This window comes from Canis aureus, chromosome 31 (genome assembly GCF_053574225.1).
Source record: "Canis aureus isolate CA01 chromosome 31, VMU_Caureus_v.1.0, whole genome shotgun sequence".
Taxonomy (NCBI): domain Eukaryota; kingdom Metazoa; phylum Chordata; class Mammalia; order Carnivora; family Canidae; genus Canis; species Canis aureus.
Window position 1 is genome coordinate 14,899,057 of NC_135641.1, and position 72,089 is coordinate 14,971,145.

The following is a 72,089-nucleotide window of genomic DNA, read 5'->3' on the forward strand; positions in this document are numbered from 1 at the left end:
ACACTCCAGTCCAGAGAGTGCAATTCTCTAATCTGACTATAGATGATTCTATCAACAAAGCTTTGAATATTGCACATAAATTATTAAAGAAGTTTGAAATTTTTTTCAATTTTTCACTTATATTATTAAGAATGTATCAAATCAGTGGAAGACAAGGGTACCATTTTTAACCATGGTGAGAAATCTTTATTTTGAATTTCTACCACCTACCATCCAACCTGGTTATTAGGTCAGGTTTCCCCAAAACACACTCTAGGAACTTGCACACGGTGAATATTAAGCAATTACTCCCTGGTGTGGGATAGCCAATAAAGAAGTTGTGCAAGAATGTATCCAAACTGTCTCAGCCTCAGCCTGATCCCATGAGGGGCGTTGGAGTGGAAGTGTGCTCCCAGGTTTCACCCAGCTCAGCCACAGGTGTCCGGCTTCCCTCCTCTTCCTCAGCCTTCCTTCCACTGTCTGAAGGCTGCCCTGGAAGGAAGGAGTAGACGGTCTGAGCACTGCTGGCTTTTGTCATGTGTGCAAAGTGGCTTCAATAACCAGTTGTGCAATAAAACTTCCCGAAGAAAGTCTTCCAAAGAGAATTTCAGGTTCTGGCAATTAAAGGGAAGGCCATAGAGGTTCTGATGCCCCTAGCTCCTGGTACTCTCTCAAGAAAGCTTTTGAAAGGAATGGATGAGGGAGTGGATAGCCTTTTGCCCACATCAGGATTATTTTTCAGGGCAAGTTTAGCAAGTACTATGCAGCTTATAAAAACTCATTTCATTAAGGACTCAGGTATAACCACAGGAAAGCCATTAATTTATGTTGTTGATAAATAGACATTTCGCATGCTATAGAAAATGTTTCTGTGATTTTGCTATGAAGATGATAAATGTTTCTCCAAAACTTTTCAAAATGAGCTTGACTATGTCGTACTCACAAATGAACATAATCTGTGTTTGGGGGCCATAAAAATACACAAGGAAAAATACACAACTGTGTTAAAAAATTGGTCAATATAGTGTGCTGACATTTTTGGTCCATCCCAGCTCAGTAGAAATTGGAAACTTTATACCAACATTTTCCTCAAAGCAAATTGGTTTTGGCTTGTGGTAATTGCTTTCCTAGTGGAAGGAAGGTCACAGCAGTGGAAAGAATGGGGCCAAATACATGTGAGCAATTTGTTTTCCCAACTGCCAAACATAGGTCACCTGCAAGCAGTCAGAATCTGGGGAGGAAGACACGGAAATACAGGAAGTCCGAGGAAAGTCGCCTGGGCCAGGAGTCTCTCACAGGGCCCCTCTCCTCCCTGGCTGTGACCGGCTGCCTTCAATACCTTTTCATTCCTTTAGACGCTGAAGAAATGGAAATCCCTCCCAGCATTCTAAAAGGAAAACAATTGCTTTAAAATTCTGTGACTGCCTTCAATCCTATAAACTTCTGTCTTTCAGGTTTTGTCTAAAACAATACATATTAAAAAAATAAAAATAAAAATAAAACAATACATATTATGTCCATATTCTAGAAATGGTTTTCTTGATGTTCTCTGGCATTATATTCACAAAATTAGCCAGCAGGTGGGTTATATTCCTAAAGGAAAAATTCAACGTTCACATTTTAACATATGAAAAAATGAATATGTCATTTACTACCTTAAATCCTGTTATAGAAAAAGTGTGGTGTAAATAAACACATACATCAATGCACAGATAAAAGCTTTTGCCCTCTTTGTTTCTGAGTGTTGGGTTTCCTGCACCTTGCAGGGCAGCCAGGTTGGCTGCTTCACTTTGCCTTCCCCAGTGGCTGTGCAGCGCCCAGCAGCCTATGTGGTCTCAGCCCAGGTGCTGGTGCCACCCCAGCACTGGGCAGGAGTCCCGGTGCTGGTGCAACAGTGTGGCAGTGCCCCGGTGGTGCCTCCAAACGTGATGCCCTCCCAGAGATTAGAAGTGCATAGGAAATATGGTGAAAACTGACCGAATAGATTAATGGCATTTATAGACAGAGTGCAGGGGGCTTACCAAAATGTCCCTGGTTCTCACAGAGAGGTTTTCTCACTGAGGTAACAGAACACTCAACTTGGTGCAGAAAGCGTTCACTCACTCAGCGGGTCTCCCTCTGCAGGCTAACCCTGCTCTTAAACCCACAGACCAGATAAGGCACTGGCTCATGGGCTGTGATCCGGGGATGCTCGAGCAGCATCTCAGCACCACTAGCCAGCAGCTGGCTGCAGGGCTCAGGGACATGGACTCTGGAGCCAGGCTGCCCGAGGTCCACTTCTGAGACGCTGCAGGACCTTGGATAAGGCACCGATGGCTCCTGGCCTCAGTCTCCCCACTGTGGAAAGGGGATAACGATGGTTGTTATGGGGATCAGAGGAGCCGGATCAGTCAAATCCTAAAAACAGGACCTGGCACAGAGTGAGATCCACGTAGGGCGTCAGTAAATCCACGACAGCCGCGTGTTGGTTGTGCAGAAATCCTGGACGTTGCCCCAAAGGCAGAAAGATATGGGGCAAAACACTGTTTGTGTTCTTTCATGTGCTGCCCACGGCTCAGCAAGAGTCCCTCGATGTCTCAGGGGCCTGAGTCTTTACTCAAACCCAGAGATGATCCCACAGATGTGAGGCTGATTGGAAAGATCAGAGGTGAGTTTAGTCAAGGCCCGCTCTGTTGGGGCTCAGTAAGCAGCAGCCACAGACCCTGAGACAACTTCACTGTCATTATCATATGATTTATTAGGTCTAAGAAAAGAATGAGGAATGGTCTTCAGAAAAAGTCTTTATAGAAAGAAGGATAAGTTCTCGGATAGGTGTGAACTGCTCCACAGAACAGTAGAGAGGGGGAAATAGGATGCTGGGGTAGCAGCAACATCAGAGATAAATTTGGCTCTCCAGCTGGATGGAGTGCCTGTCCCTACACACCCTCCATGTGGCTGCACGTGCCTGAGAGGGAGCAAGTGGAAACCCTGCATCTTGTCAGCTTGGGGAAATTAGTAACATGTGGAAGGTTGTCACTCTGAAGACGTGCCGAGAGCCTCACGGACCTCTAGGAAACACAGCCCTGCCTTGTCCTTTCTTATCACAGGAAAGGCCAGAGGTAGCAAATCATAGGGAGGCAGGTGGGTGTCTGTGAGCATGGCTCAGCCTACCCAGTGGGGCTGTGAGGGTCTCTGTGAGCTGGGCTCAGCCTGCCCAGCGGGGCTCTGAGGGTCTCTGTGAGCAGGGCTCAGCCTGCCCAGCAGGGCTGTGAGGGTCTCTGTGAGCATGGCTATCACTTTGGTTTGGGCATGTTTCTCAGATTTCTGCTCTTCCAGGCTTCATGACTCTGGGTTAAGGATCCTGAGGTGCTGTTTAATAATTACCTGCTCTACGACACAGATTAGCAAACTGCTTCACAAAACCCAGCTTATTCTGTGTTGTGGTTTAGTCTGAGAATATATGGCAAGACTCCTTACTTCAGATGATCCTAAACCATAAGCTTTCCTTTTATTTTAATGAAGATTGAAAAATTCACGCAAATCTATACTTGTTCACAAGTTGATCGCATGTCATGATAATACATGTCAATGCTGCCAAGTATGTAAACTATGTATAAACATCTTGATCTCTAGTGCTGTTTTACCAGTGCAATAAAATAGAGTGTTGGCATCCCAGAAATAATATTTTGATGTGGAGCTGAAGAGAACCCCTTCTGCATTGTGACACTCGGCATTGTGCGGAGCAGGATCCAGACTGGCCTCACCCAGGGTGTGGCTGTGGGCAAGCTGCTCACTTCTCCGTCTCCTCGACGGTGGTCCAGACTCAACATGCAGCCCCCACCGGGCCTGATTCCTGGAAGGTTCCTGGAGCCCGACTAGTGACTGTACCTACTCTTCCCAACCACCTCCCCTTCATTGCCTTGGCTGGACTTTGGTTGGGCAGCTCTTATCGATTTGTAAATCTTTTCCTTTTACCTCTATACAGTGTTTTAAAAAGTCAGCAGCAGGACTGGGTACCTCGGTAACTTGATCGGGTTCCTGCACATTGTTTTAATTAGGTTAGCTAAAATTCAGGAAAGAATTAAAACTTGCAAATTCTCAAGGAATGAAGGAACCCATATATAAAAGCTTAAAATGCTTGCTAAATAATTTTCTCTGTTAGAGACTCACTTTCACAGAAAATTAAGTGATCTAAGAAATATAGAGACTGTAATTTGCTTCAGGAGGTCATGAAATGTCCCTAAATATCAGCTGTTCCTACTTACAGCTCACCACTGAACACAGTCGATGCCCCAACCGATTATAAAACTCCCAGGTGATCCAGAAGCATGGGTTTGTCTTCGATGGTTCCAGAGCTCAGTGCAATTTTCCTCTTGTGTTTTGGTATTTTTTCACATGGGGCTGGACATGAACATGGATTTTTTTAGGATTTTTAAAAAAAGACTCTATATTTATTTGACATAGAGAGAGACAGAGACAGAGGGCACAGAGGGAGAGGGAGAAGCAAACTCCCCCTCTAAGCAGGGAGCCTGATGCAGGACTCGATCCCAGGACCCTGAGATCATGATCTGAGCCAAAGGCAGATGCTTCACCCATGGGCCCCGTGAACATGGATTTTATTGGACATAATGCTTAAGATGATCCAGAAAAATCCATAATTTTTAGTTGACTGTTCAGAACTGCAGAAGATCTGATATCGGACAGGCATCCTTTAATGTCCACACATGTGATAGGGATAAATCCTTCATTCACAGAAGTTAGATCCCAAAGATTTCTAACATGGTCATTAATTGGTGGGGAGGTGGCACCTTGACCTAAAAGGTGAGAGGGCCGCTGTGGGGCTGGGACCCAGACCTGGACTCTGGACTGAGCTGATGCCTCTCTGGCTCCTGCTCCTGGCCGGCGCTCAGCCCTTACCGGCACTATGGTGAGGTAAGACTGGCTATCCGCAGGGTGCTCTTGAGCAAGTTCACTCACTCAGTAATTATTTATTAAGCACCGCCTCCCTCCCTGGCAGCAGGTGCCTCCAGGACTTGGGGACACATGGTAAATGACACAGCTGAAAACTCCTGGTCGGCCTGAGCTTACTCCAATTTGACTTGCAACCACCAGCCACCCCATGGACACAAGCCTGGAGGACTCTTCTTGCTGGTCACAGCCAAGTCCCAATAAGAGTGGCCTTTATATTCATAATGCTTATTCCATTATTTCCTGCTTATAAAGGAGATGATCCCATTTTTCCTACTTGTCAGTGTCAAGGATGGACAGCAGGCAGTGTAGACCTCTAAGCAGGACAGCGCATCCAGTTTGTTTTTATTTTCCCACCAGTTCTTGAGAATGTACTTTAGGACATGTTGACATTATAGAATTATTACATTTTTACACTTTGTATAAATGGTATTTTTTAAGACTGACTGGGGTATTTTATTATTTTACATATGATACTAGAATTATTAGCCTTAGTCCATTCCATCAGATTTATTACTGATTGCTGGTCCTTTGCCATAACACCTCCTCTCGTTTCTGTGCTGTGAGCTTCATTAAATTTCTCTGCCCCTTGATCAAGGGACATCTCCAAGTGGTTTCACAGATTGGGTACATGTGTGGCATAGGGTCTGAACCTCCACACTGTCTGAGTGTATGTGTATGTGTGTGTTTACCAGAAATGTGAACAGCCTTTTTGGGTATGAATAGACTCTTTGGGACTAATTCTTAGCTCCCAAATCGAAAGCTTTGCTGTATTTCCTTCTGGCATTCATGTTGTAGATAGAAAGTCTGAGGCAGGGTCACCTTTGTCCTTTAGAGAAGGACAATACCCAATATCTTATTTCTCTTCCTGGGAAAATCCTGGCAGTTTACCTCCATTTTTATCCTTTAAAAGCATTATCAGGAAATAACCAAACATCGGCCATTGTTCCTTGGTTGGTAACTGGAATGCTCTTGCAATCTGCAGACTCTAGGCTTTTGTTCACAGTGATGGTGATTTCATCTGTTTTTCTCACCTGGTTGTTTCTGCTGTGTGTTCTCTTCTCGCTTCTTTGGTGGGTCAGGTGAGGTGTATCATTCACAAAACTGACTTACCTAAAAGTACGGTTTTCTGTGTCTCCCACAGCAGGTCTAGGGCCATGGCTCCAGGATGCTTTCAAGACTCTAGGCTTCAGGACAAACTTTATGCCCAGGCAAGAGGAGCTTTGGTGTTGGGAGTCTCCACTCCTGCCTCTTCATCTGCGTGTCTCCCCCTGTGTGAGCAATGACAAGGACAAGTGACCTGTGAGTTCCTGCCCAGAGAGTTCTGAGCTATTTCTGTGGCCTGGGCCTCCTCTGCTCCAGAGCTGGCCACACAGGCCCAAAGGATGGTCAAAGGATGACTGTGGGGTGGGCTGTGTCTCAAGCCTGGAAGTGCAAGCTGGCATGTGCATGGGTGTGTGGACAGACCCACAGGGTGTCCAGTCCTCAGGGAGAGACCAGGCTGTAAAGCAGCATTCCGAATTTGAGCCTGAACTCTCCACTGATCACGAAGCTGTGTTGGTCAGGCCAGGAGGATAAACCCATTTCATTCTGTTTCAAGAGCGTTGGCTCAATGATCACTCCATATCCTTAGACGTAGGGAGCAGTGATGGGCTCCATTGGCTCACTCTGGCTGCTGAGAACTCACAGTGACCTTTTTAGGCATTTCATGAACCATGAGCAGCTGGAGGTCACCCAGGAGCATCTACACTGTAGAAATGGGCAAACACCAGAAATCAGTGTTCTCCCAGCTGGTTGGTAGACATTTGGCAGCTCCCCACTGCCAGGGTGCCCCATCTGTGATGCGGCTCTGGCCACAGGTCAGGGCCAGCCCGTCAGGGCCTGTGTCAGTACCCCAGCCCTGTCTTCATGGTGGTGCCTCACGGTCACAGCCTGGCTAGTGCACCCTCCTCTAGGTAGGAAAGAAGACAGAGGGGGAGCTCCTGTGTCATCCTAGGCCCCCCATCCTCCCGTGGACTTCCACCTTTTTCCACTGGCCGTGCAATGTGTCTGCATCAGCCCCCACAGGTGCTCTGAACTCAAGTCTTTGTCTTTCCACCACGCACGGAGGAGGGGATTAGGACACATCAGGAGCCCATGTCATATGTGAACACCTGACTCAGGCACCTCCCTTCCCTTCCCACTAATGTGGGTTGGGGCAAAGTGATTCTGGGACTTTGTAGGCCATCCCCCGGCACCAAGTGGAAAGGGATGTGAACCAGGAGCATCTGTCATGAGTCCATTGTCCTTGTGCGGAGGTGGCTGGGCCACAGATGGGAGAATGCAAGGAGGTGCCCGAGGGCTCCAGGGACACATGTCTCTGCAGGGAGAGGCTGAGAGCTCAGGGCCATTTTCTACACACCATTCCTAGGCGGACAAAGCTCCAGATTACCCATGCCATCCAGGAGCTTGGTATTAAGTCCTACATTTTATAATCATATGTTTATAATTTTATAACTTTTTAAAGTTTATAACTGTATAATGTTTCAATTTGGTTTCTGTTATTAGCAATAAAAATTGTTTGCTTAACTATTTTTATTTTTATTTATTTTTATTTTTTTTTTATTTTTATTTTTATTTTTTTTTGCTTAACTATTTTTAATGAAGATTTTGTCTTTGTGTAGAATAAGTTAACTCATAAATACTCTACATTCACTTAAAATAGGGTTTTTTTAAATCAACATTGTTGTTCACTCTATCCTAAAGAAGGAAGCATAGAAAAAAAATCTTAAAAGTATTTTACAGAATTACAAAAGTAAGGTGAGGATTCTCAGCTTTAGAAAAAAAAAATCTAATTCCCAGAACTTTTCAGGGCTATCTTAAAATCTTTTGTTAGGAACATTGGTGTCCTGGAAACATAGAAGGAAACTATACATTTTCCATATTTAAGACTAAGGCTGGAAGGGAGATTGAGAGAACATCATCTCTGCCTCTGGGCAAGACTGTCCTGAATCCTGAAATGTGGTGCTTGACAGGCGTCACTGACATCACGTCCCATACCCCACTCCTATGGCAACAAGTCAGATTTTCCATATTTAGGGAGACTTACATCTTGTCTAGGTTACAATAACTTATCCCGACCCAATACCATGATGGTTCTAATTGCTGAAAGGCCATGTGGCACACATTTAAGTCACAATAAGTTAAAATCAATGGTTGTCTTTTGAAGGAATGCTGTTTGAGTTCTTCAGATAACAACGTTGCTCTGGGCAGGGGCTGCTGGACTGTTTGGGGTGCCTAAGGTGGAGCCCTGGTTTGACTCCACAGTTTATGGCTTGGGGTCCTGGGGGCCCAGAAATATGGGAAATGTGATTGGTTTGGAAGACAAATAAGGGATTGCTGGAGTGATCTAACATGGAAGAGTCTATATTCTCAGGATAACTGAGTGTGTAGCTGGCAGATTTCTACAAGTCAATCCTGAGGGCAGACTAACCAAAAAATGTTTTGTTGGAAGAACTCGTAGATAAAAATTCTTGTGCTGTTAATTGTAGCCTGATGATACAGGTCTAGGGAGCTGAATATGTACCAGTGATAACAGGCTAGACAAAATGAATTGAAGCAAAAGAGCGCAAATGTCACCATTCAGGAGAGTCCTAAGTAGACTAATGAAACCCAGTTCTAAAGCATGGTCGCAAGTGTTTAGGTGAGGAATGAGGCTTCTCCTTGTCCACCTCTCTGAGACAAGCCTCCCCCTCCCCTACCCCCTGGTATATGCAAGCCCAAACCTACCACTTCCAGCAATTGCCTTCACTACAGACATGCAGATGTTATGGCGGATGAAGAGTGCCTTGGCCACACTCCATGCCTGAATTCCACGTGGGACTGTGTGCTTCATTTCAGGCTGGCTGTGGAGACACTTTTTGTTTTGTTTTGTTTAATATACCAAACAAAGAGGTATAGATATGTGTACATAAAGAGTGGGTGGTCTTAAATTCACCGAGGTAGAAATGTAGCATGGGTTCCAAGGAGATGAACTTCTTCCAAAGCAGAAGGCTTTCCAAACAACTTACGTCAGGGGAGAGAATATAATTACCTAATTATGCAATGTAAGGCACTTTGTTTTCAGAGAGGAAACCAGATGCACAAAGACTTTTTATGTGAAACAGAGTGCGATGGGGCAGGAGATGAATGTGTGTATTGCAGGGCTGGTGGTTGCCAGCCGTGTTTTCCCTGTAAAGGCGAACTCCAAAGGCATGGACCTGGTTGGACACATTTCAAAAGAGTTTTGATATTCATTGTGGCAGATTCAAGAAGGCCACTGAGCCCTTGCCCACTGCCTAACCCACTGGTTAGAGGGCATCTAACCCCCCCTGCCCTGGATTACAAGCTGTCTTGTCGCCCATAGAATGCACCAGAAGTTCCTTGACCTGGCAGCTCCCGCCTTCTGTGACTTGGGGCAGTTTCTGAGGGAGGCTCAAACCACCCCAGAGTAGCCTGAGACCGTTTGCGTGGAAAGACCAGGTATAAAATCCTGGCTGACAGTCTCGGCCAGGCCCAGCCTTGCAGTCGTGCCCACCGAGATGTGAGGTTTGTGGGGGAAGCCCTCCCGAGCCCCCCAGACCACCTGGTCTGCCAGGTGGCCACCACCAAGAAACCTCAGTCAATAGGCTATGGAACAGAAGCAGAGCCCTGCTGAGCCCTGCCCAGTTTCCCCACCCTGACATCATGCCATACAATGAGCTGGTTGTTGTGAGCTGTTAGATGTGGAGTCATTTGTTACGCAGCAGTGGATGACTTGAGTACTCACCCATAGGCCACTTTCAGGACTTTAATTGGTTCTCTGGGCCTAGTACGATATCTATTATGCTCTACTTTATAGATTTAAACATGATGAGTCAGGACCCTTAGGACATACCCTTCTCTGTATATAAGATGATATGAAAAGTCACTCTGAGAACCACAGAGGACCGTTTTTATACAACATTCAAGCAACTTTGTAATCTTGGAAAAGATGTGAAGTTGTTTTCAGTTGATTCATCTCTAAATGGGAGATGAGTAATTTCTACCTCACAGAGTTGCAGGAAGAATTACATGGGATAATGTTTGCAAAATGCCTGGCATCTTAAAATGCCAAATGTGTTGAAAAAGAAATATTATGGAAAGTATTTCTATGGAATTCTTTTCTAATATTGATAATGTTCCTACTTATTTGGGGGGTATTTTATTTTTTGTTGATGTTAAAGTTTTGCAATATTATTTAATGTTTTTCCAAGCATTTATATAAATGAGTTTATATAATATCAATGAGGGTCATATAAGAATTCATAGAAGAGAGATTTCAATGTCCAAATCTTTTATTTGCCCCCTCAATTGAGTCAGTTATATTTTACATAAAAAAAGACAATCACCATGCAATGATTTAGAAGTCTCTATATGATAACCAGCTCATGGTAAATGATCATTCTACTGTTACTATAATCTTAAAATCTTGAAAAACTTTATAAGATTGTAAAATAATGATCTGGACATCAGAACTGCTGCAGGTTTCAACTTCCTTCATAGGTCTCCCTCGGATTGAGACTCATCTCATGCGAAATGCTCACAGAGAGGTTTAGAATGGCACGTGGCTGCTCTCACACCTGCCTCCGTGCAAGAAAGCAGAAGCTCAGGTTTGTAGCAGGACGGCCAGGGCCGTGTTCATCCTTTCCAAGAGTGGAGCTCTGTGTCAAACCACAACTTATGGAGAGGAGAAGAGACTGTGAAGAAGGTTCTGGAAAGGAAAGCAGGGGGACAGCTTTCAAGAGCTGTGTCTTGCCGACTGTTCCAGGAGGTAGCGGGCAGCCAGCCGTGGCACACCCCCAGGCAGGATTAGGAAAGGGCTTGGTGAGCTGGGAAAGTGCCCTTCTCCAAGGACGGTGGCCGGGGAGTGTGGACGCTGGGAGGAGAGGCTGGGAAGGCTGGCGGGGAGCAGGGGGGAGATGCTGTGAGAAGGGGAGGTGGGGGGAGCCTCTTCAGAAGCCTGTGAAGGGAAGGAAGCAGGTAGATGCCTCTACTGGGATGAGGGAGGGTTGGTTCTTAGGATTGGAAAGATATGTTTATTTGGCCCAAGGAAAAGGCTGGAAGGAAGGCAGAGGTGGCAGGGAGGCCAGGGGGTGACAGTGAACCCAAGGGACCAAAACAGGGCCCCTTGGGGACAGACAATGCTGCTGGCGTCATCTCCTGGGTCCCCTCAGCAGGGCTGCTTTCTCCCTCACCTTCAGCCTCCACGGCCAGAGAGCCCACCAAACTGTCCACATTGCACAGTGGTTTCCCCCTGTCACCCTGCTCAGAGATGCCGAGTCTGTGTGACAAGGAACAAGTGGAGAAGCTGACAAAGAGGCGTTCTTCCTCCCTCTGCTTGTGGGGCTCACAAGCAGCAGGAATGTTCCCTTAGAAGATGCGGGCATACTGCACCTGCCCGGCCCCCCAAAGGCCTTAGGAGATGCGGGCGTACTGCATCTGCCCAGCCCCCTGAAGGCCAGAGGAGTTGCAGGCGTACTGCACCTGCCCGGCCCCTGTGTTTCAAGGAAGGCCAGCATTAGGAGTGGACACTCTGAAGCTCATCACTTCCCTGCCTTCTTCCTTCTCAGATACCTGTGCTGAAAGGTCAAGGTCATATAAGATAGTCCCTTCTCTACGACTCTTTCCCTTTTGATGGAGAAACAACACTCTTACACAGTGAGCGTCCCGTAGGAAATGGGTCACACGGATTATGGCCCAGGGTAATGGGCTAAATCTGCAGAATATTGGAGAGGGAGACAGGACATTGTGAACACGTTGGGGACCAGGTGGCCAAGGGCAGAAAGGCGGGAGGCTGTCCCCTGCCTCACGTTAGACCCTGTCCCCAGCTTGCTAGGCGATCAGCTCTCTCTGCTCAATTTTCTCACTGGCAGCGTGAGATTAGGCCAGAACCCCCAGATAATTTCTAAGGTTGCTTCTGCCTCAGAAATTCTGTAAAGTCACAAAGACTTTAACAACCAGGTGGAAATCAGTTTCACACCCAAGTCAGTGTTTGGAATTTCACATTTTATTTTTGAGGTTTAAAAATGCTGAACTCCCCTCTCCCCACTAAAAAATAGGGAAATTTTATGATTAAAAAAAATAAAGATAAAATAAAATGCTGACCCCATATGATTCTAAGGTTGTCATTGTACATTGTACAGTCCAATCAGATATGCTGAAAGTCTTTGCTAGCCTTTAGTAATACTGAAGGATGTTGATCGAGCCATCACTAGGGCCTAGACACTGTTCCAAGTGCTTTATTTAATGCAATCTCTAACAAAATACCACCAGCATTTTTCACAGAATTTGAACTGACGATCCTAAAATTTGTACAGAACTGCAAAAGATCCTGAGTAGCTAAAGCAGTCTTGAAAAAGAAAACCAAAGCTGGTGGCATCACAATTTTGGACTTGGAGCTCTGTTACAAAGCTGTTGTCATCAAGGCAGTATGGTCCTGGCACAAAAACTGACCCATAGACCAATGGACAGAACTGAGGACTCAGAAATGGACACTCAACTCTATGGTCAACTCATCCTTGACAAAAGGAAAGACTGTCCAATGGGGGAAAGCCTCTTCACAAATGGTGTTGGGAAAACTGGACAGTCAACCCGCAGAAGAATGAAAGTGGACCACGTTCTGACACCAGACACAAAAATAAATAAGTTCATTCACTTTAAATGCTTGTAGGCCCGTGAGGTCAGCACTGTCTGGCAGCTCCTTGAGAACTTTATTTTGGGGAACTTTGTTGACTGACTTAAGAGACCAGCAGCTTGTCCTGACATTTCTTTCCAAGTTGGAGGTCCAGAAAGAGGTGTCATTTGGGGCACCCACGAGGCTCAGTCAGTTGGGCGTCTGACTTCAGCTCAAGTCATGCTCCCGGGGTCCTGGGATGGAGCCTGGCATCATGCTCCTTGCTCAGCCTGGCGTCTGCTTTTCCCTCTACCTTTGTGATCTCTCTCAGTCTCTGTATCTCTCACTCTTTCCCTCTCAAATAAATAAATTTTATATATATATATATATATATATATATATATATATATATATATATATAATTTTTTAAAAGGTGACACATTTAAGTCAGTTTGGGATTTATTTATTTATTTATTTATTTATTTATTTATTTATATTTTTAGTTTTAGTTTTAGAATGTGCAACTTTATTTCTAAACTCTGCATGCTTGGAACCATCCAGCTCTTTAGTCTTTTCTACAAGCAGGCATCCACAAATAGGAAATGGGAGATTTTTCTATCTCTATGTACTTACCGTATTTGAAGAAAATACATAGGAAAATCAAACTTTTCTAGATTAGCAGCTCAAGTGCTCATGTTTTCAGTGTGTAAAAAGCCTTTTGACTTTAATAAATCATCGTTAGCTGCTGGTTCGAGTCATTCTTCTTCATGTTAATCATAATTGTTGCAGGACCTTCTGGTTCCACCTTTGGCTTCAGGCTTCAGGAAGATAATTGGATATGATTTTCTGGAGATGAGGTGCTTCCCTGTCCTGTGCTTTCTGCAGGCTCTGGTCTGGCTTCACACAGTTTGCACCTCTGTCCACATTCAGATGCCCATCCATGGTTTACAACTAATGTATTGAAATGAAATTCACAAAACACAGAGTTAACCATTTTAAAAAGAACAATTGAGTGATATTTCATACATGTTACATGATGTGCAAATGCCACCTCTGTCTGATTCTGAAATGTTCCATCACCCTAAACATTCAATTACCCCACACCCATCAAGCAATTTCTCCCTGTTTCCCTCCCATTCTGGCTTCTGGAAACCAAGAGTATACATTTCCTTTGGACTTGCCCATCCTGATATCTTTCATAAAGAGAAATAGACATTGTTGTCCTTGTTGTGACCAGCTTTTATCACCTACCCTAGTGACCCCGAGACCCATCCATACTTTGGCCTGTGTCAGCACATCTGTAATTCCTACAGGTTCCTCTCTACAACTTTGATCATTGTCTCTGGGGCTATCACATGAAGAAAAAGGAGTGGACTCCAGCCATGTGATCTTCCACCTGCCCTACCTTCTTCCCGCCAGAGACCCGGGGCAGCTGCATGCTTTGGGCTATATGCCTAGAGATTTCTGTCCTGGGAAACATCCAGTGCAAAGACTGTTTCTGCTAATCTGTGTAAGTCACAAATATGGTCATTGTACAGGCCAGGCCTCTGGCTGAGATCAGTAAGTGTGATGGGGGCAGGTACCAGAGGTCAAGGTGAGGATGGCTCCATCTCTGTGGAGCTGGTAATGGCCTCTGCCCCCAGCAAGCACAGTTGTAGCTCAGTGAGACATTCACAGGTGAGAGTCTCTGGGTGGAGGGTGTGGATGACAGGGAACGAAGTGGGCCTTCCTCTCTCCCTCCCTGTGCTGCCTAGCTGACCCTTCCCCACTCTGATGGCTGCCATACCAAGCACCTCACACTGAGCACAGCTCCTTGATTCTCTGACAGTTCTGGAGGCCAGAAGTCCTAAATCCAGGTGTCCATAGGGCTGCATCTCCTCTGGAGGCTCCAGGGAAGGGCCTGTTCCAGGCCAGTCTCCTCGCTCTGGTATCCCCAGGCATCCCTTGGCTTGATGACCACCTTCTTCTGGTGTCTGCACATGGTCTTCCTTCTATGCCCATCCACCTGTGTCCAAATGCCCCGTGTTTTTTTTTTGGTTGTTGTTGTTTGTTTTTTAAAGATTTTATTTATTTTATTTAGAGGCAGAGACACAGGCAGAGGGAGAAGCAGGCTCCATGCAGGGAGCACAACGTGGGACTCGATCCCGGGTCTCCAGGATCAGGCCCTGGACTGAAGGCGGCGCCAAACCGCTGAGCCACTTGGGCTGCCCAATGCCCCATTTTTGTAAGGACACCAGTCACTGCATTGGGGCCCACCCTAAAGACCTCGTCTTATATACAACTGCATAGACCCTATTTCCAAATGAGGTCACATTCACAAGTCCTGAGGATTAGAACTTCAACATGTTTGGGGGGAGACATTTTAATCCCTAACACCCACTGACTGGCTGTGGGGGCCTTTGGGGAAAGGGCAACAGAGATAGCTTTGATCTGCTGAAGGAGAGGTGCATCTCAGAGCTGCACCCCAGAATAAACGGGGAGCTGGGGAAACTGTTCCCACCACTTCCTTCACCTCAAAAACTGCTTTATCCCATAAAAAAAAAAATGCTCTCACAGCTTGGGAAATCTGCACTTGTGGAGAGTCATGATTATCCGTGCAGGAAACAGATGTTCCCGATCTGGGAAGGCTCCTCTGACCTCTTTGTGTGAAGTCCTGGGTTTAGGGGGCAGGTGCGAAGCTCCTGTTTGGGCAACACGAGGGCCGCAGGCAGGCAGTGTGCTCAGGGAAGGTGGTATGGCCAGGAAAGGCCGGGAGTCACACGCACGCCAGGCGGCACTTCCCCAGAAGCCACCAGCCATATCCAGTCACACCAGATTCTGCCGATTAGCATCATGCGAGTCAGAGGTGAGGGATAGTCAGTGAAAATAGTGGCCTGTTAGTTTGACAATGTTATGGATGAGCTCTCACTGATGAAATTAGTTGTGTCAAGAGGCAAATTAGCTACAATGCTTGATGTTCCCCATCCTGCATACACAGGGCTTAGGAATCTAAAAGATCCAACCTGAACTTACAGCTTGGCTGCTCTGAGGCTTGACTCCTCAGCATCCTCTCTCCAGCCTTGAGGTGGGTTTCTGGTTGTTTGATAGGATGATGGACTTGGGATTCTCCAGAGAAAAAGAACCAAAGGGGTTATCTGTCCATCTGGCTATCTATATGCCATCTACCTATCATGTGCTGACTCTCCAGTGTTGAGCCTCAATCCTGAAGGCTGGAAGCTTAGGCAGAGTGTCTGTGTTGGAGTCTTGGGGAGAATGGCTTCTCCTTTGTGAAACCTCAATCTTTGTCCTTATGTCCTTCCGCTGATTGGATGAGGCCCACCCACTTTCCTAAAGGTCTTCTCTTTTACTCCAAGACTACTGATTTCAAAGTTTATCACATCTTAAAAGCCCCCTCCCAACACATGGTCTGGCATCTAATTGCACAACAGGGCATTCCATCTGACCAAGTTGATACATAAAATTAATCCTCCCAGTGATCATGTTTTCTCATTTGCTCGGGACAGCCCTGGTTGGCACAGACTGTCTTGGAGCAGTCATTAATAGCACTCAACACTCTTTAAAAGTTCTCAGTTCAAAACACAGACTAATCCCACTTCAAGGGAAGTGGCTGGGACTTCATCAAGCCTACAGAACAGGTTGTAGGGACTTTTATACCTGCTTGGTCATAAAGATGTACTTAATGGGTTTCATAGGTGTAGCCTAATTGGGTCTAATATTTGCTTTCATTATAATCACATTATGAGGTTAAGAGAATTAGATAGTTAACCTTCAGCCCCTGAAAGTCTTCTACAGCTGAGGTTAGCTACCAGACGAAGCTGTGTGTGTGCATGACTACACTGGCTTTGGTCTGCTCACAACCTGAAGTCTCCTCCATCCTGAGAAGGTATGGCTGAAGTCGTTCTTTTACTGCTGGAGCCCAGCATCCTTGGATCTGAAGTTGGCCTGGGCTGACCTTATAGGATACATGGTTGCAGGGAGATGGCAGTGGCTGGTATTGGCAGTGGTGGAAGGGTGCTTTCCTTCTGAAACCAGAGTCTCAATCCCTGCCTCCCTTCGGTTCAAGTCCTTTCATGGGACCTCTTTGCCTTCTTCAGTGTTTCATAAAGTGAGATTCACAAGCTCTCTGAATCAAGATATACTGGGGACTTTGTAAAAACGCCCTAACTCAGACCTGACCCATCAGGATGGGGAGGACAGCTCACCTTCTGGACGACCAATGGATCCAGCCTCCAGGGTCCATGCCCTTGTGCAGCCCCCCACCCTCACCCCCAATGACACTAAGGAGTGGTAGTGATAGCATGTGGCTTCTGAGGCTGGTAGTGGGGGCCACTGGCTCTGCTGTGCCCCCTTGGATCACTCTCATTGGAAAAAGCCAACGGCCATGTCTTAAGGGCCCCCAGGCAGTCCTGAGGAGCCACTTTGGGAGTGGAACTCCCAGTACTGGGAGACTTCAGATGAGGCAACACCAGTGGATAGATTGAGTCCACCTTATGAGAAAACTTGGGCCAGAACCACATAGCTGTTCCCGGATACAGACCCTCAGAAACAGTAAAGTAATACACGTGTTGTTTCCAGATGTTCGACTTGGGGCTGGCTTGTCATACAGGAGTCAGCAACAAATGGGAGGGGAAGTGTGTGTTCTTGTCAATAGGTGAGCCTCACGCACCCTGAGTGGTGAGCCCTTACCGTAGGTGAGCATTCAGACTCCAGGGATGGGCAATGAGACACTGGCTGTACACTCCTGTAGGTCACAACTGATGCCACCTGGGCCCCTGGGAGAGCTTTGCAACTGAGGCTGTTTGGAATGTGTGTGACCCATTCTTCATTCCTCTACTTGTAACAGGTCAATCAGCGCGTCACTCCCTGTTTGACCCCTCCTGGGGTTCCCATCTCATTCATCCCTGATTTGTAGTCCCATCTGTGCTGGACAAGACCCCACATAGCCCATCCTGAACCCTCCTACGACCTCATCTCCCACCATCCTCCCCTTCCTTCCCATTGCACCTGCTCACTCTAACTCTCACACCCCACTGACCCAATTGCATTCACTTATCTGTTTATTGTCTGTCTCCCCACTAGCATGTCAGCACCAGGAAGGCAAGGACTCGCTCTGCCTGGCTCATTGCTGCCTTTCTGCCACCTAGAAATGCATCAGGTGCTTGGTTGTGTCTGTGTCTGCTGAATAAATAGAAAAATTGCATGCCTGGCAAATCCACCTTTTGTAGCCAAGCTCGAGCATCTACCATTTCCAGCCTACTTTTTGTCAGTGAATTCTCCTGTCTGTGTCATTTTCACAGGCTGATTAATTAAAATTGGAACTATGATAACATGTAATTATATTTCAATTAAAATATTTAAAATTAAGACTCAGCTTGGGGCTTCCCTCTTCGTGATGTTTTATATCTCTGCACTTAGATGCTCTCTCATGGGTCTGGACCCTCCCAGCCCTGGGGATGTCTCAGGGACTTACTCACACCATGCCTTTCCCCATACACCATAAGCATTATTGGGGGCAGGCAAGAATCTCGTTTCTCCAGCACAGAGGTCACCAAACATTGGCCCATGGGTGGCGTTCATCAGAACACAGGTGTGTGTCCACACACTGCTTTCATGCCACAGTGGCAGAGTTGACTAGGAGTTAAAACATGTAACATGAGGAATACTGTCATGAGCTAAGTCAATATCAGTAGGAAAGCTAAAGGATATGATTCAACCATTTGCTGAGTCCCACCAAGACAGGTTCATTTAAAATTATACAATATGAAGAAATGGGTCACACGGAGAGTGTATTGTTCTGTAGTATCCCTGTCACAGAGCCCAGGGTTGAAGATTTCAGCATTTTCCATGTAATGCAGTTAATATGTACTGACTCTGTGCCCTAAATGTTCTAAAACTAGAAACATTAACAATAGCTTAGGAAATCCCAAATAAATGATTGTGATGAATTTTGATGTGAAATATATTCTATGACCAATGGATCTTTTAATATTAATTATTTTACCACAGTCATCTTACTTTAATATGCCTTTAAAATGGGTATCTTTAGAAGTTTCCAATTAGGAGTGATTTCTATTTGTTAAATTAGTTTTCCATGTGTATTAAGAACAAAAGCCGTGCATTCCTGGGTCCTCTCTCACAGGCAGCCCATCAGAGTCAAGCCTTCCCAAAGCACACAGTCTTTTTATTGCACAAAAGGAGATTTTCAGCATGCGCAGAGCAGTCGAGGTGGGGTATAATCATTTATACAGAGTTGAAACTGAACAAGAATGAATGAATATCAAAGGCAAGGCCATTAAAAATCATTAAAAACCATTAATTATGACCCTTGCCATTCCCAGGGTACTCCAGGCTTGGGAAGCTGAAAGAATTCCTGTGGGTGGTGAAGACTCTGCCAGTCTCTCCAGGTGCAGAGGCAGAGGAGGTGGTTACCTGAGAAGGTGTGTCTAAGCCTTCCTGGGGTTGATCATCTTAATGAAATTTGCCTTGTGTGCTGAAAATCCTCCCTTTGCTTCCAAAAGATACCAGATTGGTCCAATGGAATATATAACTTCATTTCTCTTACATTGTTTCCACTGCAACCCTTGCAGGCCAGTGGGACTCTTTCCATTTGTGAACACCTTGTGCAATAAAGATGTGTCATAAAGATGTACTTTCATTATACATGAAAATGCACAATAGAGAATCTTGGGGGTTCTGATTTTTATGTGTGGACCCTGAAAACCTTTACCCTTATTTCTTTTAATAAAGAGACTTTAAAACACTCATTGCTGTTAAATTTTAAGGTTCACAAATGATAAAGTGCACTCATGACTGGAACTCTAGGCATGGTTGATTCCATTACAAAAATTTATTTATTTGGTCCTATCTGAGTTGAAGGCATTCAATCTCCTGAATTAATATGTTGCTTATTAGCAACATATGTTGGATGAATTCTGAGCTCCCTTTGAAAAATATGTTTATGCATTATGAGGAGACTGATAGGGTCACGTATTAACTAAGGAATGAAAATTAATAATCACTCACTGGAAACCATAATACTAAAAGTGAGAAAACAACATTTTGTTTTTAGTGTTTCATGTACATGTTTATTTCTTTCACAGACCATTCATATTCCAATCACATCATCTCCAAATGACCACAACTGCACAAATTAGTGTAGGACGGTAATGTGTTTTTAAAGTGCTACTGAAGAATATAATAACTGTCATGTAAATTCATCACTACAATTGACCATTAAGTAAAGCCTTCCCACATACCTGGACAACTTTGTATTTTCTGTTTATTTTAAAGTATAGTCTTGATCTGATATTGAGGGGAAAAAAACCTTCAAGCCTACATTGTAAATAGTACATTACTGATCATTTAGGAATTGGGCAAACTGGGAAGTTTAATGTATTTTGAATGATTTCTCATATATAAAATAGAAATGCTAAACAACCCAGAGGTAACCGGAGTTTAACAACTAGGGGACTCACAGGTGCCACAAAGGCTTGGTTATCCCTTACTCACTTTAGATGACTCCAAGTCCTCTGTATTGCAGTTTCTTCAATGTTTCCTAAAAGGAATATGTGGGCTTTTGTATTTTCTCAAGTGATTTATACAGTAGACCCTTGAATATGTAGGGGCTATGTGTAACAACCCTCTCTACACAACTGAAAATCTGTGTATAACTTTGACTCTCTCAAAATTTACTACCAATAGCCTACTCTTAACTGGAAGCCTTATCAGTAACCTGAACAGTGGATTAACACATATTTTGAATGTTATATGTATTATATATTGGTATTCTTACAATAAAGTCAACTAAAGAGCAGAAAACATTATAAGAAATGTTATAAGATAATTATAGGGAAGAGAAAATACGTTTACAGTTCTGTACTGCACTTACTGAAAAAGTCTTTGTATAAGTGGAACTGAACAGTTCAAACTCATGTTCTTTATGGGTCAACTGTACTTGAGTGGGCAACATTAATGTTAAAAAAGGATATCTTTTTCTTTTTAACACAACCTTATTCATTCCATTTATTTATTTATTTATTTATTTATTTATTTATTTATTTATTTAAATTTATTATTATTTTTTTTGGTGTTCAATTTGCCAACATACAGAATAATACCCAATGCTCATCCCGTCAAGTGCCCCCCTCAGTGCCCGTCACCCAGTCACCCCCACCCCCCGCCCACCTCCCCTTCCACCACCCCTAGTTCATTTCCCAGAGTTAGGAGTCTTTCATGTTCTGTCTCCCTTTCTGATATTTCCCACTTATTTTTTTCTCCTTTCCCCTTTATTCCCTTTCAGTATTTTTTATATTCCCCAAATTAATGAGACCATATAATGTTTGTCCTTCTCCGATTGACTCATTTCACTCAGCATAATACCCTCCAGTTCCATACACGTCGAAGCAAATGGTGGGTATTTGTTGTTTCTAATGGCTGAGTAATATTCCATTGTATACATAGACCCCATCTTCTTTATCCATTCATCTTTCGATGGACACCGAGGCTTCCTTCCACAGTTTGGCTATTGGGGACATTGCTGCTAGAAACATCGGGGTGCAGGTGTCCCGGCGTTTCATTGCATCTGTATCTTTGGGGTAAATCCCCAGCAGTGCAATTGATGGGTCGTAGGGCAGGTCTATTTTTAACTCTTTGAGGAACTTCCACACAGTTTTCCAGAGTGGCTGCACCAGTTCCCATTCCCACCAACAGTGCAAGAGGGTTCCCCTTTCTCCGCATCCTCTCCAACATTTGTTGTTTCCTGCCTTGTTAATTTTCCCCATTCTCACTGGTGTGAGGTGGTATCTCATTGTGGTTTTGATTTGTATTTCCCTGATGGCAAGTGATGCGGAGAATTTTCTCATGTGCTTGTTGGCCATGTCTATGTCTTCCTCTGTGAGATTTCTCTTCATGTCTTTTGCCCATTTCATGATTGGATTGTTTGTTTCTTTGGTGTTGAGTTTAATAAGTTCTTTATAGATCTTGGAAACTAGCCCTTTATCTGATACGTCATTTGCAAATATCTTCTCCCATTCTGTAAGTTATCTTTTAGTTTTGTTGACTCTTTCTTTTGCTGTGCAGAAGCTTCTTATCTTGATGAAGTCCCAATAGTTCATTTTTGCTTTTGTTTCTCTTGCCTTCATGGATGTATCTTGCAAGAAGTTGCCGTGGCCAAGTTCAAAAAGGGTGTTGCCTGTGTTCTCCTCTAGGATTTTGATGGAATCTTGTCTCACATTTAGATCTTTCATCCATTTTTAGTTTATCTTTGTGTATAGTGAAAGAGAGTGGTCTAGTTTCATTCTTCCGCATGTGGATGTCTAATTTTCCCAGCACCATTTATTGTCTTTCTTCCAGTGGATAGTCTTTCCTCCTTTGTCGAATATTAGTTGACCATAAAGTTGAGGGTCCACTTCTGGGTTCTCTATTCTGTTCCATTGATCTATGTGTCTGTTTTTGTGCCAGTACCACACTGTCTTGATGACCACAGCTTTGTAGTACAACCTGAAATCTGGCATTGTGATGCCCCCAGCTATGGTTTTCTTTTTTAAAATTCCCCTGGCTATTCGAGGTCTTTTCTGACTCCACAGACATCTTAAAATAATTTGTTCTAACTCCCTGAAGAAAGTCCATGGTATTTTGATAGGGATTGCATTAAACGTGTATATTGCCCTGGGTAACATTGACATTTTCACAATATTAATTCTTCCAATCCATGAGCATGGAATATTTTTCCATATCTTTTTGTCTTCCTCAATTTCTTTCAGAAGTGTTCTATAGTTTTGGGGGTATAGATCCTTTACCTCTTTGGTTAGGTTTATTCCTAGGTATCTTATGCTCTTGGGTGCAATTGTAAATGGGATTGACTCCTTAATTTCTCTTTCTTCAGTTTCATTGTTAGTGTATAGAAATGCCACTGACTTCTGGGCATTGATTTTGTATCAAAAAAGGATATCTTTAACTTATTCAGATCCTTTCCACTCAGAGATCAACCTCTGCAATGGTTTAGCCTTCACAACTTCTTTTCTTTAAAAAGATTATTTATTTATTTATTTATTTATTTATTTATTTATTTATTTATGAGAGAGAGAGAGAGAGAGAGAGAGAGGCAGAGGGAGAAGCAGGATCCATGCAGGGAGGCCGCTGTGGGACTTGATCCCAGGACTCCAGGATCACGCCCTGGGCTGAAGGAAGGCTGTAAACCGCTGAACCACCTAGGCATCCCCACAACTTCTATAATAAACAGAACAGTATTTTGATCAACTACTATGTGAGGAGTTTGATTGGAAGCTTCCCATGCAGTCCACTCAGGTGGAGACACTCCAGAGGAAACATAAACTCAATTTCAAAAATATCTGGCTAAATATATTTTTACACAGAGCACATCTTACTTTATGTAAGCAATTTTGTCTAGCAATTGAATGCTTGCCTGTTGATGAACAGCCAAAACTATTTTAGATGAAGATGTTGCACACTAAGAATTCAAGGGTATCACTGAAATGCAAACAGAGAAACAGACAACAAACAGTACAACTTAAAGTTTAGAGAGGCTCTAGCCTAAGTGCCTAAAATCAGAAGCCTGTTTCCTGAAAGTTGTACATGTTAGTATCTATAATTAGTATAGTTTACAGGATGAACTGGAATGATCTATAAGTGAGTGTGTGTGTGCATTTATTTCTTTGTAACTTTATTAAAACATCTTACATAAATAATGAAAAATGATTTCTCACTGTGAAATATTTAGACAGTAACAAAGAAAAATTTTATTTTTTTCCAACTGATCTTTTTTTTAATAATAAATTTATTTTTTATTGGTGTCCAATTTGCCAACATACAGAATAACACCCAGTGCTCATCCCGTCAAGTGCCCCCCTCAGTGCCCGTCACCCATTCACCCTCACCCCCCGCCCTCCTCCCCTTCCACCCCTAGTTCGTTTCCCAGAGTTAGGAGTCTTTCATATTCTGCCTCCCTTTCTGATATTTCCTACCCATTTCTTCTCCCTTCCCTTCTATTCCCTTTCACTATTATTTATATTCCCCAAATGAATGAGACCATATAATGTTTGTTCTTCTCCAATTGACTCATTTCACTCAGCATAATACCCTCCAGTTCCATACACGTCGAAGCAAATGGTGGGTATTTGTCGTTTCTAATGGCTGAGTGATATTCCATTGTATACATAGACCCCATCTTCTTTATCCATTCATCTTTCGATGGACACTGAGGCTCCTTCCACAGTTTGGCTATTGTGGACATTGCTGCTAGAAACATCGGGGTGCAGGTGTCCCAGCATTTCATTGCATCTGTATCTTTGGGGTAAATCCCCAGCAGTGCAATTACTGGGTCGTAGGGCAGGTCTATTTTTAACTCTTTGAGGAACCTCCACACAGTTTTCCAGAGTGGCTGCACCAGTTCCCATTCCCTCCAACAATGCAAGAGGGTTCCCCTTTCTCCACATCCTCTCCAACATTTGTTGTTTCCTGCCTTGTTAATTTTCCCCATTCTCACTGGTGTGAGGTGGTATCTCATTGTGGTTTTGATTTTTTAAATCATGGACTTCCCATTTAAAAAGCTAGAAAAAATGCAAATTGAATGTATATTAAGTAAAAGGAGAATGAATAGTAGAACAGAAATCAATGAATAGAAAACATACAATAGAGAAAATTAACAAATCCAAAGTTAGTTGTTTGAAAATACTAATATAATTTATAATCTCCTAGTAAGACTTATGAGAGTTCACAGAACTCTATATCCTAAAGTCATTTAAAATCTAAATGATATATAATAGCCTTTAAGTATTTGTAGGATATGTATAGGTGACCCCTCTCACATGGCAATCAATTTTACAATATAGGAGAAATGGACTAATTCAAATCAAACCACAACTCAGCAAAACTGACACATGAAGAAGTAGAAAATATGAATAGTCCTACAGCCATTAGCCATTTAATTTGTAATAAAAATCTTTCCCACAAAGAATATTCCAGATCCATATTAGGCCATTGGTAAATCCTATCAGAGATTCAAAGAAGTAACAGTGCCAATTTTATGCAAACGCTGTCAGGAAATGAGAAGACCGGGATGTTCCCCAACTTATTTGGTAAAGTGATTAGTTCCCCAGCAACAAAATCTCAGAAAGACTTTTCAAAAATAAAGAAGATAACTTTCCTCACAACTCAAGGCACACGTCTTTTATAAAGGATTGGCAAATTGAGTCCAGCAATATATGAATGAGGTGCTTTGATAGGTTTTAGCCCAGGAAAGCAAAGTTTATTAACATTTGAAATTCAATCACCGCATCTCATCAGCTCATGGGGGATGACCTGTCTATTCCCCAAGTCCATGGCACTCACAGTTGTCTGTGGAACAATAGCTACACTTCTCAACCCTGAAAAATGTAATAATCCAGCCTATTAGCAAGTTGGTGTAATAAAAAGAATCTATGCAAACTTTGTATAGATAAATGACGAACAAAAAGTAAAGTACATACTTGACACAGCAGATCCTAATGTACCTACATATATAGATTTTGGTTTCATCAACTCTATAATGAAATGTTTTTCTGAATATGAATTTGCCTGTAACTTGTTTCCTTGCTGTGTATCCACAGGAGTTCTGAGCTGATCCTTTCAAGTGTGTAATGCAATGGTTACACTTTGTCCTGATCTCTGCAATCCAGGGAGGACGTGACAGTCTGAAAAGGAGATAATGCCTAACCCGGCTTACCCTCCTTCTTCTGGTTATTCAGAACTAGACAATTTCAGTGATGGTGTTGCTCAGATAATGTCATCTGCAGTAAAATAAAAGTCTTCCAAATTGGATATAAAATACTTCTTTTGTCATAATTGCCTGGAAACTCCAAAATACTTAATAAACTAGAATTTTGATGTATAGGAACAAAATCTTTTGATGTATTTATATGACATATTTCATTGATAAGTGCTTTTAAGAACTATTCTTTATGTAATTTACTAGACTTTCTCTGTGTTATAGAGGGGTGTGTGGGTATGTGTCCCCTCTCATGGAGACAAAGAAACTATAAAGAAACCAATGTATGTAAACCTAATGAATGTACCTGCTTTTAATGGAAAGGGTGATATCAGAACATACATCTTACATAACCCCCATACAGAGCTCCAAGGACCATGAAGCCAGGAATGGCCCTGTTTGGGAAAGTCATATTTAATGTTCTTACTTAGGGCACAGAGGCTTTTAGTTATCCATGCCAAAATAGGATCAGAGAAGGCACAGTGGGAGGAGGTCAGGTGTGAGCAGCTAGAAGATGGAAGACAGAATGCCCAAACCAGGTGGTAAGGTAGACTGGATCCATATCAGGCCAATAAGATTTATCAGATTCCTCAGTGGGTGGGTGGGTGGGGGACACTGTGGCAAATGAAAGCAGAGAATGGGCATCTTAGAGGGCAACTCTCAGTTGATCCAGGAGAATTAGATTGAGGGATGTTTTTAATGGTATGGTCTCTGTCCATAAGCATGACCCTCAATCTTAAGAGCACAGTAGGGAGGGGGTACAGCACTGGTAGGTGGGGACAACGTTTACTCAGTAGGATAACCCAGCTGTCTAGCAAAGTAGGAGAGTGTATGTTTTAAAATGAATTATTCATGTACCCGTAACAACTCTGAGTATGAAAAGGAAGCTCTGTTTGGTAATATTTATACATTCCCATTAATAAGTTTGAAATACAATACAGATTTGTATAGAAAAAATCATTGGTTTGGTATTAAGTTCATAAACTTCCTCATTTGATGTGTGGGAAATAAGTCACTTTTTCTAGATACGGCAACATAAGCCCAGATGTCTAACATCCCTCTCTCAAAAACCAACAGTGATAATCAAAGGAAGCTAAAAATAGATGCAGTGCAGGAATCCAGGAAAGAGTATCATTAGGATGCCAGAAATTTTAATGAATTTCTTGGATATAGAGTACAGATGGGGCTAGATTAAAAGAAGTCATGAGGACTCACATGTCCCCTCATAGAACATGTTCCTGCTTCTTGGCAGAACTCACAATACTCTCTGAAATAAGTGTTAGAACTGGAAGAAAATGAAGAATTCCTCTCTGTGAACCCCACATCTTCTTTTTGGGACAGACCAATAGCATTCAGAAGTAGCCGTTCCTAGAGAGAGAGATGCAACCATGCAGGAACCTCAGTACAACTGGGCTGCTCCTGGCTGAAAGCTTCCCCTAAGAAGCTGAGGCCCTGTCAGCCTGGAGGGCCTCTTTCCTGACTCAATAGGGTTTCTCTCAAACTCAAGACTGCAAAGCTCTGTATTAGTGGACCTAGCCACAAGAAACCTATACTAGAGGGTTCATTGAATATAAAACTAACAAGAGAACATGGCCCCCTGGATCAGCAGTTTCAGGCAACACAGAAGGAAAATACCTAGAAGAGCAAATGTGGTTGGATCCATCCAATCTCCCAAGCCTTTTCTGAAGGCCCTGGCTTGCCTTAGCAGGGATTCTGCTTTTCAGCTGAGAATAAAGGCCATTCTAACAGCATCCAGGGACCTGTATAGAAAACCAATTGTAATCATGCATACTGAGATATGCTTCCAATTAAGCAGGAAAATTTAGGAAAACCAATGTAGAAGGTAGAAAAACATCCTCCTTTGTAAAACAAACAAACAAAAAGCATATGTGTGTGTATGTACACACATAATACATGCATAGGGCTCAAATAGATAAAGAGAATATTTTGGAAAAAAAATGCTAAAGGGAGTAAAAGTTAACTGCATTCAGAATCTCTTTTTGGGGGGAGGGCTCCCACAGAATATGAAGAATGTATAAACTTTTACCTAAGAGATAAATGATGAGAGATGAAGGCATGAGGGAATCTGATGGAGCTCAAGGGAGGAGAGAGGAAGTCATTGATATCTCAGGATGATTAAAATGGTATAAGGAGCAGGAAGACTCAGGATCAGTAACAAACAGTGATTCAGGCTTTCCAAAGAGAAACTCAAGTGATGTTTCCCAGATGCAGAGAAATAGGACAAGGAGACAAATGTCGTCAAAGAGCAAAAGAGAAAAGAAAACAGAGATTCAGCTGCAAACATTGGTTTCCTGAAAAAGAAACCACCTCAAGATGACCCACTCTCAAAAGCTGTTTCTACCTGGTATTAGTTCCCTGTCCCTTGAAGAACTTTATTAAGTATTTCTTGTACTGAAGGGTGGCTGACAACATATTTCCTTCATTTTCTTTTATCTGACAATATCTCTATGTCACCTTTTTCTTTAAGACTTTTTGCTAAACGTAGAAGTCTGGGTTAAACTACATTTTTAAAAAATAAATTTATTTTTTATTGGTGTTCAACTTGCCAACATATAGAATATCACCCAGTGCTCATCCCGTCAAGTGCCCACCTCAGTGCCTGTCACCCAGTCACCCCCACCTCCTGCCCACCTCCCCTTCCACCACCACTAGTTCATTTCCCAGAGTTAGGAGTCTTTCATGTTCAGTCTCCCTTTCTGATATTTCCCACTCATTTTTTTCTCCTTTCCCCTTTATCCCCTACATTTTTTAACAGGTGCTACTCCACTGTCTTCAGGCCTCTGTTTGAATTAGAAGTCAGTGGGACGTCAATCATTAGTCCTTCATATGCAAAATGTCATTTTTATTAAGCTTTTCTAAAGATTTCTATTCCCCTTTTATTTACATCACTTTGTCTGTAATGTACCTGGGTATGCTTTCTTTTGTATTTATTCTGCTGGGGTCCACTGACATTCATTGAGATTCATAAATCTGTGAATTTATGTGTTTCATCAAATTTGGGAAGATTATGGGCATTGTTTTCTGAAATATTTTCTTTTTCCTTAGTCTCTTCTTGCTGTTTTTTGGACTCCAATCAGACCCATGTTACCTATTACATTGCACACCTTTAATTTCCTTCAAGCTTTTTTTCTTTCTCTTCTTCAGACAGTATAATCTCTACTGATTTAAAAAAAAAAAAATTCATTGGGCTTTCTGTCATCTTCCTCCTATGGTGTATCACACTTAGTAATTCTTTTAAGATTATGATATTGTCATTTTTAGCTTGATAATTTTTATGTTATTTAATTTCATTTTAGTTTCTATTTCTCTGCTGATATCTTTTTTTTTTTTGTATATATTTTTACTGGAGTTCAATTTGCCAACATACAGTATAACACCTGGTGTTCATCCCGTCCAGTGCCCCCCCTCAAATTTGACTTTCCATCCTTGAGCACAATTAAGAGCTGCCTTAAAATCCAATTTGCTAATTGTGACATCTGGATGATGATTGCCTTTTCTCTAGAGAACATGTGTATTTTTCTTACTTCAACTTAGATATTGTGAAGAACTTGTTGGAGAAGTTCTAGATTTTTTTTATGTGCCTCAGAAGACTTTTGCTTTATTTTTTTTTAGCGTGCAATTAACTTGGTAGAACTCAAAATGCAAGTTACTTCTCTACTGAGATTAACCACAGTTCAAGATCAGCACAATTTCTTTGGCCTTAGTTGGGCTGCTTGAATTACACTCTGCATGTATACAGGTAATGGAACAGCCAGAAAATTGAGCAGAATATATACATAGATTTGGGTTCCCTGAGCTCTCTTTTTATAGAACAGTATGAAATAATAGTGGGGACAGTGGGAATTGCATTTTATTTATGACTTCTGTAGGAAAGCTTTTATAATGTTTAGGAATTACCAAAAATTCCTATTTTTGAGGATTTTAATATGATTTGGGATGAACTTAGTTAAATGTCTTTTCTACATCTTTGAAAATGATTATCTGATTTCTCTCCTTATTTCTACTTAATGACTGTCCTAATATTAAACCACCCTTACAATTTTGGAACTTTCTCAATTGGCCATGATGTATTGTTTAGCATGTATTTTATACTTGGCTAAACATCTTTTTAAGGATTTCTTAAAGACTTATTATTTTTTTAGAGCAGTTTTAAATTCACAGAAAATTTGAGAAGAAGATACAGAGGGTTCCCATATATTCCCTGTCCCACCACATGCATGTGCCCCCATTATCAACTCCACCACCAGAGTGGTACATTTATTACATTTATTACAACTGATAAACCTATACAGACACATCATATCCATTGTCCACAGATTACATTAGTGTTCATTTTACGTTCCATGAGTTTGAATAAATGTATAATTACATGTTATCTGTCATCATAGTGTTTACAGAGTAGTTTCATCATCCTAAAAATCCTCTGAGTTTCAAACCTCCTTCTCCCCCAATGCGTGGAAACCATTATCATTTTACTGTCTCTGTTTTTGCCTAAGCTAAAATATCATATAGTTGGAATCACATAGTATGTAGCTTTTTCAGATTGGCTTCTTTCACTTAGAAACATGCATTTAAGGAGCCTCAATGTCTTCATGGCTCTATAGTTTATTTCTTCTTAGCAGTGCATAATATTATTTAATAATATTCCATTGTCTGTATGTATCAAACTCTATCCATTCACAGACTAAAGGGCATCTTGGTTGCCTCTAAGTTTTGACAAGTATGCATCAAACTACTATAAACATCCATGTGCAGAAGTTCGCATATGTGTAAGTTTTCAATTCCTTTGGGTAAGTGCCAAGGAATGAGATTGCTTGATCATAGGGTACGAGTCTGTTCAGTTTTGTAAGAAACTGCCAGACTGGATTCCAAAGTGGCCATTTGTCATTCCCTTCAGGAGTGATTAAGAGTTGCTCTTTGCTCCACATCTTCTCCAGAATTTGGTGTTGTCAATATTCCAGATTTTAGCCATTCTAGTAGGTGTGTAGATATTTCTTTGTTGTTTTCATTTGAACTTCCTGATGACTTATGAGGTGAAATATATTTTCATCTGAATCCCTCATATCTGCTAAGGGCTTTTGCCCACTTTTCAGTCTAGTTTGTTTTCTTGTTGTTAAGATTTAATAGTTCTTTGTATATGTTGCATAACTTTCTTTTATCAGATATATCTTTGGCAAATATCTTCTCTTAGTCAGTAGCTGGTCTTCCCCTTCTCTTGACATGACCTTTTGCAGAGAGAAGTATCCTGTGTGTGTGTGTGTGTGTGTGTGTGTGTGTGTGTGTGTGTTTTATGAGGCCTGGCTTATCTGTTATTTCCTTCATGGGTCATGAAGGTCATTGCCACACCCAAGGACATCGAGGTTTTCTCCTGTGTTCTCTTCTAGGATCCTCATAGTTCCTAACTGCACACCAAAGTCAAAGAGTCATAAAGCAAACTTAAAGAGAAAATTTGACAATCAGAGAAGAAAGACACACTGTATACAGAACATCAAGCTGGGCACAGGCGTGTCATCCCACACCGAGGCCAGAAGACAGTGGGCAGTGCGGTCAAGGTGTCGGAGAAATGTGCCAACCCAGAATTCCATACCTGTTGAAAATATCCTTCAGTAATAAAAGCAAACTAAAAACAAAAAAATAAAATAAATTTGTAGGTAGTTTAAGGGCTTTTTCTCTTTTAATTTCAGAAAAGCTTCGAGGAATTATAAAATTTAGTGATTGTTCTGTCATTGCTGTTTTGTTCTCCCTCGTGGGCTCTTTTCTTACCCTTAGATCTCCATTGGCCATCCTCCATTACTATCACTCCCAAACTCCTTTAAATGCTTTCTTAATTTGGGGGCACCTGGGTGATGCAGTTGGTTAAGCATCTGACTCTCGGTTTCAGCTCAGGTCACAGTCTCACAGTGGTGAGATTGAGCCTCATGTCAGCAATGGGCATGGACCCTGCTGGAGATTCTCTCTCTCCTCCTACCTCTGCCCCTCCCCTCAGCTCATGTGCACTCTCTCTCTCTCTCCCTCTCTCAAAAAAAAAGTTTTCTTAATTTTCCTTTAAATTTGTTCTTCATCCTCCTTTAACCACTCTCTTGTGTTCATTAGCCCTTGTGGTACTTCTAGCTTTGTCTTCTTTTCAGAAATATTTTCCCTTTTTCTTGGTCTTCCTTGAGTCCCATCATTTTATCTCTAAACTTTTATAACTCTGGCTTGTTCTGCTTTTCATATATTCTATCATTCTTTTCATTTCTTTTAGCTTATTTTGAAATACACCAAAATACATATTTCTGAGCATCTAAAACTATCATAGAAAAATCAAAAGCAAAAATAGCCACCTGAGAAAAAAGTATTTGCACATATATAACTTATTTAACATTAATAGCCTAAATGCGTCATGAGGTTTCAAAAGGAAATTATAATGATTTTAAAAGACCAAAATAAAGATAACAAAATAGGCATGTAGAGAATAGTCATAAAAAAACAAATCTGGCCTTTTTCTTTCCAACTGATGAGTACCAAATGAAATTAAAGTATTGGCAAAATTAGCAATTGAATAGAGACTCTCAAGATAAGGACAATTTTCTAAGAAAGGTGTATTAATTTCTACTTTTTCTGGAGTGTTGATGTCTAGAAAATAGCTTTGTCAGTAAGTATCAAAACCTCTTAAAGTGACTTGTGTTAGGGCTGAGCATTCCACTTCCAGGAATTTAACGTGACAAAGTGATCAGTTAAAAAGGGACTTGTTTGAGTAAAGATAATCCTAACTTTTATGTTTACTAATGTATGTTCCACCATAGAATATTTATTAAATACATTTGAGACATCCAGTATGTAGATAATTATACAGACACAAAAATGATGTTTTAGGACCATACTTAATATTATGAAGAAATGCTACTCTATGCTATCAAGTAAAAGAAAAAAAGTATTTTTCAAAATAGCACATACAGGAGCGCCTGGGCAGCTGAGTCAGCTTAGCGTCTGATTCTAAATTTTAGCTCAGGTCATGATCTCAGGGTCCTGGGATTGAGCCCTATGTCAGGCTCCTGCTCAGTGGGGAATTTGCTTGAGATTCTCTCTCTTCCTCCCTTTCCTCATGCTCTCCCTCTCTCTCTCTCAAATAAATGAATAAATCTTTTGTAAAAAGCATATATAGTAGATATTTCTTTTCAACAAAAATATTCATAGAAATAAGACTGAAAAGTATCAATTCCAAACGGTTCAAAGTTAGTTAGTCTAAAATGTAGAGCCACAGGAAATCTTTTCTTCTTATACTACTTGTAATTTTAAAGATTTTGTATATATGTATTATGTTAATATAATGTATCTAATAATATAATATCAATATATTAATATACATTCCATACTAATAAAATATTAACATTCTTATGTGTCGTGTTATAGATAACAGGTATTACTTGGATAATCTATTGGTTTATCATCTGTCTTTAAAAACTGTACAATGTGAAAGGAAAGTTTATTGGTGTCCTATTTTTTTCACACTGGGTTTCCCCTTTGCCAGCGGTTCCTACAGTAAAGGATACAGATCTCTTATAACCCTAATGTTTTAGGATAAAACCCTCTATGTGTATCCCACTGTATACTTTCATTTATGCATTCCGTGACCATGAGGACCCATTAACTTAGAAATGCAGTACAGTCATACTACGCTTTCAGATAATTGGCCACTTTGTTAACAAGGTTGACTTCTACGTAATTAAAAATAATTCTTGTCCCTAATTAAGAGTGATGTTGTATCACCCCTTCCTCCCTTTCACTCAGAGTCATCACATTACAGTCAAGCACTCAACAATAAGGCTCTTCTTGGAGGGGAGACCAGGGGACCCTTTGGCTTCTAACGGAAGAATTCTTCTGTAGTGTTTAAAATATAGAGTGTGGTCTATATTTTAGACACTATACTGGGTCCTATACTGACACCTACTTCACACCATCTCTCTGGTCTGCTGCCGTGCTCCACAACCCCTTTGATCACAGACTTGAGAATGGGGTTGTGAGTGTGTGCAGGCAGGTGTGTGTGTGTCAGCTTCACCCAGAGCTACTGGGGTGTCACGGACCCTTGGGAGCCCCGGTGGGATTGGGCCAACACCAGCATCTCCCTGTCACCTGCCTGGTCCCCCGCCTCCCCCAATAGCGCAACCCACGCCACTTCCCTATACAACCTCCCTTCCAGGCTCTGACACTAGAGAGCTCAAACTGAACAACTTGTTTTCAAGCTTCTTTATTTCTTTAAATAAAGACATTCTTATTTTAAAGAGTAGTATCCTCTTGCCTCCTCAATCAGAATATGCCAAACACTACTTGACAGAGATATTTAACTTTCTTTAATTTTGTGAAGGGCCGCCTGCCTCTTCTGGGCGTCTTTCCTGACCCGTGTTTGCTGCTTATGTGGTCACTGGCTTTGCTTCCTGCCCCTCTGTTTCACATGTGTGAAAGGACACAGCTCGTGTAATTATGGAGTTTGGAGGGAGGGACCTGAGGTCTTCATATGCCTACTTGTGGTATTTATTTATTTATTTATTTATTTATTTATTTATTTATTTAGAGACAGAGAGTGGGGGGAGGGATGGAGGGAGAGAGTGAAACCCAAGCAGACTCGCTGCTGAGCATGGAGCCTGACTGGGCTCGATCTCTCCACCCTGAGATCATGATAGAAGCCAAAACCAAGAGTTGGAGGCTTAGGGTCCCTACTTGTGGTCTTTCTTATGTTGAAAGGTCAGGTTCTTCAGTGAAAAGGCACCACCACCCCCAAATTGTTTCTAGCTCTAAATGTGCAGAACAAAGCTCTGTCCTCAGGTGAGGATGATGCTCTGACTTTCCTCTTAAATGGCTGCTTTTCCCAGCTCTGGCTCCCTTACACAGGTTAAGGAGCCCACTTGTCCCAGTATCCTTATCCATCCTGAAGCAGACATCACACACACACACACACACACCACCACCACACACATACGCATACACACATGCATACACACCCACATAACAGGCACACAAACATTACTCACACACTCACACACACACACACACACACACACACACACACACACACAGACTTTCTTTGAGGCCAGCAGATTATGAACAGGAGGACTTGTAATCTTGAGGCTGTATCGTTTTCTCTTTCCCCATAAATTAAAATCATTTCAACTAATGATTGAGTCAAAGGTTTACACCTGTCCATACATTAATCATTTCCAAAACTCATTGTCATTAGAAATCTCTTACACGATATTCGTCTTTTGGCAGGATTGCTTGTTTGGTTTAATTGAGGTGTTAAGCGAATTGGAAATGACATCATCAGAGAGAAATGGATGAGTAGGTTGGAAGTGGGTCAAAGCTCCCTCACAGGGAGAGCAGGAGAAGTGCCTGAAGGCATAGTCGTATTAATTTATTAAAGGTTTATGTGTTTCATGCAATTAAAAGAAATCTTGAATGTTAAGTCTCCACACCCTAACAGGAACCCTCTCTGTCAGGGTGAAATATGTGGTACTCTACAAAAAGCAGCATTCATAAAGACTATGATGTTCATAAAAGGGTACCTCATTTTACCTGTTTTTTCCTAGAATTTGTAGATCATTTTCCCAGGCTCAGTTTGAATCGCCCTATTTGTACATGGTCTTTATGTAATTATGTTTAAGTCTTAGAAAAGGAAATGATTCTTCATATGACTTTCTGATGTTTCTATGGTTTACATTAAACCGTGAACTGCATCACCCGAGAATGAAATAAGCTTTCTTCCCACTACAAAGCTCAAACTTTTTAACGCCTCACTTCACAGTCCTCATTGCTTGAGAGTTTCACTATTTAATACGAAGAACGCAAGGCTCAGGTGTCCCACAGGACGCGTGCGTCAGAGGATGCTTCGGGCCTTCAACCAGGTCCTAGACTGCAGGCCCCACCTGAGCCAAGGGTGGAGTCAGAGCCAGCTCAGTTGGGCCAAGAGGCCCATGGGAATCTGCCACTGGCTACTAAGGGGGCTGCATTTGCTTTTCCAATTAAATACAGCTGATGCTTGAACAGCGAGAGGGATTAAGGTACCCACCCCTGTGCGGTCAAAAATCCACATATGACATTTAACTCCCCCCCAAAACATAACTACACTAACAGCCTCCTGTAGACTAGAAGCCTTCCTGATCACGTAAACAGTCCATTAACACAGGTTTTGTATATGTTACGTGAATCACATGCTGTATTCCTACAATGAAGTAAGCCAAAGATCACGTCACCATGGAAATCATGGGGAAGAGAAAGTACATTGAGAGTACTGCACGCTGTTTATGGAGAAAATCCATGCAGAAAGGGGCCCGTGCTGCTCAGGGTCAACCGGGTGAGCCCCGGAGCCCAGGGTGGCAGGCCGAGCCCCGCTCCTGCGGCAGGGCCCGGGCGGCAGAGGCCTGGCACCGTCGGGTGACTCGTGGGAAGCCAGCGGGCGGTGGGTGGGCCCAGCCACACCCGGCAGGGCGGCCCTGCAGGTGGGGCGCCCCAGGCAGCTCTCCCTGACACCGTCCTGGAACCATCTGTGCTGTCAGCAGTCTCAGAGGCTTCTGTGTTATAAGACATCCCCAGAAATCACGTCCAGTTCCCTGCTGCATCTTATCTCTGCACTAATCTGTATCCATGAACACCCCGCAGGTTCCTGGCCCCGCCCGCGGCCAGCAACCCAGCCCCCAGGCCACGGTCAGCAGCACAGTCTGGACCGGGCTCCGGGCTTTCCTGCGTGTGGCTGGGGGCCGGCAGCTTCCGTGCAAGCATGGGCCCCAAGCTCACGACGCAGGTCCCGAGCACATCTGGCCTGCCCTCCCGGGGGTCGCACGGAGGAGACACTGCCCATGTCCCTGAGCCTCGATGGTCTCAGTCCCACCTTGAAAACAGTCTCCAGAAGTGGGAGTTTGCAACAGCCCTCCCCACTTGCCAGGACTCGGGGCTGTCACCCCCACCCTCAGTCACGGCACAACCAGCCCAGGCATGCAAACCCATTTGCCAGTCCCTTCTCCACCAGCCCCCTGATCTGATGTCCACCCCAAAAGCCAATCCTGTAGAGTGGGGCTCAAAATGCATCTGCACAACTCACCTGTCTCCGTCCTCCCTGCCTCCTTCAAGCCCCACCTAGATCCCTGCAGCCTCCCTCAACCACCCTCCCTGGTCCACTCTCACCTGATGACCCCTGGCACTGGCCACATGCTCCAGCTGCTCTCCCACTGGCCTCCCCACAACTCTCAGAATTAAGCCTGAGCTCCATCCCAAGGCCCCCACGTGCCTGAGGCCCAGCTCATAGCTGGAGCTCTGCAGCCTGTGCCTGGCCCCCCGTTGAGAATGTGGGTCCATATCCAGGGATGCCGTGTACCCTCTCAGCTTAGCTCACTATCAGCTGTGAGGCTCTCCTGCTCTCATGTCCTCTGCCCGGTGTCCAGCCTGCAGGGCTCCTGTCTGTAGTGCGACTGTGCACCCACCTGCTTGTAAGGTCCACCTCTGCAGGACACCCCACGCTTCAGGCCTCCCCTGTGGCCTCAGTTCCAGGGAGGGACCTGGTCCGCAGCAGGGATTTAGCCTGTGTGTGTTGATGGGGTGGAGAGTGGGGGAGTAAGGGAGTGTGGGGGACAGGGAGGAAAATCTTGGGGTTCCACCTCACCCCAAGGATGGGGATCTGTAGGGCAAGTGCTTTGCAAACAATCTATTTGCTCCTGGAAGTTGGGAATCAGCGGACAAGCAGGCTTTGGTCATCTGCACACAGCCAGCCTGTACAGGAAGTTGGAGCAGGAGGAAATGTGCAGCCCCGTGGATCCGGGTTCCTAACCTACTGTCCAGGGCCACCTCGTCACCTGTGCTCCACCCCGTCCTGCTACCGGTATTATACAGTAGGGGGCACCCGCTGGCACCAGGTGGAGCAGGGTGGGTGTGTGCACTGAAGCCTGAGGATGAGAGTATCTGATGCCCCCACCCGGGAGCTCAGCCCAGGAGAGACAGGCACAAGGACCAGGTGTGCAATGGAGCAACATACTCATGCCAGTGCACACCCACACTCAGGCCCATGCATGCATGCACACTTACTTGTCCAGGCACACTCACATGCACACACTCATGCCAGTGCACACCCAGACTTAGTCCTGTGCATGCTTGCACACTCGCCCAGGCACACACAAACACACGCACACAGTTGTGGCTACACACACCCACTGATGGCAGCCCGCACCCCTTGGTTCTCTCCTGTGCTAACAGTTCCTGTTCCTCTGCATCTCAGCCTCCTGTCAAAGCCCCACCGCCGACAATCCTCTGAAATGCTTGTCAGACGTCCCCAGACCTCCTCATCTGCAAAGCCCCTGGAAAGTTGTAAAAGTCCTATTTTTCATGTTTGTTCCCACTATCTCCCCTGGACACCCCTGTGTGGAAGCTCTTTGGTTCTCCCGGTGCCCCAGCCCTGGCTTTGCCCGCCCTCCCTCCGCCTCTCCTGGGCCTCCTGTGGGTCCCTCTGAGGCGGCCCTCCAGCTTCCTCTGTGGAGTCCAGCAGCTGCCCTTCCCTCTGGGGGGCAGTCTTCATAAGTACACCCCGCTCCAGCCACCACCAGGGGATCCCCAGGTCCACCCTGCCCATCCTGTCCCCCAGACCCTCCCTTCCATCCCCTCTGCTCTGGAGCCTCCATCTCCTCTACCTGGCCTCCCTTCTCCCTTCCTGCCCTGCCCCAGCCAGAGGGAACCCCCGAAACCCAACCCTGGGAATGTGATGCTTCCGTGTAAAGCCCTCCCATCCTTTCTCACTGCTCACAGAAGGCCAGCTGCGTGTCACAGGGGATGCGCCCGAAGTTCAGTCTGCCCCTCCTCCCAGAGCCCTGTGTCCTGGTCACACAGTGACAGGCCTGCAGCTGTCCCCAGTGCTCCACACTAAAGGTGCTCATCGATGCCCCCCCACAGCAGCCCCCTCCCCAGGCCCCACGTCCTTTCTTGTCCCTGCACACTGAATGTGGGATGCCCAGCTGCACATACCTATTGCTCCACTGCACACTTGGTCCTTGTACCCATCTCTCTCTCCTGGGCTAAGCTTCCTGGCAGGGGCACCAGGCACTTTCATTCTCAGGCTTCAGGGCACGGGCATCCACCCTCTCAGCTGTTCGTCAAGGGAAGGACCAAACCCAGAACACGGCAGCTGATGCACCAGTGGGAGTTAGGCCCTGAGGATGCAGCCACGCACCAGAGGCCTCGGCCCTAATACTCTCATCCATTCCAGGTTCTTTCCTTCTCTGAACCTGCTTGGAAGTCACGTGCTCTCCCATCATAAGCACATCGTTTATGGAGGAGTCTCTGGGAATAGCTATGGTTCACTTCAAATGCCCTGGACAGCTGAGGAGGACCAGCATCCCAACACCTCACCCTCCTTTATCGGAGGGGACTGTCCTGGGAGCCTGTGTGGCACAAGGACCACAGGGACCCTGCACATGTTGCAAAGAAGCCACCTCTGTCCTTTTCCATTGTCCTCACAGAATCCAACCTCTTCCTTGCTGGTGGCTGGAGTCAGCAAAGCCATCTTGGGGGTGAAGTCCCCAGTGTCAGAACTAGGAGCATGTGCACATGTGTGCATGTGAATGCAGGTGTGTGGACACTCGTGCTCAGGCATGTGTGTGTATGTGTGTTGAGAGTAGGAGCTTGAGGCGGGTTGGGAAAGCCCTGTCACAACCACTCGGAGAGGATGGGGTCCCAACACTTCCCGGCACTCCCGCACTGAGCATCATGTCTGCCTCGGTCTTCTTCACCTTCTGAGAATAGGGCAAACATTGGTAACACAATGCTCCTGTCCACACACCCAACCCGCTGGCTCTGGACTCGGTCTGAGTGCCCCTGTCCCCAGTCTAGAGGGAGGACCCTCTCTGCCCACAGGTAGGAAAGACTCCTTTATCCTCCCATCCCTCCACACCTGCTTACCACCAGGGAATGGGAGAGGAGCCTTCCTGCCCCTGTCTTGCCCATCCCTTCTTCTAGTGACCTTCTGGGCATCTCTGCCCTGCCAGGGCCATTTCTTGGGACCATGTGGTCCCTGCACCGTGGGATGGAGAAATGAAGAAGCTCAGTGGGTGTCCAAAAACCCAACCCCAGCCTTGCAGAGCCAGAAGCTTGAGGACACTCAGCTTTGAAGGCATCCAGGGCTTGGGATCCATCCTGGGCTGTGGTCCATGCCTTAAGGAAAGAGTAGGGTCTTCGTCCTGGAGGGGACAATTGGGAGTGGATGCCTGAGTGCCTCGGGGATTTTCTTCTCAATTTCAGGATGTGTCTGTCCTCTGGTGGGCAAGATTCGCCATGCCCCCTGTGATCCTTGTCCCTACGTCTTGAAGTATGAGCGGAACTTGCGGGGATGAGGAAGTCGGGGTGATGCTGTTACAAGTAAGGCAAAGGGAAAGCATCCTGGTGGGTGCTGATCAGGTGAGGCCTTTGAAAAGCAGAGTTTTCTCTGGCCAGTGACAGAAAAGAAAGTCCAAGAGACATGCTCCCACCAGCCCGAAGGAAAGCAAGCATCCTGGTGCGGAACCATCGGCAGGGGCCCCATGGAGGGGACATGAGGGGCTCCCAGGACCTCAGTGTGGCTCCAGGGGACGGCCAGCTACAACTGCATTGAAGGGAATTCTCCCAAAGCACTGAGCCTGAACTAAGACCCAGAATCCTAGAGCTATGCCAATGAACCTGAGTTTAATATTTTACCAATAAGACAGGGCAACCGTGGTTGGGGCTCCGAAATTTGGGGGCTGTCTTCAAATCAGCTCCTCACCCACGGTGTCTGCAAGTCTCATATAATCCTGAAAATCTCTTCGTGGCAGAATGAAATGGGCTTTTTTTTTTTTTTCCTTTTCTTTCTTGTGGGAGGAGAGTCTAATAATCTGAAAGACTCAGCATAACGTTGCATTGTGTTAACTTTTTTTTTTGGTGACTCATTTTAAACAAATGGAAATCCTGAAAGGATTAATGAGTTCATATGTGTTTCATGTTTTGAGATACCCAGTAAGTAGGAGCAAATACTATTAAAATAAGAATTACACTGTCATTGCCTGTAAAGCTTACAACTATATATATTTTTACACCTTCAACATCCGACTTCCTGGGGGAATTCCAATTGAATCCTCGAAATGGCTTTCCAGTTGTAATCCAGGGAGCCTGGGAAAAGCAGGGGGGAATGCACTGCGGCCACAGGCCCCTGTGTCATCCCCTATGGCCCTACTTGGCATCCTCCCCTTGCTCTGCTATTTCACAAGAGCACTTATGAATGTGTCTACTGAGAGAAAAATGATCCCTGTGATTTTTAGTTATTTTCTTTTACAAGAGACTCGCTCCTTCCACTTATCAAAATGGAATAGTCATAGCTCATCTATGAGGATGTCCAACACGCACCCTGCCCTCGGCGGGGTCCTTCCTAGTTGAAGATTGTCCCCCGCTCGGTGGACATCAGGCTCCTGATGCTTCTGCGAACGCCCCCAGCAGGTGTCAAATGGGAGGGGAGGGCACCTCCTTCAGGGAGACCTCTGTCTCTGGCCCCAGCGTCCTTCTCAGCAATGGTACTAAATGGCAACTGTCAGAAGAAAACAGACATTAGAAACAACAAATACCCACCATTTGCTTCAACGTGGATGGAATTGGAGGGAATTATGCTAAGTGAAATAAGTCAATCCGAGAAAGACAAACATACGGTCTCATTCTTTTGGGGAATATAAAAAATAGTGAAAGGGAATAAAGGAGAAAGGAGAGAAAATGAGTGGGGAATATCGGAAAGGGAGACAGAACATGAGAGACTCCTAAGTCTGGGAAATGAACAAAGGGTGGCAGAAAGGGAGGTGGGCAGGGGGTGGGGGTGACTGGGAGACGCGCACTGAGGGGGGCACTTGATGGGATGAGCACTGGGTGTTATGGTATATGCTGGCAAATTGAACTCCAATAAAAAAGATGAATAATGATAATAAGAAAACAGACATGCCACGTGGCCAAAAGAGGACAGAAGCAGCACAAATGCAGTGACTCACTTTGGTGGAAAAAAAAGAAAAGAAACTCCTGCGTTCCTAACTGGATGGTGACTGCAAAGGAGCTGGTTCTTTTGCAAGCGACGGCGTGGGTGTTATCCCAGCCTGTGTGTTCACTTGGGTCTGCACAAGTGGGTGGGGGTGGCATTAATTCTGTAATGCCACTCAATCGGGTCCCCTTGACTTGCTGCCGGCCACACGCTCATTTCCTCTCGGGAGCTCATGCTCACAGGGGCTTGCCTGCTCACTTAGTAAGTGGTGTCGTGGGGATTTTACCGTCCAGAAAAATGTAGACGGTTTCAACTTCCAGGCGTTTTTCTGCCTCTATCCGTCTTGGAGAGACGTGTTCCATCCAGAATGTAGGGTGATACCGCGCTCTCTCTTCTTGGCCAGGCACTTCTGAGCAAGCCACGCCCTTCCGAATTTCCATTCTAGTAAGCTGCATTATCTCCATGCATCTCTGATGGCAATCAGACATGGTTTCCACACCAAGCATGACTTCAAGTCCTTCCTGTTTATTAATTAGACTTCAATTTGTTCTCAGTGCCAATTTTCAAACCTCCTACGTTCTTTACTCACCTTTTTTTTCTTTCCATCAATCAACTATTCCCCAGATGTAATTAAACGCCTATAAAATGTGCAGAACATTGTGTGATGTGCTAAGAGAGCCAGGTGAGGGGAGAGAAAGAGAGTGTGTGCTCCTGTCAAGTTAGGATATGGGGCATACCCACCAGCACAAGGCTGTTTTGGTAAATAGCTCCTCGACAAGAGAAAAATAACGTGGTACATCTGATGGCAGGTGAAGTAAATCACCCATCGTATGACACCAGGAATCTACAAACAATGACTTTCTAAGAGATATCTCCAAAAGCCTAAAAATTTCCCGAACACAATAGGGAAGGTGATGAACAGAAATCTCTCTCATCAAGCCGCAGGGCAAACTCAGAAGACTGATCTTGTCTTTTAATCGGTTGATGTAAGCCAATTTATGAAGAAAGGATTGCACAACCTTTGCCACTGAAGAAGCTGTCAGCCAACTGGCTGGTGTTGGTGGGGAGGGCAGCTGTGCCCAGAGATGGGCCCGGACACATCCTCCGCCAAGTGCTCATGCCCTGCACCCCAGAGACGGTTGGGCAATGCAGATGGGAGATACGCAGCCTTCCCCAGGATCACCCAGAACTCTGCCGGTCAGGCCCGTGGGAAAAGCTCAGGGGCCCACAGAGCATCACAGCCATTTGTTTTCTTAACCGTTTATTGTGACTTCGCTTTTGCGAATAATGATGCCTACTTCAGACTCGTAGTTTGAGGAAAGCACAGAGGTGGTTGTTTCCATCCATTGTGAAAGAAAATTCTATAATGGATGAATTTGAGGTGGAATGTGTGCCAATCCCAACAATGTATTCAAATTTTTGAAAAAAGGTTATATCTGTGCATTAACTGTGGTTAAATCCAGGAATTATTTACAGTAACAAGCCATAGCCTGAGATACCACAGACACCTAAAAGCTGTCTTATGATGTCCCATTCATTAAAAAAATAATTTGCTTACATAGTTATAAAAGCATCCTGTGTAGCCGAACCACTTTCGTTTTCTGCCCTGTTCCTCTTTTACTTAACTCCTCCTCAGCCCCAACAGAGGTGCGCATATGTGCAGACACACACCTGTCCTCCGTCTGCCCTCCCCTTGGGAGCCACCCATGGGGACTGTGTGTCCCTGAGTCCTGGCACACATGACTGGTCCTGAGATATCCCAGGGCCCCGGCCGGACCGTGGAGAGCCTTCCTAGGGACTTGACATTGAGAATCAGAGAGGCTGGCCCTACCTGGCTGTTCTCCTTAAACATTCGCTATGGACTTTGGAGCCGTGGTGATGTCCAGTTTTTCCCAGGGGTGCTGGAAATCGAGGATGAGAACTTGCACAGAACAGAGAGGCAGACCAGAGGATGCGAGGCACTCAGAGGGAGACGAGAACCTGATGGCACACCGGCCCGTGGCTACAGGTTGCCTGAGTTTGCCACATCCTGAATTCTAAAGGACATGCAAGTTTCCTTCCATAAATTCTTCTTTCACTTTAAGCCAACTCAGATTTCTCCCACTTCTATCCACTGGAACCCTCGCAAAAACCACGAGAAGAAATCCAGCAGGATGTCCATAAGTGAATATTTCCGCCTACTGGGATGAAGGTGGTGTTTATCTCTTTTACTCTCATGACAAGAGGCCTTCTTGAAGCTTTAATTTGTCTTATTCTCTCAGTTTTAGGAGACTTCAAGAAGAATAAAATCAGAAAAACAATCATTTTTCTAAAGAAAACAAAAGAGAGTAGCAGAGATTTCAAAGCCATTGAAAAATTAGCTATGTAGTTTATATCTTATAACATTCATTATTTTTATCATAATTATTTTCCATCAAGTCACCAGACAAAACAATTAGTATTACACAGGACAGATAGCATTTACCTGAGAATATATAATTGAACAATTGCTTAGCAGACTCTCAAGCTTGAGGAGCCATCTACCCTAAACACAGGTTGTTATATAATGACACATCTGCTAATAGAAGCAAGAAGCTGGTGCTTTATGACCAAGCAACTTGAAAGAATGTTCTGGAAAGTCTTTGGCTGAAAGAACTGTTCTGTAGCCAGAGCTGCTCTCGCCTCTTTCAGTGCTTTTGTATGTTTTCTAGAGGTCAGCATCATCCAGGGACCCCGTGGCTGACTCCTCCGGGGGGTGTTCCAGGAGAATGTGATCTCCACGGGGGGACACACTGGCTGTATGAACTCGAAAGGCAACAAGGTTACCTTCTTTTTCTCAGGTGTGTGAGTGGGAGAAACACGGTGCTCTGTGGATTCAGAGGTAAGAGTGCCATCTACTGAATTAAAGACTTCATTTCCGGCAGTCCCATAGCCAATCTTGAGAGACCTCCCAGGAGCCCCAGCTGGGAGGATGCTGGGGTGCGGCAGCAGAGAACAGATGCAGGACGGCCCGGGGCTGGGGTGAACGCCAGCCCCACAGGATTTGCAACAGAAAGGCGCATCCTCAAGAAGAGGGTTGCTATTTGTTGGGTCAAAAGATGGTTTGAGAAGATGCACAGATGCAGAGTTACCGAGGGTCACTTGGGAGAGTGCAATGCACATGTGTAGTGGGAGGGCTTTTGTAGGCTTGGTGTGTCCAGGAGAGCCATGGAGGGTCCAGCCTGAGCACAAATGCACACAGTTCAGAGAGGATGAAGAAATCTTTCAAACAATCAGTCTATGGATACAGCTGGGGTTGGAGTGTCCTTGCTTTGCCCAGGATGTGCGTGTATGTGCGTGTGTGTGCACGTGCATGTGTGTATGTGCACGTGGCCATAGCGGTGGGCTTTAATGTAATATTAGCCCTTACTTTCTCCATGAGCTTATCACCAGTGGTGATAATGTCCATCTGCCCCACATCACTACGGTGGAGATTAATTTGCTAATGTTTTAAAGAGCCTTTGAAGAAGCTAAGTGTTATTATTATAATTGCTACTTAAAGTTCCTGAAGGAGCATAAACAGAGCCTGAACTCAGATTATTTCACTTTCATTTATGTTGTGGAACTACTCATCTTCTTTAATTTGTACAGCCACATAAAATTTAAAAATGGAAGGTCCTCCTGGAACAGACTGCATTGGATGAAGCACCTGCTGCCCTCCTGTTGGGCCGGGTGTTTGGACTTTGGGCTACTTTCCAGTGCATGTCCACAGTCGGAGGGTTCTGGATGGTCATGAAGACAATAATCTATTGTAAACCTCCCTGGTTTTCTGGGGAGTTAGGATCAAGCTAATAGCTTAGAGAAAATTGTACCAAAATAGGACGCGTAATATTGGAGAGGTTGCCCAAAATTACAAGTGAAAAAACCCCTGCTCTTGGATGTGTTCGGAAGACTTGAGAGTCAAGTGGTCACTTGTCCTGGGTGAAGGTGCCGGCATGGAGCCTCCCCACACTCGTGGATTACTTCCTTCTGCAGTAAACCTCCAGGAGACAGATATTGCCCTCGTGCTTCCAACATGGGACTCCTTGGTCAAGGTAACCAAGTTGTCTGCAGTCCCCGGGGACCCTGTGACACAGTCATCGAGTCACACATGGGCACCTCTTAATCCCAGGGGCAGCTTCTTCCTTCCTTCCTTCCCTCACTCAACATGTAATTAGTGAGTCACCAGTCACTTGCTGGGTTGCACAGAGACCACGTGAAGAGCCCTGGTCAGAGCAAAGCTGGCATTCCAACTGAGACACAGACACTTTAGGACTGGTAGGAAATTAATTAATGTCATTAATTAATGACAAGTACAATAACTTTAAATGAGAAAGACTGGGTATTTTGAAAGCATAAACCAGGATAACATGACCTAGTGTGGGGTTAGGAAGTCTTCCTGGAGGAAAGCTTTATGTTATGGGGAAGGATATATGGTTTCAGGCAGAGGGGACAGTTTGTACGAAGGCCCTGAGGTCATAATGAAAGCAAGAACCCACAGAACTGTGAGTGAACCTGCCCGGACAGAAGATATGAAATGAGGTTGGGATTTAGCCAGGGGCAGATCAAAGCCCTACAGTTCAGGGTGAAGATTGTTTATCCAACCAACAAAGAAGTCACAACAAGCTTTTAAGCTGGAATCATAAGATCCGATAAGTGTCCGGAGGAGGGCAGAGTAAGGACATGGTGGAAGGGGCTTGGGTTATTGAAGGTGCATAGGAGAATTTGGGAACTTGAAACAGGTAAAACTGCCAGAGCTGTTCCATGACTGGGGGGAAACTGAGTTTGTCTGAGGAGAAACAGAAGGAGCAGGTGTTTGAGGCTTCACCCGTGCACCCTTGTGCAGGCTCTCTCTGCATTTCTATTCCTGCTCCTGAAGTTACTTTTCTTCCCCAATATCACAAGCAGTACATAAACACACTGGTTTTATACAAAGCTGGGTGATGCCCTCGCAGACAGAAAAGAGTGAGTCTCGGTACTGCCTCCCCTTCGTACGCCGGTCTATGCAGGAATGTGTTTGGGACCAAAGGCAGCTCATCTCTCTGGTGTCAGTAATGACACTGCCTGACGCTATGCCCTCCACTCAGGATGCTGCGTGGGACCCTATCATCTCCTTTCACTTGGCTGCTTAGGATCCCCCAGGATGTGTGGCCACCACAGTGGGCAGCCTCTAGCGATTGGAGGGAGTGTGTGTGTGTGTGTGTGTGTGTGTGTATGTGAACATGGGAGTGTGTGTGTGTGTGTATGTCAATATGGGACAGTGTGTGTGTGTGTGCACATGAGCGTGGGAGAGTGTGTGCATGTGAACATGGGAGAGTGTGCGTGCATGCACGTGAGTGTGGGAGAGTGTGCAAATAAACACAGGAGTGTGTGCATGTGTGGGAGTGTGGGAGTGTGTGCATGTGAACACAGAAAGTATGTGTGCATGCGAGTGTGGGAGAGTGTGTATATATGAACACGGAGAGTGTGTGTCCGTGCATGTGATTTTGGGAGAGTGTGTGCATGTGAACATGGGAGAGTGTGTGTGCATGCATGTGAGTGTGGGGTAGTGTGTGTACACATATGTGAGTATGGGAGACCATGTCTGTGCACACACCTGAGTGTGAGAGAGAGTGTGTGTGTGCACGAGCTCCAGGGTCCAGCCCCACTCGAGGCGGCTTCTGCTCCCCCTGCACTAGCTGGCGGCCTGTCCCCAGGGCTGGGATGTAGCTCGGCACCACCAGTACGGGGCCGCGTGCACGCTGGTACTTGGACCTCAGATCCCATTGCTGGGCCAAAGATGAGCATTTTGAAGTTGGTACTGTCAGAGCAAATTCCAAAAAGTCTTCACCGCTTTCCTGTTTCACCAAAAATGTGCAAAAAACCCATTTCCCTAAAATCTTGTCAACATGCCAACATTATACATATTTTTAAGAACCCCATCAATCTGAAGGGTGTGGAAAATACAGATGTAGACGTGTTAGTTTACATTTTCCTGATCCTAACGAAGCCAAGCATTTCCTGCTATGTTTATTAGTTATTTGTGACTCTCTCGATCGTGTCTTTGTTGCTTTTCTTTTGGATCGTTTCCCTCCTGCTACTAATATGCCTAATTCTTCATGGATCATGGTTATCTCTTTCCTTTGCAGACATACTGCAAATATTTTCTTGCAAATGACTCCCTGTATTTCAGCTGTGTTTGTGATGTATTTGTCCACTCAGAGGCTTTCAGTTTCTTTTTTTCATTTTCAAATCAAACGTGACTGTCTTTTCTTCTTGATTTCTGGGGTTTGTGTTTTGCTGAGAAAGCCCTCATTAAAACTATGAAAACAATCCTTTCTATTTTCTCCGCTTACATTCTGCATGTAATTGTGTGTACACGTCACAGAGATTAATCCAGGTGTGATGCGAGGTAAGAGCTTCCTTACTGCTGTTGTTTCTGTCCTCAGAGAGGCGGCTTACATGGTCCATCCTTCCACTGGTGACCATAACACCACCTTTGGTTTGCTTGGTGTTTGTGCTCATCTGTTCAGTGATTTACACACTCTTTGAATCAGCAAATATTTATGGAGCACATCCAGGCTCTGCCCCAACTGCTGGGCTGGAGACACGGTAGCCGGTGAGGTGTGCACGTCTCTGCCCTCCTGGTACTTGAGGCCTGTTCTGATGACCAAACAAACAGGTCAGCCTCTGACTATGTGAGAAGATGGGTGAAGGCCCATGTTGGGAACACAAGGAGACCCTGAGTCACAGACAAGGGAGTGGGCTGGACGTCCATGGGAGGGAACAGGTAGGTGCTATGATGTCTTGTTGGGGGCAATGAGCTGCCCTGGGGGTCAGCAAACCCTCTGCATGGGAGAGTCCAGGACACACCATGTCCAACTGTAGGTTGTGTTGCTGCACGCAGGCGCCCTCTGTCTCCAAACCCTCCTGGAGGCCGGCAGTCCCCTGAGCACCCTGGGGAACTGAGGGTGCCTGCACATTGTGCCGGGCCAGCAGGAGATGGGCTGGGGGACATGGTGCTGGAGTTGGGCGCAGGTACCAGGAGTGTTGCAGCCACGTCCCCCTGCCGACTGGCTTCAAGCTGGCAGAGTGTGGTCAGCAATGCTCTATGTCACCCTGCGTGACCTCAGACTGCAGCAGCCAGCCTCTGCAGTGGGGTGCCCTTGCAGTCACTCTTCGAAGAGCCCTCCTTCAGGTCCAGGGGCCATGGCCAGGGCCTGGCACAGCTTTTCCTCTGGAAGAGGCTAGGATGTCACAGCCAGGACAGTGCTGAGGCCTGAACAGGGATGGCCGCCTACACTGTCTTTGAGTCCCGCCACATGGGGAGGGGCTGCCGAGCACCCCTCTTCCCTGCATGGTACCCCACTCTGTCGCGGTCCCTGACGTCCCCTGCAGTCCCATGTCTGCACTCCACAGGGCCAGGTGCCCTGGGAAGTCGGCTCTGGGTGACCGCCTCCTGGCAACGTTGCACCAAGACTTTACGTGTGTCCCCTTGTTTCCCGGTGTGTGTGTGGGGGGGGTGCGGGTGTGTGTGATTTGATGTTCTCCTTTACCCCAGCGGCCTGCATGTTCCAGAGGACGGGACCCCAGCCTGGCCAGGTGGGATTTTCGGCATTGGAGACGGTCGGTCAGATGTCTCCCTAATACGCAATCCCCCCGGATGAAAAGCAGCTGGGTGTGAGGAGGGCTTTAGACAGTGATTTCAGAATCCAGGTTTTTTTTAAGTCTTATCCATGTGTGTCTGTCTGTCCACCTGGCCACCATCTGTCCCCCAGCTGCCAAAAGCACACGGGAGCTGTGGTGAGCTCAGGACCTAACGGGCAGGCAGGGACGTGGACTGGCCGCGGATCCGAGTACACACAGGTGTGCGGGAACCCCTGGAGACCCTGCCAGACAGACCAGGGTGTGGGGAAGCTTCCAGAGGCCCCACTGGAGTCTCCATCATAGCACTCAGGGTGGGCGGGGGTCTCCCTGTTGCTCTTTGGGACTCGGGCGTCTGAGTGACCAGAGTTCTGCACTAGGAAGCTCCATGGCACCACCCGCTGTCCTGGCTGTCCCCTGAGGCTCAGCGCTGGCCCCACGGTCATGCTCACACATGGGGGTCTCAAGCTCCTCCTGGCTGTTCTGTTTGGGCCCAGGGGGAAGCTCTGATCTCCTTCTGGGTCTGCTCATTCCTCTCCCAGGAATGGGAGGAAAGCCTCAAATGCCCACATGGTTATTGAACCAATGGGGAGGCAGCAACAGGAGCAGAAGATGAGGCCTTGTCCCCGTCATATGGGTCCTGCGCCCACCCCTGGTGTGCCCTCCACTCCCGCTCCTGGGGGGCCGGCTGCCACCACTAATGCCCACCAAGATGCCAGCCGCGAGGACGCCTGGGCGGCCCTGGCCACCTGCCCCAGGCCCTCCCGGTCAGGATTGGGGGTTGGCGCTCACAGAAGTGTGCTCAAGAGAGTCGAGAAAGCTTGGTGCCGGGGAGGCCGGCCATGGGGAGGCATCCCGGCCAGGGGCCCGAGGAGGCCATGGCCCACTCCTGCCCTGAGCGCTGGCTTCTCGGCTCCTTCTCCTTGGGCCTGTAAGGCACGTGGACAGAAGCTGTCAAACTCTAAACGTGAATCTTCATTCCTCATGTCTTTTTTTTTTTTTTTTTTTAAGTTTTTATTTATTTATGATAGTCACAGAGAGAGAGAGAGGCAGAGACACAGGCAGAGGGAGAAGAAGACTCCATGCACCGGGAGCCCGATGTGGGATTCGATCCCGGGTCTCCAGGATCGCGCCCTGGGCCAAAGGCAGGCGCCAAACCGCTGCGCCACCCAGGGATCCCTTCATTCCTCATGTCTTAAACATTGGAGGAGAGTTGACAAGACATGGGGCTCAGGGCATGAAACGGAGGCAGTTCCTGCAAGAGCTAGGCCTCCAGACGGCAGCCCTGGGCCCAGGTCCCCGAGGCGGAGCCCCACACAGGCCTGGTGTACTGCCTGGGCCTCCTCTGGCTTCCTCGGGGTCCTCCACAGCGGGTTTTTGTTGTGGTGGCAAAGGGGAGGCCCCGCAAGGTGGCTCTGGCCTGTGGGGACCACGGGGCCAGTACAGAGGAGCCAGACTCTGCGGCCTGGGATCCTCAGGCAGAGCCAGAGCCCCCTGGGAGAAGCCAGCTTCCTCTGGCGGCCACAGGCGGAGGCCACCATCACCAGAGTGGGTCTGGGGATGTGGGACCTGGTAAACAGCCCGTCTGCTGGGGCTGCACGTACGCTTGCTGCCACCTCTGGCGTGGCCTCAGTGGACCCTTTGGCTCTGGGGCCATGACACGTCAGCATGACAGCAGGATGGTCGTCCATGGGACTTCATCCTCCAGCCTGGGCCTGCTTCTCCTGAGGTTCTGGGGCCCCAGTGCCCCTGACGCTTTGTTGCACATTCGTCCACCTGGCTGCCGTGCAAAACGCTCCCGGCTGATGGCATTAAACACAGGGTGGTTGGCTCTCAGTTCTGGAGCTGGAGGTCCCAAATCAAGGTGTCAGCAGGTTTGGTTCCTGTGGGGCCTCTCTGCTTGGTGTAGAGATGCCCTGTTCTCCCTGTGTCCTTGAGTGGGCGTCCCGTGTGTCTGTGTCCTCATCGCCTCTTCTTGTGAGGATAGCAGCCCTACTGGATTACAGTCCACCCCAACCCATCCATTTTAAGCTAATCATGCCTTTAAAAGGCCCCGTCTCCAAATACCATCACATTCCGTGGCCCTGGGGGGACCCAGCATACAGCACTCAGCCCACCGCAACGGGGAGCTGCCATGGCAGGAAGGGTGGCACAGCAGAGTGAGAGCAGCTGTAATTTTATTACCCATTAGCAGCAGAATGTGACAGATTCTAAGTTATTCCTCCAGGTAAGGGATCTAAATAAGAAATAGAGATAATTTTTTGCATCACCAAACTCTCATTACATTCTCTTTGATGTTTTATTGCTAAGTTCTTTCTTGCATGGTGATATTCTGATTTAAGAAGGGCAAGCGCTATTGCAGCCAAGAATATATCCAAGCTGTGATAAATATGTTGGCTAATATTTTCCTTCCCAAATTATTTTGGTGATAATTGATGTGTGTATTTTATAGTTCACTGAATCCTCAGCCAAAGGAAGGCTCACGAGGAAATACGGCGCCGAAATATCTAGAATGGTCAAACTTTCATCCTTGGTAAAGTATGAGGGTCATTGCAAACTTTCCAGAAGCAAATATGAGCTTCAGCTCTCCTATGTTTGATTCAGTGGCTCAGTGGCCTATAAAAATATGCAAACCAGTTATGAGTGAAATAATTTGCTAAGTAAATTATGAACTAATAAAACATCTTTTCCCCCAATAATCTACTGTCTATCTGAAACATCTTATCAACACAGAAGCAAATAAAATCTCAGGGTTGCAAAAAGTGATAAAAATCATGGAGATGCGTGTGCAGAACTATCTTGGAAAACGTCTGCCATGTTGGAGATGAAGTAGGATGGGACATGAATGTTGGAAAGAATGCGTGTGCATCGTAAGAATCTCTGCAGCTGATTGGGTTCTCCGCTACCACTCAACCCTTCTTTGGGGAGTCTGCTGATGAGTCTAATTAGCTCATTTTTAGAAACTTGTCACCAGTAAGCTCGCAAACAGAAACGTACATTCTACTTGTTTGGGGGAAGGGAAATTTAAACAGTCTGAAGCTTCTCTGAGTCTTCTTTTCTCCTGAAATGTGGTGAGAGTGTGTGGCCGAGATTGCTTAGACGGCAGCCCGCTGAGCGAACCTGTGCCTCCGGGGTGCTGCCCGGGAGGCGGGGGGTGTCTTGTGCCCCGAGGGCGGCTGAGCTCTGGGGAACACTCTCCAAGGCAAAGGGTAGAGGCCAGAGGCAGCAGGCCTCCGCTCAGCAGTCCCTCCTGGGGTTTCATTCCCAGAGATGCCCTGGTGGGATTTGCACCGGACGGTAACTTAACTTCTCTGAGAGGCAAACAAAAGAGTGGTACAAAAGCAGGGTTGGGGGAATTCTGATTTGACATACAGTGTATCATAGTTTCTACATACAACATTGGTTACCATCAAATACTTCTGATAGTTGATTGATCTTTCCCCCCTAGTTATGATTTTTTTAAAGGGAAAAAGACCTTGAGCCTCACATCCCCACAATATTCACCACTCCCACCCCGGTTGCCACCACCATATGATCCTAGAACCACCGCAACAGCCTCCTTCCAGAGCCCCCAGCCCTGCTGCATCTCCCCAACCCCTAATCCTCTCCACTCGGCTGCCAGAGTGCGTTTTTAGAACCGTATTTATTGAGGTATGGTGTGTATATAGTGAAACCACCCATCCTAAGTGCACAGTTTGACGAGCTGTGACACACGTATGTTGCCATGTAACAAACAACACAAGAAAGGTTGAGGCTGATTCCATCAGCTCCCAAACTGCTTCATGCCCCCTTCCAACCAATCCATTCCCCTGCCCCTGACAATCACTGACCTACTTCTGTCGCCCTGAGTTTGCCTTTTCTAGAATTTTGCATACGGCGCGCGGTGTTCTCATGTCTGACTTCCTTCGTGTAATGAGCATAATGCTGCTGAGACTCACCCATGTGGTGGCGTGTGTCAGGGGTTGATCCCTTTGTATTACCAAGCAGTATTCCATTGTGTAAATTTGTCACGATTTGTTTTTCTATTCACCAGATGATAGACATTTGGGTTGTTTCCAATGTTTAGCTATTAAGCATAGAGTTGCTGTAAATACCCGTGTTCAGGTCTTTGTGTGGACATGTCTTCGTTTCCCTTAGGTGACGACTCAGGAGTGGGGTTCCTGACTCATTTGGTGAGTGTGTGTTTAACGCCCCAAGAACCTGCCAAACAGAGCCCAAAGTGGCCGTAGCTACTGTCTTCCCACCAGCAACGAATGGACGTCCCAACTCCTTCCCAATGTCACCAGGGTCAGACATTATTAGACTTCAACATGTTTGGACATCCTGAGAGTGACTTTTGTCCCCATTTCTCTGATGACTACGCAAAGCTTCCCCTCGCTAACTGCACATGTGTCTCTCATGTTTATGGTAATGCATATATATTCCCATTTCACTTTTACTGAATCATCTTATTATTAAGTTGTAAGAGTTCTTTATATTTTTAGGAGGCACAATCTTTACATGTTTTGTAAATATTTTCTCCTATTCTGAGGTGTTATTTTTTTCCATTTTTTCTAAAAATATCTTCAAAAGAACAAATTCCTTAAATCTTAACAAAGTCTAATTGATGGTGTTTTATTGGGCATCTCATGTCCTCTCTAAGAATTCTGAGTAGCTCAAGGTCATAAGATATATAGAGATTTATGGTTCTAGCTGCTATGGTTAAGTCTCTGGTCTGAGTGAATTTTTGTGTATGGTGCGAAGCAAGGATTCAAATCCTTTTTGTTTTTTATTTGCATGTGAATACCCGACTGTTCTGGCAGCATTTGTTGGAAAGGAGATCCTTTCTGCATTGAACTGCCTTGGTGTCTTTGTTGAAAATCAATTGACTGTGTACATATTGAGTCTATTTCTGGATTCCTGGATATATTCCATTGATCTTTATGCTAATGCCACACTTCCTTGATTATTATAGCTTTACAGAAATCTTGAGTAATGTGGAAGTCCTATATTTTTTTTTCCTTCTCAGAATGGAGTTAGATATTGTAAGTCATTGTATTTCCATATAAGGTTTTTAATGATTTTGTTAAATTTACTCCTAAGTATTTCATGTATTTTTATGCTGTTGTAAAGAGTACTTTTTAAAATTTCAAATGTCTAATTAATTATAGCCTGCATCTAAAAATGCAGTAGATTTTTATATACTGCCTTTGGCCAGTGATATTTTTATTAGTTTTTTATTCATTTGCTGCACATGATGTTTGCAGTAGCTTTATCTGTTATTGCCAAAAATTTGGAAGTAACCAAGATGCCCTTTAGTGGGTAAATGGATAAATGGTAGTATGTATGTACAATGGGTTGTTATTTATTGCAATAAAATAATGCATTCACTTACACTGAAATATAAATACATTGTGATAATGTTAAAAAGGAATGAGTGATCAAAACAGGAAACTGAAAGGTAAAAGAAGCCACCTTAAAGAGGCTCCATACTGTATGATTCCAACTCTGTGACATTCTGGAGAAGGCAAAACCAAGGAGACAGTAGGAAGATCAGTGGTTGCTCCAGGCTGGCACGGAAGGAAGGGTAAATTGGTGGAGCACAGAGCGTTTTTAGGGCAATTAATCTATTCTGTGTAGTACCGTAATGGTGCATACAGGTCATTATGCATTTGTTCAAATGCACAGAATCTACAATGTCAAGAATGAATTCTAAATGAACGATGGATTTCCAGGGGTGCTCCAGTGACTCAGTCGGTGAAGCATCTGTCTTCAGCACGGGTCATGATCTCAGGGTTCTGGGATCAAGTGCCACATCAGGCTCCCTGCTCAGAAAGGAGTCTGCTTCTCCCTGTCCTCACCACTCATGCTCTCTCTCACTATCTCTGTTGTTATCTTTGACTCAGTCTCTCAAATAAATAAAATATTTTTTAAAAATTCTGTAAAAAATATAAACAAATAAATTATGGACTTTAGTTAATAATAATATACTGGTACCTGTTCTTTTACTCTAATAAATGTACAATAGTGCAAGATAATAGCAGGGAAAATATGTGCATGGGAGGAGCTGTACACAGGAACTCTCTATTTTCTACACAATTATTCTGTAAGCCTAAAACTGCTCTAAAAAGAGTCCATTATGTGAAATAAAAATAAAAACTATGCTTTCTTGAGATTACAGGTTTCTACAGCCATTATTTCCCCTAACTGAGTCAGAAAAATCCTGCAAGTGTCCCTCCCTGGCTTTAAGGCTATGACATCTGCTGACATCTATCACTCACTTACAGGGAGCTGGAAGCTGGCGACACAGTAGGACACAGAATGGGCCAGAGACCAGCCCCCAGGAGGGACACTCTGCAGGAAGACAAATACATAAACCAGTCATTAGAATAAGGTCAGACTGTGATAATCAGGGAGAAGGAAATTAACAATAAAAGAGGTCATAGAATGGAAAGTGGTGGGATGGGAGATGGGGGTCAGGGTAAGGTGGGGGATCCCGAGGGCCTCCCTGGGAAGCTGGTTTCAGAACTGAGCCTTGAATTTCAAGAAGAAAGATCATGGGGACACGCATCAGGCAGGCCAGACAGCAAGCTTACGGCCTGCAAGGGAGAGCATATTTGGAATATTGAGGCTTCAAAACGACCACCAGTGTTGCAGAGCACAGGGCCCCAGGTAGAGAAAGGCAGGAGATGAGGCCGGCGCTGTGGGCCAGCACTGGGTTCCCAGGGATGCTTGCTTCTTTTTGTTCAGGGAAGCTTCTGGAAGATAAGTCTTAGTAGATCATTCTGTAGATTGCTTCACGTTTTCTCCATATGTGATCAAGGCATCTGTGAGTGAAGACATTTTTCTTCTTACCTTCCAATCCATACGTCTTGTTCCTTCTCTATCCCTAGTTTGCTGAGAGTTTTTGTTACAAATGGATACCAGATTTTGTCAAATGCTTTTTCTGCATCTACTGATATGAGCATATGATTCTATTGTTATTTTAATCTAACAAGGTTTTGAAATGTTAAAACAATTTAGTGTTCTTGGGCTGTATCACACTCGGTCACGACATGTCATCTTCCTTTATAAACTGCTGAGTCTGATTCACTAACATTTGCAAGAGGAACTTTACGACCTCATGTATGGCGTGTGGTTTCCCGATAAGGCCTCTGTCCACATTTCTTACGCGTATGCTCCAGGCCTTACATGTATTTTCCATGAGTGTCTTCAGGAATCTCTGCAGAGCTGGGGTGACCACGTCTCAGTGTTTGATAGCAACCCCAGGAAACTGTCCGACCTGGGAGCTTCTCCTGGTGAGAAGGTGTTAGAGTGTGAGTCAGTGTCTGTAACAGACATGGGCCGATGCACAAGTTTCTCCTTCAGTGAAACCCAGTAGTTTTTCATTGTGTAAGGGCTTTGCCTGTTTCACCCCAGTTGTGGAATTCATTGTTAGGAAGCTGTTCATAAACGCCCTTGTGTTCCTTGCCATGTCTGTAGACCATGCACCAAGTCCCCTCTCATCCTGACTCCAGGCTAAGGGTGCTGGGAAAGCCCCAGGCCCAAGACTTGGGGTCACACCATCTCCCAGCTTCCTCCTGTAAATGTCTCCTGGGGCCACGCTTTCCATTTCCAAGCATTGCAGAGGGCAAGTAGCTTTTCCTTGAGGTCACCTTTCCACTGCAGGAGCCCGCACACTTCCCTCTGTCTCTGTAGGCCCAGGAAGCTAGAACTGGACATGGAAATCACCAGCAGACAAAGGCCTGTAAAGTGGCCAGCTCGGAGCATGGCACCTGGAGCACGTCAGGGGCTCAGGAAATGCTCCCTGGGCGAGGGATGGAAAGGGACCAAACAGATGGACACTGACTTGGGACAGAGCCGATGTTCGCCCTGGGACCAGAGAGTTCAGGGACCTTCCCACCCTCATCTGGCCTTTGGTGCTCTTTCCTCACTATCAGGATCCTCTGTTCTTGTGTTCACAGGATATACTCTTCTTGGCTGCTCACAGTGGGGGCCACATTGCGAGTCATCACATTGCTCCAAGAGCTCCAATAAACGTCACCAGACGAGGTGGGAAACATCTCAATGCTAAAAGCAAAACAAAAACACAGAAAACTCTTGCTCCCCAGTGGTTTTCTTCACATCTCTGTAACGGGACTGTTAGACGGAAATGTATTACTCCAGGAGCAGAAGAGCCACACTGGATCGACCGGCTAATGTATAAAGTTTCAACTTATCACTGGTGGGGAAAATAGCCATAACTGTTGAGAGGCTGAACAGATTTATTTTCGAAAATTTGCTTTAATGAACAATAGTAACACCCTCTGGGGACGTTGGCTCCTTGTTGAATCGTTCTATACTTGAGCTGTGCTTAAAGTTCTTCATGTGAATCTCTCTCTCTGGATGCTTGAAAAAACCGTGAGGTGGGTATGGCTTTTATCTCCATTGAACAAACAAAGCAAAACAAAATCCAAACCAGGCACTCGGAGAGATTGGTGCAGATGTCACAGTGGGTCGTTGGAGGATTGGGGTGTGAGCCAGCACCGTGCCGATGCCTAGAGCTAGTCCTCGCCGTGGTGCCCCGACGCCTTGCTGGAGCAGTTAGGGGTGATCTGTTACTATCGCAACTGTTTAATTAAATGTGCCTGTTTTAAAATGCTTGAAATGTTTGGCTTGTGATTCTAATGGAGTGGGGAGATTATTGGGTGGGCTACCGGGAGAATTGTCTGGAAAAGGTTCAGGGAGGTGGGATGCTTGCAAATGAGGCGGAGCTACTCTTATCCCAGGTCTGTTTCCTCTGAGGCCCCTTCTTTCCAGGCCGGCCGGCCCTGCCAGGAGATAACTTGAGGGGAGATGTGGCAGGGATGGTGAAGAAGAGGAGCACACATGGTGATGGCAGTGGAGGGATTTTAATGCCTGTGTTACAAGCAATTAGTATATCTACGAATGAGGAGCCTGTTGCTAGCCTTAGTGCTGTGCTATTCATTTGTCTCTTTTGCTTCCTAAAATAAAGCACCAGTGATTGGGAGTACATTTAAATGTGTTTTGGCTTCCTGGTGTGTTTTAATTTCCCGTGCATTGCTTCTGACAGTGGGCCTCACGGACTGACAGGGCCTTGCCAGTAGCTTTGGATTTCATCGCATGCCTGAGGGTGGGAAAAGTGAAAAATCCCTACACACAGGAGACAAAACAAAACAGAAAGTCAATTCACAAAAATAAGAACTCCCAGACTGGTCTGTGGCCCACGGTTAGGCTGGTTGAGGTCCCTTGAGGTCTCGGTCGCAGGGACAGGTGCGCAGGTGTGTCCTGTGGAAGAGTGGCTCCAGTTCTTTCTCTGAGGAGGCTTGTTTTGTTTCTGCAGAGACAGCCATTCTGTGGCGCTGTGGCTGCCCTGACCCCCGGTCTGGATCGTGACCTGAAATCCCAGACCTGTGTGGGATGGAGTGAGCCTGGGCCTCAGGAGAGGTGTTCCCAGCACCAAGGCCAGTGCTGAGCCCCAATGAGAGTCCTCTGAGACCTGGGCCAGCCCCTTGCCCCAAGCCTGGCATGTCTCTGACTTCCAGATCTGTGCCTAGGTTTTAAATCCTCCAGGGATCCCTGGGTGGCGCAGCGGTTTGGCGCCTGCCTTTGGCCCAGGGCGCGATCCTGGAGACCTGGGATCGAATCCCACATAGGGCATCCCGGTGCATGGAGCCTGCTTCTCCCTCTGCCTATGTCTCTGCCTCTCTCTCTCTCTCTCTCTCTATCATAAATAAATGAAAATTGAAAAAAAAATAAAAAAAAATAAAATAAAATAAATCCTCCACACCCCAGAAGTCTGACCCCTGGATATGCAAGAAATTACTTATTATAAAGTGACACAGTGAATGGCCCCTCCAAGCTGGCCAGCATCAGAGCAGCACCAACAGGCCGAAACTCCTAGCGTTTTCTGTAAGTGGTGGTGACAATCCCAGGGAACCCAGCACACTGATGCCCAGAAGCTGCCTCATGGTGTAGATTCCACGGGGTTTCACCCACAGGGCGGACTGGGGTTAGACACTGTCCCATCCAGCCGGGCCTGCATCTGTCTGCCCGCCCTGAACCCTGGCACCCCTGGTGTCCCCCCGCCCCCGACGGCCCTGCCCAGGCTCCCTCGCCCACTCGTCTCTGGCCCATCACCACCACGCATGGCAGATACCTGGGCAGGTGCTGGCAGGAGACAGGAGCGTGGGAGGAAGGATGTGCCAGGACATCTCTCCTTCTCTTCTCTCCTTTGGCGGTACCTCCCTGCCCGTCATCACAGTCTGGGGTCCACGCCCCCTTGCTCCGAGGTTCTTGTTTCCAGATTCCCCCACCCCGTCAGCCCTGGGCTCCAGCAACATTCCCTCCCCTGATCTTCCTCCCAGGGAAAGTAACCAGATGGCTGTTACTAAATGCTGGGTGTGTAGCCGGTTGACTCTCCTGTCTTCCCTCCATCTTCGCAGTGACCCTCACCCCAACCGACTGGCTTGGGTGCTATTACCTCAGCCAGGCTGAGACCCATATAAGTTTGCAGACAACCCGCTCCATTTAGAGTCTATAATTTGGATCCATAATGATTAAATATTCATAGGGAGATTAGCTAGAGCCAGAGGAAAGGGAAGGTCAGTTCTGTCAACTGCTCGAAGCCTTTGTTTGCTTTTTAATCTCTCCATAAATGGGCATATCAGCCTGCTTGCAGAGGGCCCCAAATCCAATTATTTCACAAGTAGTCACAGAGCGTGGTGGGGCTGGTGCTCAAGTGCTGGGTGGGAAGGTACACGTGTCTGTGATGCTCTCATCCAGCATGCCACTGCCCATGCCCACAGAGGGGCCATCATGCTGACGTGCCCCAGAGGGGGTGCCATGGCTGTTGCAAAGGGCCATATGTGCCAGCTGAGTGAGAAGGCCACCCAGGGCCGATGGTGCACAGCTGTGCCCCGAGGGCCAGAGGTGCCAGGGGCCCCTCATACCCGAGCCGACGCCCGGGCTTCTGCAGCCAGTAGGAACATTATGGGGGACATGTGGCATGATTGGAATTTGGACAATGGCAATATGACACTAGACGTAAAGCAAGGATTCACTCAGAAGGTTTAAATTGGAGTCTTGGCAAAGAAGAATTATGAACTCAATACTGTACTTTTCACTGGAATTTCAATGCTTTCTTATCTACCAAGGCAGCTATTTTGACTTTCAGGTAAGGAAATAAGCGTCTTGATGGTGTATTTATTAAATTTTTAAAATCTCATATTTGCTTTAGCAGTGAGATTAAAGAAATGCTAAGGAAAATAGGGAAGAACGTGCTTTGTCTGTGGTGTAAGGACTGGGTCCTTGGACTGGCCCATGTCTCATGCCGCCCCGACATGTCACTAATAGAACAGCAGGACAATGACGTCCGTGATCAGCAGTGACGCCCCTTCCTGCAAGGATACAACCACGGATATAACCGCACATGCCACAAATTAAACATCCCGTGTTCACATTAACAGAGGGACTCTCAATATTTTAATGCTTACAAAACATCAAAATGTTTGAATCTTATATACTAGAGTGGTCCGTTCTTAGCATCATTGAATGAGCAAATATGCAACGGCGATGCCTTTATTAAGTTTGGAGAACCACGTGCATGTGTTTGAAGAGGTGATGACGTCCTGCACGTGCCCCAAGCTTCATGCACTTCATCCCGACTGCGTGCTGGCCATGTGTACCCCTTCCCTCAAGTCTGCTCTTCCTCCCTTTCTTCCCTCCGCTGAGCCCCGGGCACCCACCAGGTGCCACTAGCAGCAAGGAGCAGAGAAAAATATCGCCTGCCCGCAGGTGTCTTCTTCCTCTTGTGTGACAGTCCAGTGGCCTTCCAGCCTTCCCCTCACCTTACGTGCAAGATCTCAGCAACAACCCAGTCCTGTACACTCACCCACACCCTTGGTCCTCCATGATCTTCTGCTCCAGGGCTCTTGGCCCTCGGGTTCCTCAACACTCAGTCTCATTGGAAAGCTTGCAACTGTTCTAAACGACCCCTCACCCCCATGTGGGCAGGTGCTGGGAGAACGGCCACCGTGCTGGCCCCAGTCAAGGCACAGGGACTGAGTCTGAGAATGCTCTGCACCCACTGCTGGCTTCAGTGGGCCGATGCTTTGGTCGTTGCTGACTTCAGGTTCCTGGACAGACCGCTGCCACAGGACCATGGTGCTCTCTGCTCCTGCAGGCAACCGTCAAGCAAAACCAACATTCCGATTGATTTAGTCTCACCAGGCAGCATTACAGCAGGTTTGCATTTCTTAATCGGAGATATCTCCTCTTGGCTAAGCACGGGCCCTTGTGTGACTTCCCTCTTCTGTTGAAATTTAATTCCATTCAACAAATATGTACAACCATGTGCTGCCTATAGTCTGCCCTGATGTAAGCAAAGGTGTTGGGAGCGTTGCCCTTCAGAAAGGCGCAGAGGCAAAAGGACAGGTTATAGGTTGGCAGTGCAGGAAGGGGCTGGTGGGACATGAGTCCAGGTGGCAGGGAAATAGTGCCGATAGCACACTGTGTACATGTGATCTGCAGTAACAGGCTGTTTACAAACTAGAGGCCAAGAAGGCTGGTGCTACAGTTCCAGTCTGGGTCTGAAGGCCTAAGACCACGGGAACCACTGGTGAGAGCTGGTCCAGGGTCAGGGGAAGCCGGCTGTCCCGCTAAGGAAATCAGGCAGAGAGAGGGCATCCCCCCTTCTCCTGCTTCTTGTCCTATTCTGCGCTTCCTCATCAGAGAGGGCAGTCTGCTTTACTGAGTCTACTGATTCAAATGTTCACCTCACCCCGAAAGAGCCTCACAGACACACCCTGGATAGTGTTTGACGAAATACCTAGAGTGCCTGTGGCCCTAGTTGACATGTAGGCTCGACCAGCACAGGTGGAGAGGCCCTGGTGGGTATGGTTGGCTCTCCATCTCCCTCAGTGGGCCAAAAGTGATGCGATCCTTACAAGCTTCCAGAAAATGGGATAAGATCCCTCTCTGAGATCTCCGGGTTGGTAAATAAGACTCTGTCTTCCAACTTCACCCACGGCACCCCCAGGCTCAAACTGTGAAGTCCCACTCTGGATATAACCATGCTGAGACTGGGGAGCAGGTCCATGGGGTGCCAGAGGCCTAGTCTTGTCCCCAGTCACCCCTGGGGAGGCATATGGCCCCAATTGTTTCTCAGATATTGGTGAGAAGAGAAAAGACGGCCCCATTCTAGGGTGAGAAGTTGATGGAGGGGACAAAGGTGAAATTACAATCTTAAAAACACCCCTAGGCGGCTCATAAGGTTGTCAGCTAAAGACTGTTATCCTACCTGAATATAGCCTGCTGTGGCATCACAGGAGGAAAAGCACACAGGATTTTGAAAAAAGAGTACCTGAGCCACAGTCCCTCAGGAGTTTGCCATTCTGGTTGGACTTCCTGCCTGCACTGAATTCAGTTTGAAGTTGCTGTGTGTTTTCACAGAATGCCTCCCATTTGGCACGGTTCATATGGGAAATAAATGTGAAAAGGACGTCCTCCCCATCTTCTGGGGGGCCGTACTTGCTGAACACAGGCGAGAGCTACAACCGGGGCACCATGAGGATGCTCACTAAGAACACACATTTCACGTTCTTCTTGAGAACTTTCTATAGTAAAAACTTTCTTTGCCTCAATTAATTTGAGATTTTGTTGATTCTCCGTTAATTTTTTTGTTTTTTTTTTTTTTTTTTTAACTGAGAGGCCTACCAGTTGGCCTGGGAGCAACATGACTCATTAGAGTCTAATGAGTTTGGTGTGGAATAACAATCTTTGAGATCCTGTAACATTTGAGATTCCACCCCTGAGTAAGCTTTTCCCCTCCTAAAGAGGACGTGAAATAAGCCATCTGAACAAGGGTCACAGTCAGGAGGTCACACGTCCCCAGGGTTGGCACAGGCCGCCAGCGGTGAGGGTACCCACGAAGTCCCACAGTCGTCGGGGACTGCTTGCATGAGATGGCAGAGCCAGACGTGTTCCACCTGGAGGAGCACAGACCTCATGTAGGGCTCAGGTAGAGACACGGCGACAGCATCCACTGTTTGTCCGGAGATGGTGTTCCACGCGTTTTAGATTACGGAGCTTAAATTAGCATGTCTGATAAGAGAGGCTGCATCTTTTCTTGTCAGAGGGGCAGCCAACGCCGGCCTCTGCGGCCAGAACCGTGACCCCCGAGCAGTAAGGCGAGTCACCGCTGGAAATTATTTATCAGCCGGGCAGGTCATTCTGTTTCAGCCTCCTGGGCCTTCCGCATCTAATTGACACAGCAATAATGGCCTATGAACTTTTGATCCAATTAATTGTTAATGAGAGTTTTGATCAGCAAATAAAGGGCCTATTAGGTTGGCTGCTTGTCTTTCATAATAGCAAGGCCAACATTTTGCACAGGGAAAAATAAAAGTATTGCCGGCTATTCGCTCTTTTAAAATAAGCCATGTGGTCTTCGATCTTTGGGGCAAAGTTTGGCCACACCAGAAACCCACATGTAAACACATACACGTGCTATATTTTTTTAGAAATGTGTTTATGGATGCTTTTAGAAATATAATAATTCCTGAGATTTTTATGTTTGCCCTCTATGAATGTAATTCAGAATTTTACTGATCCAGGATAAACTGCAGTAGAAATCCTAAGTTTTATCTTCTGTGATTGGTTTCCTTATATATTTTTTCAAAATGAAATGGAATGTGTGTCTTTCTGACTATAAAAGTCATATATATGCTCATAGGAACAGATCAAGAAAATCAGTTAAAAAGTGACTACCACACATATTTCGGCCACTGAGAGGTAGTAACTGCCTACAGGGTGCTGGGCCACAGAGCCCGGTTTGTGCTGGGCACCTCCAGGGGGCGCTGTCCATGCCCGGATCCACCTGCGTGGAAGTGGCCCTGAAGTGGGGCGGTGCACACCCGCACAAGCCCTGGTCCAGCCTGCAAATTTCTGTGTGCGTACTTATGTGAAAGTGTGTCTACGCAATTCTAAAACTGGGCTAATTTTGTTCGAATCCTGTTTCCAGTGCGGTACGTTTGTAAACTGCTTTCCCTAAGAGATACCTTTGTCATGTTCTGAATCCTCCCTGGAGACTGTGAGGTCTGGAACTCCTATACTCCTGTCTTTAATTGGTACATAGCAATTGTTTCTCTAGCAGTCAAGTCTGTATGCGGGGTCCTTGTGACCACCCTGATCAGACCCACAGTGATGAGGGCTGAAACAGGTTAGCAGGAGGGGCCGGTGTGCCGGGTCCTCACAAGGATCACTCTCAACTCTGGGTGTCATTTGCTAGGTGACATGATTATGGAGTGCCCACAGAAGCTTCTGCTGAGATTTCACCTTCAGGGTTTGCATACGCGATGCTAGTATAGTTTTGAGAGTTAACACATCCAGTTGTCAATCAATCCAGCCTACGGATGGCAGCATTCCAGGGCCCCGACTCATTAAGTAGGTGACTTTCTACAGGGAACTCAGCTCTTTGGAGCCCCACAACCCTTCTCCATGTGAAGGATGGGTGATCATGAGTGAGCCTCAGAAGCAGTGTGTTCTGAGGGACTGGGACCCAGAAAGCATTCAGCAAGTAATAACTGTTAGTGCCACTCTTATTTATAACACTACTCCAGGAACAGAGGTCAGATACCCGCGTGCATGTGTGCTTGAGTGTAATCTAACAACCCCGTTCTTAAATGGTACACAGAATGGATGCACTGATACCATGGTGAGCAGGACAGAGGGCACATAATAGAAGTTGCCAGGCATGGGCCACCTGAGCTGAATGTTAGTATGGAGAGTTCCACCAGCCAAGGATGATGGCATTTAATCACACTCTTACACTTGGTCACTCTTGTCCTCAGCAACAGAGGCATATATTTCGCATATTTAAGTAGGATGTTTTAACTCTGGTTCCACGTTGTCTCAGCCTGATAAAGGCAGGCCAGGCTGACCAGCTCAGAACCTTTTTCCACCATGTGGAGAGGAGGCTCTATGTGATTTCAGAGCGATGCTAAGGAAGAAGGGTATTGATGTAATGGAAGCATTTTCATAGAAGTGGAATGAAAAAAAAAAAGAAAAAAAAAAGAAGTGGAATGAGATTCTTTGGAGGAATAAGTTGAAGGGAGACAGTGGGGAGGGGGAGATAGGAAGCAGTGGGGAGGTGTTCAGGTTGGTACAGGGAACCCAGCCACAGTCCAGTGGGGGTGACATCCTGGTTGCACCATGGTTGGGGCAGATGGGCGAGTCTGGGACAGAGCTCTTGGATGCCTCTGATGCTCTCACATGATCTGGTGTTCCCGTGTATGGGTGTGGAGATGTGGAGAGATCTCAGGAATAGGCCAACATACAGAAAAACACCCAGTGCTCATCCCGTCAAGTGCCCCCCTCAGTGCCCGTCACCCAGTCACCCCCACCCCCCGCCCTCCTCCCCTTCCACCACCCCTAGTTCATTTCCCAGAGTTAGGAGTCTTTCATGTTCTGTCTCCCTTTCTGATATTTCCTACACATTTCTTCTCCCTTCCCTTCTATTCCCTTTCACTATTATTTATATTCCCCAAATGAATGAGACCATATAATGTTTGTCCTTCTCCGATTGACTTACTTCACTCAGCATAATACCCTCCAGTTCCATCCACGTTGAAGCAAATGGTGGTATTTGTCCTTTCTAACGGCTGAGTAATATTCCATTGTATACATAGACCACATCTTCTTTATCCATTCATCTTTTCGATGGACACCGAGGCTCCTTCCACAGTTTGGCTATTGTGGACATTGCTGCTAGAAACATCGGGGTGCAGGTGTCCCGGCATTTCATTGCATCTGTATCTTTGGGGTAAATCCCCAACAGTGCAATTGCTGGGTCGTAGGGCAGGTCTATTTTTAACTCTTTGAGGAACCTCCACACAGTTTTCCAGAGTGGCTGCACCAGTTCACATTCCCACCAACAGTGCAAGAGGGTTCCCTTTTCTCCGCATCCTCTCCAACATTTGTGGTTTCCTGCCTTGTTAATTTTCCCCATTCTCACTGGTGTGAGGTGGTATATCATTGTAGTTTTGATTTGTATTTCCGTGATGGCAAGTGATGCAGAGCATTTTCTCATGTGCATGTTGGCCACGTCTATGTCTTCCTCTGTGAGATTTCTCTTCATGTCTTTTGCCCATTTCATGATTGGATTTTTTGTTTCTTTGGTGTTGAGTTTAATAAGTTCTTTATAGATCTTGGAAACTAGCCCTTTATTTGATATGTCATTTGCAAATATCTTCTCCCATTCTGTAGGTTGTTTTTTAGTTTTGTTGACTGTATCCTTTGCTGTGCAAAAGCTTCTTATCTTGATGAAGTCCCAATAGTTCATTTTTGCTTTTGTTTCTTTTGCCTTCGTGGATGTATCTTGCAAGAAGTTACTGTGGCCGAGTTCAAAAAGGGTGTTGCCTGTGTTCTTCTCTAGGATTTTGATGGAATCTTGTCTCACATTTAGATCTTTCATCCATTTTGAGTTTATCTTTGTGTATGGTGAAAGAGAGTGGGCTAGTTTCATTCTTCTGCATGTGGATGTCCAATTTTCCCAGCACCATTTATTGAAGAGACTGTCTTTCTTCCAATGGATAGTCTTTCCTCCTTTATCGAATATTAGTTGACCATAAAGTTCAGGGTTCACTTCTGGGTTCTCTATTCTGTTCCATTGATCTATGTGTCTGTTTTTGTGCCAGTACCACACTGTCTTGATGACCACAGCTTTGTAGTACAACCTGAAATCTGGCATTGTGATGCCCCCAGATATGGTTTCCTTTTTTAAAATTCCCCTGTCTATTCGGGGTCTTTTCTCATTCTACACAAATCTTAAAATAATTTGTTCTAACTCTCTGAAGAAAGTCCATGGTATTTTGATAGGGATTGCATTAAACGTGTAAATTGCCCTGGGTAACATTGACATTTTCACAATATTAATTCTGCCAATCCATGAGCATGGAATATTTTTCCATCTCTTTGTGTCTTCCTCAATTTCTTTCAGAAGTGTTCTATAGTTTTTAGGGTATAGATCTTTTACCTCTTTGGTTAGGTTTATTCCTAGGTATCTTATGCTTTTGGGTGCAATTGTAAATGGGACTGACTCCTTAATTTCTCTTTCTTCAGTCTCATTGTTAGTGTATAGAAATGCCACTGACTTCTGGGCATTGATTTTGTATCCTGCCACACTGCCAAATTGCTGTATGAGTTCTAGCAATCTTGGGGTGGAGGCTTTTGGGTTTTCTATGTAGAGTATCATGTCATCGGCGAAGAGGGAGAGTTTGACTTCTTCTTTGCCAATTTGAATGCCTTTAATGTCTTTTTGTTGTCTGATTGCTGAGGCTAGGACTTCCAGTACTATGTTGATGGCTTCCCATCAATTCTATCAAATGTTTAAAGAAGAAACCATACCTATTCTACTAAAGCTGTTTGGAAAGATAGAAAGAGATGGGGTACTTCCAAATTCGTTCTATGAGGCCAGCATCACCTTAATTCCAAAACCAGACAAAGACCCCACCAAAAAGGAGAAGGAGAATTACAGACCAATATCCCTGAACATGGATGCAAAAATTCTCAACAAGATACTAGCCAATAGGATCCAACAGTACATTAAGAAAATTATTCACCATGACCAAGTAGGATTTATCCCCGGGACACAAGGCTGGTTCAACACTCGTAAAACAATCAATGTAATTCATCATATCAGCAAGAGAAAAACCAAGAACCATATGATCCTCTCATTAGATGCAGAGAAACCATTTGACAAAATACAGCATCCATTTCTGATCAAAACTCTTCAGAGTGTAGGGATAGAGGGAACATTCCTCAACATCTTAAAAGCCATCTACGAAAAGCCATATAATTCTCAGTGGGGAAGCACTGGGAGCCTTTCCCCTAAGATCAGGATCAAGACAGGGATGTCCACTCTCACCACTGCTATTCAACATAGTACTGGAAGTCCTAGCCACAAAATTTCTTTGGAAGTGACATGAATAGTAGAGGTTAACCCTGGAGGAGGATGCCAAATCCTGCTCTAAATGGTCAAACAGTACCTTTGTATCCTAGTGGTGCTCACTCTGCTCTCTGGATCAGACATTCCACCACAAGGGCCCAACATGAAGCCCGGCTCCTTTCCACCCCCAGCATCGCAGGATCATTTGACTACCTCTATACTCCCCCTATAGTCAAGTACTATCTTGAACCAGATGAAGAAGAAAGTCCGAAAGAATGATCTGCTACTCCAGAGAGATTATGTTTTTTTTTTTTTTTTTTTTGTAAGAAACTACCAAACTGTCTTCCCAAATGGCTGCACCATGTCGCATTCCCACCAGCAATGCTCCACATCCTCACCAGCATTTGGTGTTGTCAGTGTTCCAGATTTTGGCCGGAGGTGTATAATCGTACCTCTTTTTTTTTTTTCTTTTTTTAACTTGTGTCTTTCTGACGGCATAGGATGTAGAGCATCTTTTCATATGCTTGTTTTCTTTCTGTATGTCTTCTTTGGTGAAGTGATTGTTAAGGTATTTTGTCCATTTTTAAATCAAGTTGTTTTCTTATGTTAAGTTTTGATGGTTCTTTGTATATGTTGGATAATAGTCCTCTATCAGAAGCATTTTTTTTAAAAAGATTTATTTATTTATTTATTTATTTATTTATTTATTTATTTGAGAGAGAGGGAGGGAGAGGGAGAGGGCAAGAGCACACATGTCAGGATCAGGGGTAGAGGGAGAGAATATGTGAGCAGACTCTCCTCTGAGCACAGAACCTGACCTGGGATTCAATCTCACAACCCACGAGGTCACTACCTGAGCTGAAACCAGGATTCAGACACTTAACCAACTGAACTACCCCGTTGCCCTATCAAATGCAGTTGTGACAAATACCCTATTCCAGTCTCTGGCTCATCTTCTCATTTTCTTGACATTTTATTTCACAGAGCAGAAGCTTTTTTATCTTTTTTTGTTTAAGATTTTATTTATTTATTTATTTATTTATGAGACACAGAGAGAGGCAGAGGCAGAGGGAGAAGCAGGGAGCCTGATGTGGCCCTTGATACCAGGACCCTGGGATCATGCCCTAGCCAAAGGTAGACGTTCAGCCACTGAGCCACCCAGATGTCCCAGAGCAGAGGTTTTTAATTTTAGCAAGGTCCACTGTATCAGTTCTTTCTTTCATGGATCATGTCTTTGGTGTTCTATCTAAAAAGTCAAATCTCCATATCCAAAGTCAATTGGGTTTTCCCTTACATTATATTCTAAGAGTTTTATAGTTTTGTGTTTTACATTTAAGTCTGATCTATTTTGAGTTAAGTTTTGTGAAGAGTGTTAAGTTCTGTGTCCAGATTGATTTTTCTACAGGTGGATGTCCAGCTGCTCCAGCACCAGTTGCTGAAAAGATTATCTTTGCTCCATTGTATTGCCTTTGCTCCTTTGTCAAAGATCAATTCACTGTATTTATGTGGATCTATTTCTGGGCTCTCTATGATGTTCCAGCAATCTATTTATCTATTCTTTCACTCATATCACACTGCCGTGATTACTGTGACTTTATAGTGAGTTATTGATTTGAATGGTTTCAGGCCTCCAACTTTGTTCTTCTTCCATATTGCATAAGTTGTTCTGCTTGTTTTCCTCTCCATGTAAACTTTAGAATCAGTGTTTTGATATCCATGAAATAACTTGCTGGAATTTCGATTGGAATTGCATTGAATCTATTGACTAAGGTGAAAAGAACTGGCATCTTCACAACGTTGGATCTCCCTATCCATGAACATGTGGTATCTCTTCATTCATTTAGTTCTTTGATTTCATTCATCAGAGTCTTGTAGGTTTCTCACATAAATCCTTTACACATTTTGTTAGATTCATATTCATATTCAATGTCTACATAGTTCATTGTTCAGTGCTAATGTAAACTGCATTGTGTTTTTTAATTTCAAATTCTACATGCTTTTTATTGGTGTATAGGAAAGCAACCAAATTTTGTATATTAACCCTGTATCCTGAACCTTGCTCTTATGGCTTATTATTTCCTGGAGTTTTTGCATACTTCTTTTCCAGAAGAGTTTAGACTCTTCTGGATTATCTACATAGACAATCACGTCATCTGTGATCAAAGTCAATTTTATTTTTTCCTTCTTAATCTATATACTTTTCTTTTCTTGTCTTACTGCACTAGCCAATACTCCCAGTACAGTGTTGAAAAGGAGTGGTGAGAGGGAACATGTTTGCCTTGGTCCTAGTCTTATTGGAAAAGCGTCAAGTTTCCCACCATTGAGTATGATGTTGATTGGGTGTTGGTTTAAGGGTTGTTTTTATGTTTTTGTAAATATTCCTTTTTAAAAAAGATTTTATTTATTTATTACAAGAGACACACAGAGAGAGGCAGAAGATAGACAGAGGGAGAAGCAGGCTCCTCGCAGAGAGCCTGATGTGGAACTCGATCCCCAGACCAGGGATCGCACCTGGAGACCAAGGCAGACGCTCAACCATGGAGCTACTCAGGCGTCCCTCGTATATATTCTTTTTAAAGTTGAGGAAGTTCCTGCTCCAACTCTAGTTAACTAAGAGTTTTTTTTTTATCATGAATCAATATTGAATTTTATCAAATGCTTTTTATCCATTGACCTGATACTGTGATTTTTTTAGCTTGTTACACTAAATAATTTTTTTGAATATTGAACCAGCTTTGCATAACTGAGATAAATTCCACTTGATTGTGGTGTCAATTATTTTTAGACATTGTTGGATTTAATTTGCTAATATTTTGTGGAGTGTGTTTTGCATCTGTGTTTGGGAAAGATATTGGTCTATAGTTTTCTTTTCTGGCAATGTATTTGTCTAGTTTAATATTAGGGCAATGCTGGTCTTATACAATGAATTATAAAGTATCCCTTCTGCTTCTATTCTCTGAAAGAGATTGGAGAGAATTGGACTACTTTCTTCCTTAAATGTTCAATAGAATTAAGCCGTGAACCCATCTGGGCCTGGTGCTTTCTATTTTGAAAGATTATTGATTTTTTTAATCTAATTTCTTTTCGGCTGTAGGCTTATTCATATTATTTCTTTTTGTGTGAGTTTTGGCAGATTGTGTTTCTGAAGGACTTGGTTAATTTCATCTGGGGTATCAAATTTGTGGGTACAGAGTTGATCATAGTATTAGGTTATTATCCTTTTAATATCTATTGGCCCTGTAGTTATGTTTTCTCTTTCCTTTCTGATACTAGTAACTTATGTACTCTCTCTTTTTTTTTTTCTTAGTTAGCCTGGCTGGAGACATTGATTTTATTGCTCTTTTTCAAAAACTAGCTTTTGCTTTTATTGATATTCTCTATTGATTTCCTGTTTTCAATTTCATTGATTTCTGTTCTAATTCTTACTATTTCTTTACTTTTGCTTACTTTGGATTTAATTTGCTCTTCTTTTTCTGGTTCTACATTGATTTTAGAATTTTTTCTCTTCTTTAATATGTGCATTTAATGCTATAAATTTCCCTCTAACACTGCTTTCACTGCATCCCACAAAATTTGACAAGTTGTATTTTCATTTTCATTTAGTTCAAAATATTTTTAAATTATTCTTCGTGTGTCTTCTTTGACCCATGTGTTATTTGGAAGTATGTTGTTTAATCTCCATGTATTCTGGGATTTTCTAGTTACATTTCTACTATTTACTTCTAGTTCAATTCCATGTGGTCTGAAAGAAGACATTGTATGATTTCTGCTTTTTTAAATTTGCTAAGGTGTGTTTTAATGCCCAGAATGTGGTCTGTCTTGGTGAATGTTCCATGTATGCTTGAAAAGAATGCATTCTGCATTCTGTAATGAATGAAACAGTCTATAGATGTCAACTATATCCAATGGAACGATGGTGTTCTTCAGCTCAATTACGTCCTTACTGATGTTCAGTCTTCTGGCTCTATTTGTGATGGAAGGATGTTTAAGTCTTTAACTATGAGAATGAGTTTATATTTTTATCTTTGGAGTTCTATTAACTTTTCCCTCATGTGGTTTGATGCTCTATTTTAGGTACCTATATGTTACAGATTTTTATGACTCCTTGGAGAATTGACCTCTTTGTGCCTGATAACATTTTTTTGTTTTGAAATTTGCTGTCTGAAATTAATACAGTCATACTTGCTTTCTTTTGGTTAGTGCT